This window comes from Solanum dulcamara, chromosome 10, assembly GCF_947179165.1.
Source record: "Solanum dulcamara chromosome 10, daSolDulc1.2, whole genome shotgun sequence".
NCBI classification, from domain to species: domain Eukaryota; kingdom Viridiplantae; phylum Streptophyta; class Magnoliopsida; order Solanales; family Solanaceae; genus Solanum; species Solanum dulcamara.
In genome coordinates, this window is record NC_077246.1 from 2,570,331 (window position 1) to 2,642,419 (window position 72,089).

At 29.5% G+C, this 72,089-nt stretch overlaps 4 protein-coding genes and 2 long non-coding RNA genes across 6 annotated transcripts; 5 read left to right on the forward strand and 1 right to left on the reverse strand.

Annotated features, from left to right (window-relative positions):
- Positions 1–5,605: 5,605 nt before the first annotated feature.
- Positions 5,606–6,938, forward strand: LOC129870797 (transcription repressor OFP8). Its single transcript, XM_055945658.1, has 2 exons — positions 5,606–5,924; positions 6,284–6,938. Exons 1-2 carry the CDS (start codon positions 5,651–5,653, stop codon positions 6,838–6,840), a joined length of 831 nt encoding a protein of 276 aa, XP_055801633.1. The 5' UTR covers positions 5,606–5,650; the 3' UTR covers positions 6,841–6,938.
- A 19,162-nt stretch (positions 6,939–26,100) lies between these two features.
- On the reverse strand, positions 26,101–28,275 carry LOC129871333 (heat stress transcription factor C-1). The gene is made up of 2 exons (XM_055946231.1): positions 27,829–28,275; positions 26,101–27,326 (listed from the first exon to the last, which is right to left on the reverse strand). The coding sequence occupies exons 1-2, from the start codon at positions 28,039–28,041 to the stop codon at positions 26,433–26,435; spliced, it is 1,107 nt and encodes a 368-aa protein (XP_055802206.1). The 5' UTR covers positions 28,042–28,275; the 3' UTR covers positions 26,101–26,432.
- A 12,478-nt stretch (positions 28,276–40,753) lies between these two features.
- On the forward strand, positions 40,754–41,758 carry LOC129871222 (uncharacterized). Its single transcript, XM_055946113.1, has one exon. The coding sequence runs from the start codon at positions 40,754–40,756 to the stop codon at positions 41,570–41,572; it is 819 nt and encodes a 272-aa protein (XP_055802088.1). The 3' UTR covers positions 41,573–41,758.
- Positions 41,759–53,429: 11,671 nt separating this feature from the next.
- On the forward strand, positions 53,430–54,537 carry LOC129870592 (uncharacterized). Its single transcript, XM_055945410.1, has 2 exons — positions 53,430–53,650; positions 54,308–54,537. Exons 1-2 carry the CDS (start codon positions 53,520–53,522, stop codon positions 54,453–54,455), a joined length of 279 nt encoding a protein of 92 aa, XP_055801385.1. The 5' UTR covers positions 53,430–53,519; the 3' UTR covers positions 54,456–54,537.
- Positions 54,538–62,371: 7,834 nt separating this feature from the next.
- Positions 62,372–62,967, forward strand: LOC129871100 (uncharacterized). The gene is made up of 2 exons (XR_008762190.1): positions 62,372–62,612; positions 62,733–62,967. It is a non-coding gene; the product is annotated as an uncharacterized LOC129871100 (long non-coding RNA).
- A 2,345-nt stretch (positions 62,968–65,312) lies between these two features.
- Positions 65,313–67,863, forward strand: LOC129870693 (uncharacterized). The gene is made up of 2 exons (XR_008762114.1): positions 65,313–65,514; positions 65,887–67,863. It is a non-coding gene; the product is annotated as an uncharacterized LOC129870693 (long non-coding RNA).
- Positions 67,864–72,089: the final 4,226 nt, after the last annotated feature.

The following is a 72,089-nucleotide window of genomic DNA, read 5'->3' on the forward strand; positions in this document are numbered from 1 at the left end:
AGACATGACATGACACGCCTGAGGTTTACCAAGGAAATGACTCTAGTTAGGAGGATATGGAGGTCAAAAATTAAATTAGTAGACGTAGTCGAACATTGTCTAATTTTTCTTGTCATCGTTAATCATTATTATTAATTATTACTCTCCTATTATTTTATATATTCTTTGATTTTATTATTACCTATTGTTTCGTTTATTTTAGTTATTGTACTATTTCTTCTTGTTACTATTCTTTTCTCCACTATTTTCTCCGTGACTTTTCACTATATATTGTATTTCCTTTTTTTTCTTACTAATTTATATATAATTTACTTAAATTGTGAGTTTTTCGAAAATAAGATTGTGTGCACATCACCCTCTGCAGACCCACTCATTAATTACATTAATACTTTGTTGTGCGTACCAAACGACATACTAATTAATCACCAATTGGATTGATTAATTCTTCAAGCAAATGATAAATTATACTAAGTTTTTGGTCGGGTGGTAAAGAAGAATTAGCAAGCGTTGTTGTAGAATAATCAAATTAAAGAAGATAAGCACAATATCTTAAACTATAGGAAAATATAATATTTTACAAATACAAACAACTAGTTATGAAATTTGCTTTAAATTAATAAACCTTGATGGATTGTTTGGTAGCTGGTTAAAGTTATATATGTATTAAAAATACATAAAATAGTTATGAAGGAACTTATATTTTATTTTATGTCGAAATAATATATAGATTTTCATCTTCTATCTAATATAAAATAATACATAGATTTTCTCATAACTTATACATGTATAATGTATTATTTATATATATATTTAAATTAAAAATATGTATAAGATGTGTTGAATTTTACAAAACTAAACATGATATTACTTATTCAAAATTTCATACATAATTAATTTACATCCTAATCAACTAGCAAACGATCCCAAGGACTTAATTAGAATATACACCAATTCTTTTTAAAATTTCAAGCTGTTAATTATGACCTCATGCCTCATATCAAATTTGATTGAATGATAGCTAGGAGACCTACGTGTACAACAAGAAGCTAATTCTGGACATTGATGGCCATATGGGTGACACACAGTTAATTTAAAAAATCCACCCCTTGATCGTGGTAAATGGGTCATGGGAAACTTATATATAAGTTCGAGAGGAGACTATGGATCGAGGTACGTAATGACCCATGTGGAACTTAGTTTGATGAAAAAATAATTTGGTATTCGAATAAAATTTCATATTAATCAATGTAGTTGAGAAACTTGCGAAACTATAAATAAAATGCAAGAATATTATAATAAAATCGTACGAATTTAATCCAAATCAAATAATATTATCTCATATTTAAAGTATATCTAAACTAATTTAACCCTAACAATTTAAAAATTCAGTGGCTAATCAGATATCATCACATATAAAAACAAAAATTGAATGGTGTATTTGACTAATGGTAGGACAAGTAGATAAAGCTTTTTTACTTCAAATTTTTCAGAGCCCATTTTGCTAGCTGACATACAAAAGCATCAAATCAAAGGAAAAATCAAGAACCAATGTCAAAGGCCATATACATTGATTTTTTCTTATCATAATGAACTGAATTCAACTTTAGAAAACTGAACCATCACTTATTTTATGAAAAAAATTGTCTCCTAGCTTTTGTATTACTTCTATTATTATTATTACAGAAGAAGTGTGTTTGTTTCTTTCTTTTTGGAAGCTTCTATGATTTGTAGATGCTATTGAAAGTTGAGAGAGTAGAAGAGAAAACTCTACATTTAGATTAAATTAAATTATATACATTGATAGTATAAACAGTATACCGTAATGTTGTATATAGAGTATTATACTATTAAAAATATGAATTTCTGACGGACGTTTACATCAAAACGAGTAAATTTTTTGATGGAAGTTTCATTAAACATTTTTGTTTTTAAGTAATAGAGTTTAAACTGTAATAGCAGGTTAATTATCATTTTTGTAAGGTTGTCAATTAATAATTATTCTAAATATTTATATATAATTACCTTGTAAGTAACTTAATTGTGTAGTTACATTTGTGGAACTTAAACTCATTTTTCTTTGTGTGTTTTTATAGTGTTGCGAGGTAAATATAATCCTGTGTCAGGTATTTACAACGAATTAATTCAAATTGTTATACTTAACTGATTTAATAAAGTAAAAATATGAATTAATTAATTATGATTAAGTGATTTATGTACAAATACATATCATGTATTATCAATATATATAGATTGTGGTGAGATGGTTAGTGGTTCTTCTATCCTTAATCAGAAATCTCGAGTTCGAATATATGTCGAAACAGAAAAAATTCCATTAAGAGTATTGTCCCTTAAAATGAGCCTTAGAAATATCGATTTAGTCGTATTCTAATATGAATACGACAGATGAGTTTTTACCCTAGATAGGTTAAAAAGATTGAGGTTAATGCAGTACTCTCCAAGATAAATAGTTCCTTGCTAAGGCAGTAAACTGCTGAGCAACAGGACATAAGTATAGTGACAATTATTCCAATATAGGGAAATAATTTATTACTATAGCATATAAGAACATGGAAAAAGTGACAATTTTACCTTTGTCTTCCCATCTTGAATCTCACATTTCAAAAAGATTTAAGTGGTTGTCAACTTGTTTTATATTATCAATATTTTATAACGTATCATAGTAGATTTTTTTTAGAGGGCAACTTGGTGAATTACGTTTATGCTATAAGTGAGATTTCGGGAAGACGGGAAGAATATGATCAGACCATAATGGTTTATTGTATGCAGTTTTATCCCATTTCTATAAGAGATTGTTTTCACATCTCAAAATAGTGACTTCTTGGTCATATAACAACATTAATTCAAGGCTCTCCTTCAACGTATGATATAGTAGATTAATTATTAATTTTAGTTGAGTTTAATTTATATATGTTGTTAGGGGTAATGAACTTTTACATGATCAAGTCATCTTTGTCTGTTACAATAGGTAATCTATCTTATTTTCAAAAATAAATTGCTTGGGAAAGAAAAGAAAAACCACTAGTACATTGTTTAAATTCGTTTTAGTTTACTAGATTATCATTTCATGATTATATATAAAACGAGTTTATGTTATTTGCACCGATAATGTAGAGAACTTTTAGATAATTGGCCTATAATTCTTCATATCAAGTCTGATATAATAATTTTAAAAGAAGACTTATAATAACCTTCAATAACTTGTTAAATACTCTAATAAGATGAGAAATTCGTTACACTTGTCTACATATATAACTTACATTCATATAAATTTACTTGTAATTACTTCAAATATATATATAGTAGTAGTGTTCTTGGAGTTTCCCATGATGAGAGTTTACTCAAGGGGTTTCTTATTTGGAGTTTAATAAAATTCTAATCTCAAGACCTTGGATATTTTTGGAGATATTATAATGGTTTTTTTTTACTTGGGAAAGTAATTAAGTGGAGTTGTACTGCTTCTTTTGCAATTCCATTGGACATCTATTGCAAATAGTAGTCATTTTGAGTCTCTGGGATATGTCCCAAATACTTCCTCCCGTCATTTTTTGGTTGTCATATATACTAAAAATACTTATTCCGAAACACTTTCTCTGTCCATCTTTACTTGTCCACTATACTAAAAATAAATGTCCAACAATATTTATCCAATTTATGAAATCAAGAGATAATTTTAACTTAGTTCTTAATTACCCTTATCATTAATTAGTAGTCATTTTCCTATTACATTTTTCAAGACATTGTATTTATTATATTCAAAGGGTGATATGATAAAATTACCCTTCTATTTATAGTTTTTTAAGAATTGTGTAAAATCAATAGTGGGCAAGTATTGTTGGACGGAGAGAGCAGTTATCAATTTAAACAATCAAGAGATAATTAATTATCTTTTTCCAATTTTGCTCTTAGCATTAATTATTCTAGAATTAAGATATACATATGTAGATAAAAATTAAATAATTAATAAGGGATATATTAATCAAACAACATTTTTAATTAATTTTTTCTTAAGAATTGTGTCAAACCTTATCATATCAACTAAAAAGGGACAGAGGGAGTATTAGGGTTAGATATTTTCTAAAACAAAAAAAATCCAATCTTTTGTTGCTATTTAATTGTCAAAAGCTCATAATATTAGTCCACCTCAGTTATATATATATAATAAAAATTATAATGTGAAAAAGAGCATAAAATGAAAGGTTAGCATTTTTTTAGATGACATATAAAGTAATGAAACCAAAAATTAACTGAAAATATTTAAAAATAATTAGGAATTATATGATCAATTTGTAATATTTAAGATAGAGGGTTCAAAAATAACATCTTGTTGTATTTGAAATACGGTTTAATTTTGGGATAATTTGTACCAACTAGTTTATAAAAATATGTATGACAAAATTTAATAATTTTAGCTGAAATTTATAATTTATATTAAAAAAATATACATAATATATAAAAATATTTTATTACGAATCTAATTAATATTCTATACTAAAATTCAAAATTCATAAATTTTATATTTTGGATCAACAGGCATGCATACTTCTTTTTACTAAAGAAAAATAGTTCAAGACTTCGAGCATTGTAAATCTCCACAACCACGTTTTTTATTATTTTGTAAAAATGACAATTCTATTTTATTCATATTAATAAGTGAGTTGGGTCCTGTTTTTCAGCAGAATGTTTTCATTAACTATATATTATCCTTTTTTTAATTACTATATTTATTACTACTTTATTGTTTCTATTTGGAACGTTAATTAGTTGGATCATAAATTAATTGAGGTAATTTATTATTTTATTCATTTGAATTTTACTTTCTAAAAAGTATTATTAGAAATATCCTTTGCATTTTGAATTTAAAAATATAAACAAGCACTGTACTTACATCTCATTTAATTTGAATTTTTTCTCCATTTGGTCCCCTACATTCTATTTCTAAAACTTCTAATAGATATATAATAATGTTTTGGTGCTTTTGGTCAATCAAACTTTTTAGTGATACCTAACTAAAATAAGACAATTCATTGCTACATTCAAAATTTTGAATTGTTTTACTTGAATCCATGGTTTATCTAAAATAGTTTTTTAATGATCGTACTATTTGGGCCAATTTTTATGCACTTCGATTAATTTTATGGGATATCTACAACCTCCCACTAGCAACAGATATCAGGTAACTTTATCCATCAAGGCTAGGACATATGGGAATAATTATGACATTATAATAAGCAAAGAATGACCAATTTGTCTTTAAACAATACGAAATTGAAAAAAAACATTGTCTTCATTATTATATTTATGATTAATGAATTTATTGAAAGGCCTATTGATGAAGTCCCATATGCATGAAACTGTTTTCATATTTCAGGGAAAAAGTTAAGGTGGACTTCAATTAGATGATGTTGAAATTTGGGTGTTAAAAAGGGGACAATAAAAAAGACAAAAAAACAGCAAAAAGTTGCACTATCTGACCTTTTTTTTAAAAAAAAATAATCATTTTTGAGAACTCATTTTTATATATAAGTCTCCTACTCATACCCTAATAATTGTATAATAATTCTCTCTTCAAAACAAAAACCAAAAATATCCTCTCTTCTCTTTCTCTTCTTGTTTCTTTTTTTCATCTCAAATGGAAAATAGATTTAAAATGAAAATTTCTAGTTTGTTTAAATCGTCATTTGGTTCTTGCAAATCCAAGAATATTTCTAATGATATTGATAATAATAAAAAACCAGTTTTTCAAAATCATCAACATTATCAATTAGCTGAACTTTTCTCTCCAAAGCCTAGTCCATTTCCTTCCATGTTTAGACACAAATGCCCTCAAAATCTACTTCCATATAGTGGCGTACGCAGAAATTTTTTGCAAGCAGCAACATCAATTTATTGTCACAATTCGACTTGTAAGTGACTTTCGATTCTAATAGTATGTTGTAGCTTTACTACTTATTATATACTATGTTACTTGCATTCTTCAAAATTATTAGATATATATCGAATCTTTTAGAAGCTATGTATTTTTTTGAAGAATTCAACATGATACGATAATATTTTGGATGGTTTGAGAAACATAGAGCATATGTATATGCATCACTTTCAAGCAAAGTCTATTTACACATATGTATAAGAAAAGAAATTTAGTGTCTATGTATTAATTTGATAATCATCGTGTTATAACATAATTTTAAAATATACTATAGTATTAGTTTTTTCTTAACGAAGCAGTGTTGGATCTAAAAATAGTCTTTTCTTTTTTTTACAGGTGATACAAATGGACAAAAATGTCCTCCAGCATCACCAAATTTTCCTCAAGAGAAGTGCAACTTCAACTCCATGACCAAATATTATGAAAAGAATTCCAAGAAGAAAAATAAAAAGAAGAAATTCAAGAAAATGACAAATTCCAATATTAAAAGATTTACTAATTTTGATCAAGAATTTCTTAATTTTGATTATAAGGGTCTTTTTAGTAGTGATGACGAAAGTGAAGATGAAAATGACAATAATACCTTTTTCTCATCAAGGTCATTTACTAATTCTGATTCATCAGAATATTCACTCCGGCGAAAACCACGGCGAAGGAGGGCGGCGAAAGGTGGCGTAAAGGGTAGTCTTGCGGTGGTGAAGAAATCAAGAGATCCTTATGGTGATTTTAGAAATTCAATGTTGGAAATGATTATGGAAAATCAAATATTTGGTGAAAAGGAACTTGAAAATTTGTTGGAATGTTTTTTAAAATTAAATTCACAATATCATCATGAGGTAATTATTGATGTTTTTACTGAGATTTGTGAAGCTTTGTTCTCTAACTTGTCATAGGAAAAAGAACCAAAAAAAATGCATTAATATGTTTTATTATGCAACTTTTTGTTGCGTTTTATTAAGAATGAGTAGTTAGTGTAATGTTTCGGGTTTGAGTTTTTTTTTATGTATATAAAGTTATGTTTGATGTGGAGCATTTTATTTTCTAAGTAGAACATTTTAAATTTAAATTAGTTGAGTGGTATAAAAGCTTATTGAACATCAAATGAAAAAAAAAAAATTAAAAAAAAAGTAATGATAATCACTTGGCTAGAAGTAATTTATTTTATCTAAAATAATTGGCACTTATAATGCTTCACAAAGAAAATATTAATCTAAAGAATGGAGTAACTAAAATATATAGTTTTTAATGTAAAAATCTCTTACATTATTAATGTATTTTAAGTTGTTGTAGCAAATCGTCTGCCATATATATTGCTAATCTTATTTATTATGTATAATTGAATGTTATTGTCATAAATAACTTTTATCTTTGCAAGATTAAATAAGACTGCGTCTTTTCAATCCCTTGTGAGTAACATTGGATATATTATTATAATTATATGTTATTATCTTTAGATAGTTTGACCGTAAATTATTTCTTACACCAGGTCTATGATAAACTCTTTTATAAACGAGTATAAATTAATATATTAACAGTATAAAAAATAACTACTTAATAAGATACTTATAAGGTAATTTTAGGTAAATGTCATTAAATATATAGATAATCAAATAAAAATAATTTAAAAATAGTAGTAGTACATAACTTTTTTTTTTTTTGTAGTAGTAGTACGTGAGAAGATTGTGAAAATAGTAATAAATCAAAAAAAGCAGAAGGAAAAGTGAGAGCAGAGATTTGATAATAGACTGACAATCAGAGGCAAAAAATGACAAAAATAATTTTTCATGGATGGTTCTAAAAGGTATTTTCACTTTATAAACAGTTGATTGATGATAAAGATTGATGTAAAATATTGCATTTGTCTCATTTTAATTCTTTTTAAATATTATGATTTATCAAACTTGCTTTTGACACAAAATTCAAATTGAGAGCAAGAAAATGGAAAGAAAAAAAAGGAGGAGGGTTGGAGGGGGGGTGTTATAGAGACGTATCTAAAATTTTAAATTTATTAATTCAGAAATAAAGTTAATGCAGACTATTAGATTATGAATAAATTATTTTTATTTATTAAATAAAATTTTAGTATAAATCAAAGTATTGGTTAGAGTTATTGAATCCCGTTGAATCTATAGTCAGAATTCTAGTTCCATCCTAAAGAAAATGAAATTTACGAGCTATTGTATAGGATCGAGAATTTTACCTCGTGCGTACCAAAAAAAAAAGGAAGAGTGACTACTAAAACAAGGAAGAAAATGAAAAAAGAGGAAGAGAACTAAGTAGATAGGTCTAAAATTTTAAATTTATTGGTTCAAGATTGTTTTTTTAATATATAAAAAGATAAATAGGAAAACACATTACTTTCTCTGTTTTCTTTTACTTGTCAAAAAATTTTTAATTTGATTTTTTTTTTAATTATCAAATTTGACAAATCAAGAAAATACAATATTTTTTTTACCTATTATACCCTCAATTTATTAAGAGAGTTAATATCTTTGGTATCAAAATGTTTTGAAATTTGGATTATGATTTTAGTGATTAATAAGGGTAAAATGATAAATTCACCATATCAATAATTGATTTCTTAATAAATATGTCAAGTCAAAAATTAACAAGTAAAAAAAACAAAGAAGTATTAGATTGAATAAATTATTTATATTTAATTTTTTAAATAAATATAAAATTTAATTAAAATTATTAAATTTTATCGAATTCCCACCGAATTATGGCTCTGCCCCTAAGGCCTAAAGAGGAAGAGTCGATACTTTTCAAATAACTCAATTATTTGTGGAGCGTTTTGTGTTGTTGATTTTGACTTGTAACCTAAATGCCATATTTTTGTTTTATAACATGTCATTTAACCCTTTAATAATTGAAAGTCAAATGAGAATTCAAATCAAATAATTTAATGCATTTATTAATTGAAAACTAATGATTACCTATATTTATTCAAAATTTGAATTCCTTTGAAAATCAATGATTTTTTTAATTTTCAATAATATAAAATGGGACCTATTAACTCAGAAAAGAAAAAAAAGAGTTGTCGGTAAAGAAACAAAAATCAATTAAGAAAATTGTTCCCCACATGATTGGTTTGTTAACATTTAATAAAATTTAATGGACTTTTATTCCTGATTGAATGAAACATGAGGACAATATTTCTAACATTTTATAAACTTTAGTCTTTTTATTTAATTTTATTTTTTGGTACATTCAGTACATGTTATTGCTTTTTTTGTATATAAAAGAGACAAAACACATTATTAGGTGCATTGGATGGTTTGAGGTTCATCCTAAATTAAAAGTCTTGAAAACGTTGCCTAATCTGAATTTAGTCTAACCTCAATATTAGTATCAGATTTCGGATTGAATAAAAAAAAAACAATCTACATTGTAATTTTAGGAACAAAACTAAGATTGTCTTGTACTACATATATTCCATTTGTTTCCCATGTGTAGAAAAACAAGGGGGCAAAGAGATACAATAATTTTGTAATGTACTTTTCAACTCCAAACATAAATGACATAATTAAATGTAATATAATTTGACTGGTTTGTTGATTACTATAAACTAAGTAGGCATTTGAACATTAATGGAATGATAGCTGATTATTATTATTTTTTTTAAAAAAGCATTTAAATTTAAGTTATAAAAATACTATTTGAAACTTGAAATATTAGAATATATATTTAATTTAATGATAGTGTAGTTTTGTCATAGAAAAAAAATTATTTTAATATTGTTTTACAAATCTTTTTCAAACTTAAAAACCAACTTCAAGTTGAAGTTTGAAAATTGTAACAATTTGTTAACCAACCATTGATTTGAAAAAATGTTTTGATGAAAAAAATTGTATATCCAAACGGAACCTTAAGATGTTGATAAGGGTAATCACCAGGGGAGAGTATTTATTATTATTTTTTAAAATAACAAGAATATAAGTTATATACATACAAAAAAAAATTAAAAAGGAAAAAATTATTACTTTATTATTTATATTATCACATCAAATTAATATAGAGAAGAGTTTGAATTTTATACGCTAATGATGTAAAAATCAACACTTATGCAATATGGTCATATTAAAGGTAATTGCAGACAACTCTAGTTAATAGGATTGACAGGATATTTAGAAAAATAGTGACATATTATGACACGTTAAGTTTTATATTGATGATGTTAAAAAAATATTATCCTCAGAAGCGTAATTCTCTTGGTAAAAAATTATTTGTATATATACATCGAAATTATTTTTTCGATATATATAAATAGATGTTAACTCTTTTTATCATTTTCATATTTACTCTTTTATCATTTGAATCACTTAGTGAATATCTTGACAGTGCATCCACCAATAATTACATCATTACAGTATCAGTATATACAATTTAAATCATATGTGTATTAACATAAACACACACACAAAAAAAAGATTGCTTTTGTTTCACTTTCTTTTTAAATAGATAAGACAAATAATTTGAAAAGTTTGAACTAATAAAGCTAAGGTTGTAAAAATCCAAAATTTTGCCAGTTTCCACTACCACAAAGCATAGAAAAGGACATGTCATTTTTTTACCACTTTTACAATAAGAAACTGAAATGTCTGTTTCAAGAAATTAATTAAAAGGTGCTATTTCTGCAATAGGTATAGTAGTGGTCATTTTCCCCATAATAATACAAATGAAAAGGAAGACACAATGGAATTAGAAATACTGTCAAGAAATACTTTAACAGCTTCAGAGAGAATGATACTAAAATCATTAACTATTAAAAAAAATTAATTACTTTTGTTTTACCGACTTACAAATAACAATAATATATTCAATATAATATTACAAAATGTAGAATATACGCAGACGTTATATGTATTTTTTGTGAAATAGAAAGACTGTTTCTGGTAGATCTTCAGTTCAAAAAAAAAAATTGAAGTAGGATTGCAGAGAGATAATTTTTGATAGATCCTTCACTCAAAAAAAGAGTTTTCGAAGTAGAATTGTAAGAAAAATACGACAGTAAAAAAATCAAAATACAAAACAAACTTAGAAAACAAAAAAAAATCAGATTTATAGCCTGCTAACTTAACTGTATAGCCTTTTCTTTCTGACCACTTGAAAGCAATGTAACATTATACATAGATATAGGACCAATTGGCACATTTGGAATATAGATTTTGTAGTCTATTTTCTTAGGGTTTTTTTCTTTTCTTTTTTCTGTTAACATTCCTTTTTTGAGTATTTGAATGCAGGTTATATTCAAAAATGCAAACAGAAAAGGGAATACAAATGTAAGAATATGACAAGTTTGATTTTTTAATATATTTTTTTAAGATTTTCATTAATTGGTTGGGTATTTTATTGGGGCTTGAAATGCTGAAAAATGGCAGAAAAAGCACATGGATTATGAGGCCTTTTAATAGTAGGGTCCTATTTATTTATTTTGTAGATAAGCCTATATATGGCTATATATGTGTATTAAAGATAGTGTCTATATTTGCAAACTATAGATTGCCAGCCCAAGATCTCTGAATATATTCTTTGCCTCTGTCTGAAACTGTTTTAAGTATTTATGAAGCTTAAAATTCAACTAGATTCTTTATATTCATAATATAAAAATAAGGTATGCATACACATTATCCTTTTTGAATTTCACTTATAAAATTATACTGGATATGTTGTAATTGTCTGGTTTAGTGAGGGAAGAAAAGCTAGTAATAGCGCGGGTTTGTCACTTTTTCAATCTTGTATTCCAATGAAAATATTGTCTAAGGAATTTGAAATTTCACGGATGATCCTAAAGTTCCAATTAGAAAATTATAAATTCTATGATCGTGGTTATTTGGTGAATTTTATTAGAAAGAAAAATAATTTAAGGATGTGATGAAAAAGTTGGTGTCGCTCTACTCTTAATCAGAAATAGAAATTATGCGTTTGAATCTTTTGATGCAAGGACCTTTCTCATTAGAGAGTGAGTTGAAAGGGGTTCAGTAGAAATAGAATAAAAATGTGAAAAACGATTTTTCTAATAGAAATAGGAAAAATGAGTTTCACAAGTGTCATTCCACATTGATTGTGTCATTTCTAAGTACCTCATCTTCGCCCCTACCCCTAGACTCTTGCCCCCCACCCCCACATTTCATCGTATATGTTTAGATTATATACATATACTTTTTAGATAATATTTTTTCTTAGGTACCAAATACAAAAAAATAATAAATAAGAAACTCACTTATTTTTCTTCGTACCAAATACACCCTTATTGTGTTCTTGTTTTGGGCTCGACATCCCCCATTCTTGTCCTGCTTGTAAAGCCCTTGACCCAGGCCATCCGGGAGTTGGGCCTTGGAAGGCTTTTCACAGCCTAATGTAAACTATGGGCCTTGAAAATAGCCCAATTAAAAATGATTTTTGGGCCTTTTCATTGGCCCAATTTAAAAGAGCATGGATGGAAAATCTAAGGAAAATTTGCATGAATCCTTAGGTCAGCACACATCATATAAAGCTCTATGTATCAATTCCCATTGGTTGGTTTGCTATTCGAGATAGACTTTTGTTTAAGTAATCTTGAATTAGATTCTTTGAAATTGATTATTATTTGTGTTGTACATTCATTTCTCGTGTCATTAACTAATCAGATTTTCCTTATCTTTCTGTTTCTTTTGAGTATTTGATGTCCTAATAAATAAGTCAAAAATTGTTGATAACGTAATAGCTCTCGTTAGAAGCAAGATCATTGGGACAACACATATATCTTAATTAAGAAGAGCATTGACACATATAGTTAGTTTTAAATAAAATATTAGGATAAAAAGGAGCTAAAGTAAGTAGGTATAATTTAATAATCAAAAGAGGTAACCTAGTGGAGTGTAGAGGGTGGAGCAAATGTAATTAATTATGATTAGGAGATTAATCTTTGTTAAAACTTGCCCTAAGTGTTCGTGGATCATTATTAATCACTAATTAAAACACTATTTTTAACTTAAGTAAACGTTATTAGTACGTAAAGCCTAAACACATGTTTCCCACTTTGCACCCGACAATGGACCTTCATAACCTCGTTCCAATCATTTGGTGACACGTTTGTCATTTTGCTCTGATTTTGTCCCCATAACCACAAATTTTTAAAAGTATATTCTGGCCACTTTTCTTTCATTCCATTATTCTTTGGGGCAATTTCTAACTTGTAATGTCCTCGCTCATTAAAAAATATTAATTAATATTCGCACGTTCAGAAGATGAGATTAGAGAAAATAAGAATAATAAGATAAATGTGTGGAAATTATATTAGAGGAGAGAAGATCAATAATGGAGTTATTTGGAACAAGGTGGGGATTGACCTTTGTGGTGGACAAGATAAGAGAGGGGAGATTAAGATGATCTAGGCATGTGAAGAAAAAATGCTTAATTGCCCAGGTGAGTAGGTGTGGGAGGTTAAATATAGTGGGTAAAGTAAGATAGAAGTAGGCCAAGAAAATATTGGGGAAATGTAATTAAATAGGATATGTTACATCTACAGTTTATCAAAGACATGACCAAATAGATAAGAAAATATGAAAGTCTAGGATTACGATAGAACGTTAAAAGATAGTTGAGCGTTTCTAGTTGTTTTCAGTTTTGCTAGTATTACTCTCCTACTATCTTATTCTTTGATTTTAGTATTATTTATTTTATTTGCTTCAATTATCGTATTATTCATTGTTGCGATTGTTCTCTTTATCTTGCATTTGCTTTGTATACTTGTTGTTTGATATGCTTTACTTAGACGAGGGTCTATCGAAAATAATCTATCTACCTCATAAAGTAATTAAGAATAAGATTGCATACACACCACCTTCTTCAGATCTCACTTGTGAAATTACATTGATTTTGTTGTTGTTATTGTTTCTTCGTATCTTTTTAGTTGTCATATTTTGTTAGTCGAAAGTTAATTTAACTAATTTTTGAAACTAAATTAAATTTGATTAATGTAATATTTTAAGATTATAATTTACAACAAGAATAACTTATCCAATGTAATTCCTTAAATGAAATTTGGGGAGGTTGATGTGTACGCAAACCTTACCACATGATATCTTGTGATGGTACAGAAGATATTCTCAATAGACCCCCGAATGATGTGTAGGCAAACTTTACCACATGAATATCAATTTGTGATTCAAATCGCTATAGCAATTTACATTAGGTGATTTGATCAAGTAGGATCAATATAAACAAAATGAGCAAGGACTGAGAAAGGTCCTCTCTTTTTTTTACCCCTCCTTAAGAGTTTCAATCTTTTTTGCTTTCTACGTAAGTTAAATTCGCAATCTTAAAATTGAAAAAGACTTATCATTCCGAACAACTCATTTTTGTCGATCAGAATCCTCCATTTTTACAATCCACTAGTTGACGCCATTAGATTAGAACACGTGTCCCTTCCAATTTAGGCCATCGCACGTGGGCGCATGAGCATCTTATTGGGCCAGCCCATACCCAAAAACAGATCAAAGACGAGATGCCTTTTGTCCATCTTTTGGGTCCCTTTTTCCCTTTGGTTTCAAGTGTTGGGGATCTTCTATTTTGGGCCCAATCACGTGCCACTCGACCCTACTCTTGGGACCACGTGATCACCCTTTTATTACTATTAGATTCGCGATTTTATCAAAAAATCTTAATAGCTTAATTTGTTGATTGCTTGAGCGTAGGGGTGGTATGGTATCATATATATCGAATTATCATACCATGTCAAAATTTGTGATACCGTGATTTTGATATTATGATATTTGATATGATATATGATATACATTTTAAATTTTTTTGATATTCGATATTTAAAAATACCATACCGAAATACCGAATACCATATCGAAGTATATAGTTACATAAATAACTTATATATATTATTAATACTAACACTTGTGCAACCTAGTATTATTATAAAATAAATGTTTAGAAGTTGAAAGTTTGACTATGATATTTTGATTGAAATGTATTTTAATTGTAATTGATTAACACGAAGTTGGTTCGACTTTTTTTTGAATATATATTTTTGCATGTGTAATGTTTTAGTATGATACAATGGTTATCGATTTACCATATCGCAAAATATCAAAATCGAACTTCAAAATACCGAATTATAACAAATAATTTTAAAAATCGAAAATGAAATTATTGTATCAAAATTTCAAATACCGTACAATACCATACCATATTCACCCCTACTTAAGTGTTCACTTTATCCATCAGAGTTCTTTTTCTTATCTTATAATTTCCTTTTCATATCTTTATCCTTAACCCAAATTTAGTTTTAAAGAAGTCCACTTTTTTTTATCAAGGATATTTTTCTTCGTATGTAGGTCACATATTAAGAGGAAAGGTTAGTAAGATGTGGAGTGTTGTCTTGTTGTTTGAAATATTTAGGCTTGTTTCGATACGTCATATTACTATTGTATTAATGTAGTTCTTGATTTTGATATCTATCATCATTTGTTGTTTATTCTGTTTCAATTATCACTTTATTTCATTGTTGCAAATCGATAAACCGCAACAAACCGACAAATCGAACCAAACCGGAAAAAAAAACCGACTAGTGATTTGGTTTGATTTGGTTTGGTGTTCGGAAAAAAAACCCGACCATTATAGGGTTGGGTTGGTTTTAACTAAAAAAAGTCAAACCGAACCCAAACCGACCCGAGTATAGATATATTATTTTTAAATTATATTATACATAAAAATATTTATTAAAATATAATTTATAAATATTATTTTTAAGTTTCTTTCATAATTTCTGTCTAGATTTGGACTTGAGCCCAACTAATTAATATGTAAAACATGCCCAAAAAAATGAAGATGAAACCCAAAATCTTTTCAAAAGACCAAAAGGTCCAAAATACCAAAACAATCAGATAAGAGAGGAGAGCATATGCTCCTCTTTCACAACCCTAGCTTCCTTTCCATTTTTCTTCCCTCTCTCAACAATATTCGCCGACCCTCTGTTGCTTTCCTCTCAAATTAGCAACAATCAGTTCCTTTTATTGTCTCTTTTATGAATGTTTATGTAGGTATATATCTCCTTCATCTTTTGTCTGCTCAGTTCTTTTGGTTCTTCGTTTAATCGGCCGAATTCATTTCTTTTTTTGTGCATCTTCTGTATGTTTTCATATCCTTCATCTTTTGAAATGATCGGATAAGTCGAGCTTTAGAGACTGTTCTTTTGGTTTCTATTAATAGTTGTCCCCAGCTTTCTCGATTTGGGTTTTGTTAGTCAATTATTGCTGCTAAAGTTTGACATCAATATAGTTAGTTGCTAATTAAAATTCAATGTTGAAGTTAGGTTTGTTCTGCTATAAACTGTTATTTGCTGCTATGTACTTTTTTAAAAAAAAAAATAAAAACTGATGTTGGTTGGTGGTTGGATGGGGATCAATGGATTCTTGAAGTTGGAGTTGTTGCTGTGGTGCAGCATTGTTGCTGCAGGAACTACTCCTAATGTTGAGCTGCACATCTGTAAGCAGCCTTGCCAAGGTGCCCCATCAGATGAAGAGGTACTTTGCTTGTTGTTGCTTGTTAGGTACAACAGTAGAGGATTCCTCATTTGGATGGTGGTCAAATCCTTGGAATACCTGCGCAGACAAACAAAACCAACAAACCACACAACCAAACAAATTTGCAAGTTGCTGTAACTAGTACTAGTAACTTGTAGCTGTTCCTTGTGTGCTAGATGTTGATGTATGCAGCTCCTTGTTGCTTCCAAAGAAAAACTGGTCAGCTTCTTAGAGTAAATATGTGCCTGCACATAACAAATAAAAAAGCAAGGAGCTGCAGGGGGCTTGTGGTGCATGTTTGTTGCTGCAGGTATTTCAAAAGGGAAGTTGTCGTGGCTGGAGGGCTGATGTATTGGTGGAGTCCTAGCATGGCAGGGTGATGTCTCCATATTATTGCCTTCTATTTTCCAAGGTGTCCTAGATGCTATTGTGCCTACACATAGACCATTAACAAAATACAAGCATCCAACCAAACAGGATAACCAGAAATGGCCATGTGAGGTCCTCTTAGTTGAGGTGTTTGATTTGGTGGTTGTATCTGTGATGTCTTCTATGCAGTTGTTGTTAAGGCATATTGATGTATCACTCCATCAACCTGCAACAATACAACAAACAAACCCAAGCAAGAAAGGACTTGCACAATCTAGTAAAAAAGAAAGGACCTCAGACAGTGCTTTGGAGCCAGTTAGTTTTTTCCAAGTCGCTCGACTAACGTCTCCAATTACCCGTTTGAGTTGAAACTTCATGAGGTTTGCATATATATCCTTTTCTTTAGCCTTGCAAGATTTAAAGGCTTTTTTCCCATGTTTGAGGTTCCAAATAGCAAATTTCTCTCTTTAGGCCTAAGACAGCTGATTGTTTCAAGGTCGCTCGCCTAACATCTCCAATTATCCGTTTGAGCTGAAACTTCTTGGGCCTTGTCAAAATAATATATACTGCAATCCTGCAAAGTTTGGATGCCTTGGTGTAGGTCCTCAGGTTGCAAAACACCCTGCATCTCTGACCCTGTTGTAGTTTGGTCATAGTCTGCTGTAAGTTTGGATGCCTTGTTTGAAATCTGGCATGATGAAACCTGCAACATTCCTTATATACTAAGTTGTTATTGTGCTGTTACTCTATTTGTTGTGCTGCCTTATTATCTGTTGTAATATCTTAGAAATAGTTCCATTCATCTATGTTAGTTCTTAGTTGTATCTTAAACATCTATTACAAATTATAACCTTTTTTTTTGTTATATACAGAAATTGTCTTTCTCGATGGAAGGTACAACTTCTGGAACTAAATCAGTAGTGATTGACAACCACCATCCGATTGTGCCAACAAAATCTCAACAGCAAGAAGGTAAGAACAATCCTCATCTACGCACTCCTAAAAAGCAAAAAAGAATCACTCCTAAAGAACCTTCTAAATCTGGGAATAGTGATAGAGAGACTTCCGAGATTTGGGATCACTTTTCCAAGTTTAAAGCTAAAGGAGGTAAAATTAGGGCAAAATGCAATTACTGTTCAAAAACGTTTACTGCCGAAAGCAAGAATGGGACTACTACATTATGGTCACATCTAACAGTTAAATGTAACAAATCTCCCTTTAGAATCGTTGATAAGAGATAAACAATATTAAAACCTATTAAAGAAGGGTGGACAGAAGGTCTTTTGGATTCTAATAAAAGGGTAGTGTATAATGTGGATGAAATTAGAAGGGCCATTGCTGAATTTGTAATTATTGATGAGCAGCCATTTAGAGTTGTAGAGGGAGAAGGCTTTAGGAAATTAATGACTAAAGCCTTACCAAATTTTGAACTACCTTCTCGTGTTACTGTTGCAAGACATTGCTTGAGGATTTATCAAGAAGAAAAAGATAAGCTTAAATATCTTATCAAGGACCAACGTATTTGCCTTACTAGTGACACGTGGACATCACTCCAAAATTTGAGTTATATGGTTGTCACTGCACATTAGATTGATGACCAATGGAATTTACAAAAGAAAATTCTGAATTTTTTTACAACACCAGATCACAAAGGGGAGACTATTGCTAAGGGAATTGAGGAATGCTTATTGGGTTGGGGCATTGATAACTTGTTTACAGTAACCTTAGACAATGCGACTGCCAATGATGCTGCCATTAAGCATTTGAAGGTGCTAATGGATGATTGGAATGGGGTAATACTTGGAAATGAATTTTTACATGTTAGGTGTAGTGCTCACATATTGAACTTGATTGTAAAAGAAGGGTTAGATGAACAAATTGAACCCATTTCTCGTGTAAGAAATGCGGTAAAATATGTTAGATCTTCTCCTTCAAGGTTTGCTTCTTTTAAGTCATTTGTTGAAAAAACTAAGATAGATACTCATGGTCTTGTGAGTCTTGATGTTGAAACTAGATGGAACTCGACATATACAATGTTAGATACAACTTTAAAATTTGAAAAAGCCTTTACAAGAATGTATCTGGATGACCATAAATACCAAAAGTATTGTCGGAAAATAAGTGCATTAAAAGGAAATCCATCAGCAACTAACTGGAAGAATGTGAGAGTTTTTGTCAAGTTTCTTGATCTTTTCTACCAAACCACTTTAAAATTTTCAAGGACTTCGTATGTTAGTTCCAACTGTTTCTTTCGTGAATTTTTTAGTCTTCGAAGTTCTATTAAAAAGTATTCTAAATGTGAAGATCTTATTTTGGTTGATATGGCCGATAGGATGAAAAGTAAATTTGAGAATATGAATATGTTATTTCTTGTTGCTGTTGTGTTAGACCCCAGATTTAAGATGAAGTATGTAAACTTCACTCTTTCCAAAGCATATGGTCCTTTGTTAGGAAGATTAAAGTCGGAAGATGTGGCAAGTGTTTTAACGCGTTTGTATGATTCTTACAAAAACTCTACCGTTGATGCTTCTTTTAATGACAATATTGGAGGTGATACTAGCATGCATGAAACCGATGATTTATTGGAATCTGAGTGGGAGAAACATTTGGCAAACGAGGGAAATATTTCCAACAAATCTGATCTTCAGATATACTTGATGGATGATGTGGTGAAGAATAAAGATTTTGATATCTTTTCTTGGTGGAAAGTTTCGTCTAGTAAATATCCAGTTGTTTCAAAAATTGCGAGAGATGTTCTTGCTATTCCTGTTTCTACTGTTGCATCTGAGTCGGCATTTAGCACAAGTGGTCGAATTCTTGATTCTTACCGGAGTTCTTTACTGCCAAAAACAGTAGAAGCTCTAATTTGTACTCAACAATGGCTACGATCACCTTCTAAAGAATACAATTTTCACGACAGTTTAGAAGAAGTCCAGAACATCGAGCAAGTTGATGAAGGTATTGTTAATTGATTTATTGTTTATTCTATAACTTTGGCATTGCTTAGTACATTGTTAATTGGTTTATTGATTTATTCTAATCATAGTTTATTTACATCTCTTGTACATAGATGCATCATAAGGAAAGCAGACAAATAGTTCCATACTGGTATAACTTTGCTACTGCCTTAGTGCTACTGTAGATAGTTGAATCTTTTTTCTTGACTTGCCTGGCCTTAGTGCTACTGCAGATTTATTTTTTTTCTTCTTGTTTTTATTATTAAAGTGCTACTTACAGGGGACTTGTATTAAAGTGCTACTGCAGACACTGTGTTCTAACTTATAAGCACTACTTCATGATATTAGACTCTTATTTTTCTGCACAATGACCAAACCTTGTTATTATTCTGAAGCTAAATTCATCAAATAATCAGCAGATTATTAAATAGGCTCCTACATGCTGCAGGCATCATACAGTTTTTGGTAAGTAAATTGCTTTTTCTCCATAAGTTGGTCCTTTTAAACTTGAGAAACTTTGACAAAATATTGCACTGTCTGCAATATATTCCTGTACCTAGTCAATCAATTAACTAATAAGAATTTTCGGTTTATCGGTTTGCCTTGTACTTTAGACCTTAATGTGTTATTAAAGTGTTACAGATTTATTTTTTTTTCTTATTTTTGTTATTAATTTATTCATTTTTCTTGCAGAGTATCGAGACTCACCTTTGAAAATTAATTAGCCAATTTCATTCACGATGCACCATTTGTGTGAGAATTGGTATGTTAATTGATTACATTATTCTTTTACAAAAGTTAAAGACTTCTTCTACAAAAAGTTGTTTTGTAAAGCTCATTTTTTTATAGTTATGAATTGGCTGGCATTTATTCATGATGCACTTTTGGAAACCTTTATATCTCCTCTAGAGCTATATTTGACTTAACTTTTTATTTTGCAGATAAGAAAATAGAATCAGATATGCAGATTGCTTCCAATATTATGTTTATTGAGTTTAATTGAGAGATGAAGCAACTTTAGTTGTAATAGTCTAGATGATTTAGAGTATACTCAAACTCTAAGGTGAATTTTTGTTTTTGTGACATCTAACATATCATTTTGTCTAAAGGTGTAGTTGCTTAATTTTATGGAAGAAACTATATTAGTTTTTATTTACGTGTGATTAAGTTAATTGGCAGAAGTGGTGAACATTTGGGTTCATTATGGCTATTTGACATTTTAGTTATATTATAAAGTTAAAACTTTGTTTTGCCTCCGTCTATAAAAAACCCGAAAAACCCGAAAAACCCGAAAAATCCGAGAAAAATTAATATTGAAAAACCCGACTTGTATTGGTTTGGTTTGGTTTATAGATTTAATAACCCGACACAAATGGTTTGGTTTGGTTTGTAACAAATCCAAACCAACCCGGTATATGTACACCCCTAGTTGCTATTATTGCTTTACTAGTAGGTTCTGCAATGTTATTTTTTATTAGTTGTTCTAATTGCTTCACTGTTTTCTTCTTCTTTTACTTAGATTTGGTGTTCTTAAGCCGAGAGTCTTCCAGATCAATTTCTTTATCTCTACATGCAAGATAATAATAAAATTTGCATACATTTTATTCTTTTCAAACTCCATTTATAATATTTTATTGAATACGTCATTGCTGTAATATTTTCCTTCCTATGGAATGAGGGGTCCAATCCCCACCTTTTTCAAAAGAGGTTGTTGGCCACTTTGAAAATTATTTGGTTACAAAACCTTTGTACATCTACCGAAAGATGAGAGGTCAAAGTTAGATGCCAACACAAGGCAGTACATCTTTGTTGGATATGGCCTTGATGAATTTGGTTATACGCTATATAATCCAATTGAGAAGAAGCTTGTAAGAATCCGCGATGTCGTTTTCATGAAAAATCAAACCATTGAAGATATTGACAAAGCGGAGAAGCTAAAATCTTCAAGTTCTGACGATGTAGTCCATCTAGATCAAGTTCCTCATACAAGTGTGCATGATGATAATGGACATGATGATCATGGTGATGCCCAGAATCATATCGCAGATCAATATGTTGATATTTATAATAACAATGATGTTGTTATTGATGATGCTCGTGTTTATGAAGTTGTGGAAAAAGCAATTATTCCTCTTAGGAGGTCCACAAGACAACGAATTCCCTCCTCTTATTATTCACCTAATGAGTATGTGCTACTCACTGACTGGGGTGAACGTGGTATTATGAGAAGGCAATGGAAGATGAGCATAAGGATAAATGGATTGAAGCCATGCAAGATGAGATGAAATCTTTGCATGAGAACCACACTTATTTGTTGGTGAAATTGCCTAAGGGAAAGAGAACTTTGAAGAACAAGTGGGTGTTCAATGTTACAGTTGAAGAACACAGCTTGAAGCCCGGGTACAAAGCTAGATTGGTTGTTAAAGAATTTGGTCAAAGGAAGGATATTGACTTTGATGAAATATTTTCTCCTATCTTGAAAATGTCCTCCATTCATACAATTTTTGGTTTGGCTACTAGTCTTAATTTAGAGATTGAGCAGGATGTGTAGACGGCTTTTCTTCAGGAGATTTATATGGAATAAACTGGGGGCTTCAAAGTAAATGGTAAAGAAAATTTTGTGTGCAAACTCAAAAAGAGTCTCTACTGGCTAAAGCAAGCTCCCATATAGTGGTACAAGAAGTTTGAATCTGTTATGGAGGAGCAAGACTACAAGAAGACTTCTTCACATCATTGTGTATTTATACAAATCTTTTATGACGATGATTTTATCATCCTCTTACTATATGTGAATGTAAGTTTTTTGCTATGAAAGACTTGAGTCATGCCAAGTAAATTTTGGACATGAGAATTACTCGTCTCAAGGATAGAAAGAAGATTTATCTGTCACAAAAGAAGTACATTGAACGTGTATTGGAGCATTTCAACATAAAAAATGCTAAGCCTGTTAGCACACCTCTTATTCCGTCGTCAAAAGTCTAATGTATGCAATGGTATGCACTAGATCTGATATTGGTCACGCAGTTTGGAAGCTGTAAAGTGAATACTCAAGTATCTGAGAGGAAGCTCAGATAAATGTTTGTGCTTTGGAGGATCAAATCCAATCTTGAAGGGCTATATAGATGCTGATATGATAGGTGATCTTGATAACAGAAAATCCACTACTATTTAATTATTTACATTTTTCGAGGGAGCTATATCATGACAGTCAAAGTTGCAGAAGTGTGTTGCACTATCTATAACTGAAGCTGAGTATATTGCAGCTGGTGAAGCTAGCAAGGAGATGATATGGCTCAAGCAATTTCTTCAAGAGCTTAGCTTGCATCAGAAGGAGTATGTCGTCTATTGTGACAATCAAAGTGCAATAGACTTGAGCAAGAACTCCATGTATCATGCAAAAGAGGTTGCTGGCCACTTTTGTTCTTCGTCAAATATTACTGCAATTTGCAATTGCAAATTGCAACTTCTCCGTGTTTTTTGTTAAAAAGGGTGTGCATGTTTGGTGAGGAAGAGTTCCTATAAAAGGATCTCTTTAGCTCCTCATTTGGTACAACCAAGATAAGAGAGAAAAAAATATTAGAAAGCAAAGTGAGGTATTCCATAGACTATAAGAAAATAGTCTGTGAAGAAAAATAGAGCGTGAGCGATATTTTTAGTAAGATGAGAGATTAAAAGAGTTTTATTCATTTTGAGTGTGGTAGTCATTTTTGAGTATTATACTCGATACTATCCAATGTAAAATTTCTTACTATAGTGACATCAGTTGTTCCTCTTGGCCTGTGGTTTTTTTCTTATTTAAAAGGGTTTCAACGTCAAAATTTTGATGTCATTATTCTTCCATTTTATTTTTACTATTTTGACTATATATATTTTTATGTTAGTCCGCTTTTTCAACATGGAATACACCCCTAACCAAGAGAGTTTATTACTGCGGAAGTGTCACACGTTGTTCACGTGAGAAGAGGCAATGGAAAACAGGCTAGATGAGATGGACAACAGAAGATTGTGTCTTAAGGGATATTTGATGTGATTGAGCATGAGGTGTGTGGACTTGTAAAGTAAGGAAATAATGATGGAAAATTTACATAAATGTACTATATTAAAAAAATATTTATCATTTATAGTAATAATATTTTTTTTTACTGAACACTTATAATATAATTATAATACATATTAACGAGAATAATTTATAAAACTTATATAATACAAATTTTATTTATGGATAATAGATTTATCGCATACTTTAATACATTTATAATACATTGTGTCAATTTCTTACCAAACAAGTACAATATATTTTAAAACACTTATAATACATTTATATTGCATGCATAATTCACTTTTAATACATGACAGATATATCATAATATTGTTATATATTGCTGTAAATGGTAATAAATAAAAAGTATCGCTAAAATCAATAATTATTTATTAAAAAATGTTTTTCCTAATAATTTTTCCAATAATAATTGTGATAAGTGGTGTGTATTTTTTTATACTTAATCAAAATTTTAAACTTTACAATTTAAAAAATAAAGTCATTTTTGATGAGAGTAATCTACCTTCAGAACTTCTCTATGCAAAATTCGAATGTCAAAATAATATCAAACACCAAAAGATTATAACAAAATGTGGCAAGTCCATGATGGATGGGCAAGTGGATGCACATTAAATCAATTTAGGCAAATTTTACATCAAAATAAGAAAAAAAAAGCGCCTGTCGAACCAAAAACTTCAAAAATAAATTCATATATATATATAAATTCAAAACAGACAATACTGAATTAAAATAACATTTCAATACGAATTCAAATTAATTACACTCCAACGAATTGAGGACAAAACCAAAGGAGTAGATCACATGCAAGAGGTGGTGGGGTTGGACATTATAGGGCAGGTACTCCTTTCTTTTTCTGAATTGAATTTGTGGCCAATGGGTGAGAGCCTTACCGATTGCCATCACTGTATGGAGCGTAGTAAGGCACTTTTATTCTGCATAATATGGCTTAACCTCATTGGATGAGTTGTGTTGTTGGCCCTCCTGCCGACCTACGCCAAATTTTACACCAAATATTATATTTATGTAAAATTTGATAGAAAAATTACTCCAATCTACTCCAAATTTAGCGTGAGAATAGTGTAACGTCAATTTAGTGTTACACTATTCATCATCACACCAATTAAATATTTTATTATTATTTTATTATAATAATTAAATACAATATAAATTATATGTTTTAATTAAAATATTTTATTATTTTTATGTAATATATTTATAATATTAATTTTAGATTAAAATTTTATTTTTTTTATAATTTTTTTTACTTGAATTTTAAAATAATTAAATTTATGAGAGCATTGTAGTGATCTTGAAAGTTAATATTCATGTAAAACTTAAAATAAATTTTTTAATCATGTAATATTTATTTAATTATATTTTGTTAATGATTTCACTTTTATTTGTGTTATACATTTTTATGTATAATATTTAATATTTACTAGCAATTTATATTATTTTAAAATTTATGATATAAAATAATTGTATAGTAAATGACTATAATTTGAAACAATATGAAATTATATATAGTAAATATTTCTTAGAAAGAATTTTATTTTATAAAATAAAAAAATATAAATAAAATAATAATATAATAATGAAAAAAGAGATTTTTTTTTTTTTTTTTGCATGACTTACGTCAAATTTGGTGTTAGTGTTGGAGATTCCCTTAGCCACCACCCACCCACGCCTCCTCACCATTTTTGTCTATTTCTCCTTCCATTCCATTTCACGTGTGATCTTATTTGATTGAATATAAATTATTTAAAAAAAATAAAGAATTTATAATTTAAAATAAATCATATATATTTGTATAAAATAATATGTAATGATTGAATTGATATATGCATAAAGTTTTATAGCTTTGTTGATGATTTAACTTATCTTATATAATGAATATTTAAAAATATACCCATAAACGAATCAAAAATATTTTATAAAAATTAGTACTTAGTCAAATATGTTCACCATAGAAGGACGGACTGTTGGGAGAATAACATCCATTAGAATTATTAACTTCGAAAATATTAAAACATTTCATAAACTACAGAGTACATCTACTAAAATAATAATAACAACAACAATAATAATATTAATATATTTTCACAGATGAAAACAGTGAAAGTGTAATATACGCAAATTTTATTTTTATTTCGTAAAAATAGTGAGATCGTTGTCTCTGATAGAATTACAGTTTTAAGAAAAACAATTCAAAACAATTTAAAAAAACACAAGAAGAAGACATGTCAACCAAAAGAAAAATCAAACACAATATTTTTTTATTATAAAATAAAAGCGGTAACAACGATAATTAAAAAAAGCTTCACACATAATTATGATAAAATTAGCAAAATTATCAAGCATAGCTACAAAAATGAACCTGTATTCCTTAGCTAATTTTTATTAGTCCTATAGTTAATGTTAACTTGGGAGGTCTCACTTTTTCAGATTACATATTTTGTAGAATTTTTTTTTTTTGCATAATTAAAAGGGTAAACTATAAAAATAAAAAAATGAATAAAATAATTACAAAAGCTATTATAGAATATATAGCTCACATAATTATAAATCATTTGGTGACTAAACTAAAATCCACCACCGAATAAAGAAAATGGATAAGGCGGTGGACTAGCTTCCTCCGTCGCGGCAATTCCTGGTCCTCCGCCACCGCCATAGTTGTAGCCATGAAAGTTATCCATCGGCGGCGCTGTGAAACCACCGCTCTCCGACGAGCCAGTTGACAGTGAACTAGACATAGTAGGACAACTTCCGTAAGCCTCATTTGTCATCATCATCGGCCGGCCACTTATGACGGCTTTTTTCTGTCTCATCCACGCCGTGGACGGCGTTTCCGACGACGGTGAGGAATGACAGCAACCATCCTTATCGAAATTCGGGTCAGGAGATCGAATCGACTGTATCGTCGTCCCTGGCTCGTAAGTTATCATCGGTCGACCAGTTAACCATGCCGCCGGCGGAGTTTCCAACGACGGCGAGGACTGACAGAACGCATCCTTATCGAAATTCGCGTCTGGTGAGTGAAATGACGATGTTGTCCCTACTGCATCTTCACTCTTCACTGATGAACAACTCGTTGAATTCGAAATCATAAGTCTCCTTTTCTTCTCACGATTTGTTAAGCTTAGCCTTTTGGATCTCTCTTTCTCCATTAAAATTCTGGGCAGAATCTCAGGATCATCAACGACTTTACACAAAAAAGCCATCATTTGTTGTGGTCTCTTCTCTGTAGCTTCTAATCTTCTAGTCATGTTTTCAACTTCATGCTCTAAAGCTTTTTGTTCGTGTTTTAATCTGGAAATTTCTGTCAAAATTTCTTCGTCTTCACTTTCATCTTGCTTCTGAGAACATGAATTTCTACTGTGTTTTTTCCTCACTATGTTCTTCAACAAATGCGTTTGCCCTTTTAGAAACCATTCATTTGCAAATTCCCACTTATCTGGATCTACTTTTCTGAATCCCTGATTCATTCATCATCAACAAACTCAAATCAGAACCAAATTTCAAGCTAAATAAGCATATAAACAAAAATATTCCATTCTTCAGAGCTTGAATTTTCACTATTTTGCTCTTCAAGTTCAACCACAATCATAACAAATTACCAAGCATATTATCAATCGTTTCAACTGAATCCAGTATTTTCGAGATGGAATACATATATCAGATTCAAAACTCATAATTCTAAAAGTACAATAAGTGCTATAACCAAAATTACTTCATTTTTCAGAGCTTGAATTTTCACTATTTTGTTCACAATCATAATGAAAAAAACAACATTTATCGAGCCTATTATCAATAAAGTTTCAACTGAATCCAGTATTTTCGAGATGAAATACATATATATCAGATTCAGAACTCATAATTCTAAACATACAATAAGTGCTGCTACAAATTTTGAGATTGAACTCGTTTAGTTTAAATTCTTAATCTGACTCTACAAATCAAATTGCATAATATACTCACATAAGTATTGAGCTGACGAACGAAGCTGGAGAAATTGTTGTGCTTAAAGTAAACAGGCAAAATTCGTTGAGAGAACTCCAAAGGTTCAACAACGATGAAGCTGTTATTAGCTGTTCCCCAAGCTATAAGTCCATCAATTTTTGGATCATTCACCATTTGATAAGTTTTCATCACGAACGGAGCAATAATATTGTTATTATTGTTAGCCTCCATCCCATATATATATATATATATTACAGCTCCTTCCGGCGTTATCACAAGGCGGCGGAGCTTGATGGAGTTGGGCGGAACTTCAAGGTTGGGGAAGGTTATGGCAATGGCAGTCGTGGTGGTTGTAGAGGAATATGTAAATGTAAAGGATATGGTTTTATAGATTATTTTTTGGGGGTTGGGTGTACATATTAATATTAGATTTAAATTATATACACAAGGAACTATTAAATCGTTAGATCGATATCAGTTAATATATCTTATTTTTAAGATTGATAAATTTTATACTTTTGAAAAGCTTACATGTAAATATATTTTGAATAAAATGATGATATAGTTAAAATAAAATTACATTAATAATGTATCTAATCAATAAAGTATGTGATGAAGTAATAAGTACTACTTAAAAGCAAAGTAAGAATATAAATTTTATTTGATTGTTGGATATCCTGAATAAGAATAATAATTTCGTGTTATATCTCATATTTGATTCGAATAATTAGCTAATTAAATAGTAAGAATTATTAAATCATCATGTCACATATAATGTGTTTTATTTTTAAAATTATAAATCTTTATATTTTAGAAAAAAAATTAAGTGTAAATATCTTTGTATAAATTAATAATATAATTAACCTTTTTACAACTACATATATAATCATAAAAAATAATATTGGAAATAAGAAATACTTAGAAGCGAATTAACAATATAAATTTTGTTGTATCGTTATGTTGAATAAGGACAATAATTTTTGAAATTAATTTTCTTCCACATTTAATTTGAGATATTAGCTAATTTTTCAAACTCATTTATCTCATAATGAAATTATTATACATAAAAAGATATTTTTATTTAACTGATTCTGCCTACCACCAAACAACTCTTATATTATTGATTTCTTGGATAACTACATTGGTGTTAAAATTTGAATTTGAATCTAACTTTTATATGTATGTTAAAATATTTATTTAAAATATAGAATCTAAATAAAAGTTATCTAGTTATGAAAATTAAGTCTTTTTTAATATAAAGCGTTTCACTCTAAAAAATATTTCTCGTAACGAAATTTATTAGTAGTATTTCAAAGCGGGTAACTGATATCGACTTCGGAGAAAGTATTATTATTATTAATATTAAATTACTAACAATGTGGTACGTGGAGGTTATTTAGAGGGTTACATGATATTTTCATGGTTGCTAGAAGGGGACCACAATGATGGTCTTTTAAATTTGATTGGTCCACGTCATCACCCTGCCTCTTTGATATTTTCAATGTTTTACCACGCGCAGGCTCTAGCGCGTGGAGTTTGTATTGTCAGTTCTCATATGTGGTCCCTTCTAATCAATGCCACGTTTTAGTCAGAAGAGGATAATGCCAAAAAATTCTAAGCTGGAATTATTTTTTTTAAACTTAGCCGTTAAATTTAGATAAGACTCGGAAAAAGAGCTACTCCATGATAATTTAATTTAATAATATTCATATTTCATGGAAAATAAAAAATAAAAATAAAAATACTTTTTTGTTGTTGTTAATAACAGTTTTTGTAGTCACATAAAATAATAATATATACTTAAAGTCACAATTTTTAAAAAAGCTGAATAACTTTATAAAACATATTATAAATTTATATGATACTCACGTTTTAAGGCTTATTATAGTCGCAATTTGAGGGAAAAGACGGTAAGAAGTGTTAGACGTAATCAGATAATATGTGTGATGAATTTAGATCGTATTCGCCTTTAGTGTGATGGTGTAGCAAATATTAACAAGGAGATTGAATTTCTACGATAAAGATGTGATGTATGTGCATCCATAACGGTGCAGATCGATAAGAATGGATTAAAAAAAAACTAACAGAACTTAAATTCTAATGAACTAATGTTGAATGAAGCTGTAATTCAATTTCAGAACTCACATATTATGTCGTTAGAGGTATAACTAAAATTCTAAATTCATTCAGAATATATGTAGAACAAGATAAAAGCTTTCAAAATTTATGCAGAGTGAATTAGGCCATACAAATACCATATAATTTACGCCTAAGAATTTAATTCCTATAGACTTTATGTCCAGCGAGATAATTTTTTTCTCAACTTATGACAAATGAAATAATTAGGTCATAGATAATGTTACTTTGATTTATAATTTTTATAATATTCGAGAATAAAAATTAAAGATCGTCCTATAAAAAAAAAGAAGCAATTGGCGCAAAACTTTTATTTTAAAATAAAAAGATAGAAAAATAGAAAGTAAAAGGTGACCACCAAAAAAATATGATGCAATTGATGATAAACTGCTCCACTCTTAATTAAATCTTTCCAAACAGTGCCTTAGATTTGGTCGCTGGAAATGCCGATTCGTTTTCATATCTTTTTTATTCATAAGATTTGGGGCAACATATTAGTAAGTATTTATTTTTTCTAACATCTCGTGCACTTTACTCAGAAAGTGACACGTGACTAGCAACTTTTTTATACGTTGCACCTTCTTATTGGTACACTTTTTAATTTTCATGATTTATTTTTGAAATTATATTTTGTTGTTGTTTTCGCTCGGTTTCATATTACTTGATTCTTATTGAGCTGATATAATCTTAAATTTTTTTAAATTAAAAGTGTATTTTACTGCATTAATCTTACTAATGATGTTTGAACTTTAAATTTGACTATTATTATTATTTTCATTACTTTTTGTACTTTCTGAATTTTGATTGATCTATCTTATCTGGACTGCATTCGTTACTTGTTTTTTTCATATTGATTTGAACTTCTTATTCGTATCTGACTTCCTTTTTTGATTTTACTGAGCCGAGGGTCTTTCGGAAACAGCCGTCCTACCTTGGTAGGGGTCAGGTTTGCGTACACTTTACCCTCCCCAGACCCCACGTTGTGAGATTTTACTGGGTTGTTGTTGTATTATTATTTTATGTTGTTATTTTATTGTAAGAATAGAATGGAAATCTATGTTAAGTTTTATACTAAGATAGATTTTTATTTTATTGTAGTAAAATTAATGGATAAATAAAATAGAAATCTTATTATTGTGTGATATTTTACCGAATATATTGTTGTTGTTGTTATGTATTTCATGTGTGGAAGACATATTTACTCTCTTCCAAATCTATGCTTGTCTTCATGCTTAATCTTATATATATTTTTATTTTTCACTCGATATTTAATATTTATATTAAAATTTGATTAAATTTGTATTCATATATTGAAGTGTCTATTTAGTTATTTCTAATGGCGGCTGCCAAATAAAAAATGTTTTATTTTTAAGGATTTAAATTTAAAACATTTAATTAAGAGTGAAAAAATTTCATTCATCTCATCGTAAATAAATTCTCTAATTACTTATATCGAATAATCGATTAGTAAAGATTTATATAACTGAACTCGACTAATGTTGTTCGAGTTATATCAAGTTGTATAGTTTATTTTTAGGTCACTGATTCAATTTATTACAGAAAATTATTTATAATTTTTTTATAGTGTAAAAATTCAAAAGTTTGTCCTTTTTTGTGTTTAAACGATCCTTTTAATTATAGCTGGGAAGTGTTACTTGATAGCAAATATATAACTATATTATATGAGGGTTGATAAAGAATGACATAGAAATAATTAACGTATAATTGCTTGAATTTGTGTTTGGTTCATATATATTGTTAGATAATTGTTTTCTTGCAACTTAAGTTTACCCCAAGGCCAAGGGGTCATGAGAGGTTGTTAGCTTCCATTATTTCAATTTTAAAATAATTTGACTTATAGCGTGCATTTTTTCTGCTACGAGGAAAGTTACCCCTTTTAATTCATTTATTTTAATTTTGAATTCATTTTATTTCATGTTTATCGATTTAGAAGTGCATATTTATGAGACTTGAATTGAGTTTTTTGTATCATTTATTAATTGAGCTATATTTAAAACAATTTCCAAACTTGTAAAATTAACAACCTTGTATTCTATTATTCCTTTTTCTCCCCAAAAATTTCTAATAAGTAAATAAAAAATCCATGTTTAAGCAGAAAGCAAAAGACAAAATCTAATCCAATCCCTTAATTGATTTGATCAGCTAGTGCATAAGTTCTTGTCCTTTTTCAAGAAATTAATAATTAATTCTTACTTTCACTTTTTAATTTTTAATTAATGAAGCGTTTATAATAGGACACATCACTGTTTTTTATGTTTTAGCCTATGCAAGTAAAAGAGTGGTTATTAGTTTCCCAAACCAGAAAAGAAGACAATAATTATCCAATTTTAAAAATGTTTATTCATGACCCACTCAACCAAATGAAGTAAGAAAAGGGGACCTTTATCATTAGTATTAATACTAAAAAATTCAATTAAGAAAATAAAGAAATTTGATCAATCAAAGCTCCCTTACCGACCATATGTTGCATATAGTTTGACTTATATGCAATATTTTAGTAGAAAAAAGATTAACTAGTTATTTTTAATTTTTTTTAATCTAAATATATATCTTATTTTATCATAATCTCTAAAAAAAAAATTATCATTATAAAAAAATAATTAAAAATCCCCTTTCAAATATCCCCCTCTTAGGTACATCCCTCTCCTTTATTATGATACACCTTCCCCTCTCGAATACATCTCTCTCTTATGTATCCGAATGTCCTATCCCCTCTCTGATACATCCTCCCCTCTTGACTATGTATCTGAATGTCTGTTGATGTATCTGAAAGTCCAATGATGTATCCAAAATTCATAAATTTTAAGAAATTTTTGTAATTTAAAAAAAAAAGTAGAAAAATAATGTAATTAGTTCTTAACACTATGTGATTTATATAATTATCCTTTTTTTTATCCCATCTTTAAAAATTAGTCATTTCTAGAATTTTAAATTTTACAAGTAAAATTTCAAGAAACGTAAATAAGATTTACTAGTTAGTTTGTCATCCCGTCTTCAAAAAATTAGTCATTAGTGTAGAATTTTAAATGGTACGAGTGGAATTTTAGTAAATATTCTTAAATTTCACTCGTGGAATTTCAAACTCCAGACTAGTGGTTATTTTCCAATTACAAAAGCAGAAAAATAATTATTTGTGAATTTGCGGCATACTAAAATCTATCGATTATCTCACACTAGTATATGTATCGAGTAATTCTATATATTAAAATTTGAACAAATAAAAAAATCATTTAATATTTTACCTCGACTGAAATTTAAACGTGAAACTTTATAATTCCCAGCCAACTTCGTTGACATCCGGCGGCATCACTATTTTGGCAAGAATAATCACTTAATGTCAATTGCTCTGCATAGTGTATTCTTCATGTCTTTTTAGTTGGTTGCACCTGGAAATATTTAAGAGAAAGTAACCTATGGACAAGGTAACTTATCAATCTATATTTATTCCCCAACTAATTTGAGTGTGAACAAGTATGTGCATTGTCAAACTTTATATCTAACTTACAGATTTGGTTCAATGTATGAATCTCATACAATATATGATACTATTAATTACTAATCTCATCTTAATTAACTCCAAAATCAAGTCCTAATCAAGAAATAATAATGGTGACATCCATTTAATTTTTTCATTATTCACATTGTTAAGTGTATTTTGCAACTTCTACAAAAGGTCCAAGTTTGATTAACAACTCATTAACACTACTTCCCTAAAAAGGTAAGTTCACCACCATTGAATCTTTCCATATCATACAGTGGTGCTAATTAATGAGCAAGTTGATTTAAATTTTGGCATCTCAAAATAGCACAAGTTGACAAATGAATGGATCGTTAACATGTCCAATGATATATTGCGTAGGCTAGGATGAGTTAGGTTTAGATCGGTTAAAAAACAAGTCATAATTCAACTCGATCAATTTTTACCTAATTTTAATTTCTTTATTATGTTTTATAATTTATTTAATTATCATTTTGTAATTTTAGTACCGTAAAAATAAAATGTAAGTAGGCAAGGGAATAGATGTAGCCAAGTGAATCAATGCAGTCGGTTGTAAATTCACATAAAATTAATTAAAATTTTAATTATGTTGACTATATATAATATAAAAAAATCCTAGATTTTTTTTAACAAAATTTATAAAGAGTCAACTTGAACTAAATTGAACGGTCACTATTTATTATTTGTCTCAGTGTTTTTACTCAAACACATAAATGCTATTTATAAAAATAATTTGACACTTAAACAACTTAGTCAACTATTTTATACTTGTCTTGTTGTGCTCTTTCAAAATTTTATCTGAATCTCATCAATCGCTTTTTTCCAACACATCTTATATATTTATTAATTTGATGTAAACTTTTGGACGCCAATATTATTTTTTTATCATATGATAGTGGAATTGGAATCTTTGAAGGGGGGAGTAGGGTTTATACAAAAGCTAGGCATCACTTAATTCATTGATCTTATCAATGGTCAAATGCCTCTTCATTTATTTTTTTGGGCTTCCATTTACTAAAAGACATATGTCTTTCACTTGGTGGAAATTATATTTTGGCCACATGTTGCAATGTCCCTATTTTTAAGCACTTTGTACAACTTTTAGTGCACCACGTGTCACCTAATAAGACTGCTTAATTAGTTAAGTCTACTGTATATTAATTGGTAATATTTCAGCCACATGCCGTAATTTGGCCAATTTTTGCAATGTCCTAATATATTTTTATTTTTTTATTTTTCTATTTGAAAGACTTCGATCAAACGAGAATTTTACTGAGAGAAGATTACTTCAAATATAAATCGCTAAGGAAAGTAAGATGTGAGTTGTATTAATACAAGAGGAAAAGTCTAAATTTGCTCCTAATTTTTTGCAAAGTAGTATAAACTTGCCCTTTATGAATAATTGAGGTCAAATATACTTATGCTTTTACAAGTTTAGTCTAAATATGTCATTATTTACTAATGACAAAGTTTTTCAGTATGCGAGAGCTTGTTTTTTTACAAAGGACAAATGGTAAGTAGAAAAAGGAATGATAAAATTATTACTATATTACTGCATGTCGAAATTTAATTTGAAAGTTTATTAATGCATGAGAAGGGGCTGGGAAAAGCTTAAATTCAATTTCTATTATAATGAATTTGAGCTTAGTTGAAATTTTCAGAAAGTTTGCCCTTAATTTAAGTCTGAATTTGACCTAGGAATTTGGAAAAAAGTAGATTCTATTCTGACAATAAGCATCATCTTTTAAATACTTTGAATCTCCAATAATACAATCAAATATTCTTCCCAATTCATCAATAGTAATACCAAATCTCCACATAAACCTCCTTATTAATGTTAAAACAACTTAGCTACACAATATTTATTTTCTAAATCATTTCCAACAATATTGTGGCGGCCATGGTAGGGTTATAGTGGAATTTTTCTTACCCTTTTTCTTATAAAAACGTCCACGTGTTGAAAAACTTCTATAGTTAATTAATAAAAGAATATAATTTTTAATCCAAATTGTGTAACAATATGAATATATTTGACCCAAATCCCCTCTGTAGGAAAAAATTGGAATTTTTTTTTTCCTTTTCACAATACATTCCTAACTTATATCAAATCATATTTTCCCCACTTTTTGCCTTTTAACTTTATAATCTGAATTAATATATGTGGGAAATATGGGGAGCAAAAAGTAGTGATCCAGACATGAAGATTGATTGTTGACAATAAATAGTCCTTCTGGTTAAAACAACATGTGCCACTTGGGCCACTGGAATTGTCAAAATCAGTTTATAAATATAATGATGTTGACGCAGGAGTGAGGTAGCGTTTTAATTATAGATTCGATCGAATTCATTAATTTTAATTTAAAAAATTAGAATCTCAAGTACATATATAATGTATTTCAAATTCAAATTCCATCTCTATATTGACATGTCAATTAAACATAATCTACTCATTATTTTAGCAATAAATTTAACTTCTGCACATTAGTTTTAATTAATTAATCTAAAAAATGCAGTAAGCAACATATTCAAAAGTATAAAAAATATTTATACTGTCAATTCATATAAGCTAGTGAAAAAGGAGTTTAAGCGTAATGTATCATAAAAATTGCCTACATAAGATACAATGCAATTCGAACCTTTTCCGAACTCTAACCACGGTAGGAAGTTGATCGTTTTATTTTTATATATTTAGTTTGACAAGATACATAATTGAAAAATAAAATAAAAGAAATATTTGAATCATGTAATCTTAAATAAATGTATAATGTATTGAAATATTTTTTAAAACTTTTGTAATCTTAAAATAACATGTACGATATTAAAATTGAAAAAAAATCAAAATATATATAAAAAATTATTTTTAAAAATTAATTAAATAAAAATAAAACACATATATTATTTGGAAGGAGTGGTAAATTTTAACAACACAACTACACAAGTATTCAAAAAGGAGAATGACACACCTTAGAGCCCGTTTAGATTGGCTTTAAGTTGGTCAAAATCAACTTAAAACCCCTTTTTAGCTTTTGGACGTGTTTGCCTAATGCTAACTTTAAGCCATAAAGTTGTTAAAGTCAGTCAAAAATGAAAAGTTAGGATTTCTAACTTTTTTTTTTCTAAGTGCTTAAAGCCATTTTGTTTGACCATGGAAATTACTTTTATATCCCTTATATTTTAACAAAATTTCAAACTACCCTTTTTATTCTTTTAATCCTAAAATTCAAATACTTATTTTCAACATAAGCACTTTTATCCAAACACTCAACTGCTTATTTATAAAATTAACTTTCAGCACTTCAAAGTTCTAAAAACACTTCATACATAAAAGTTACTTTTTTTAAACACATCCAAACGGACTCTTAATCAATATATAAAAGCTCCACAAAAACTTTAAACTCCTTGTGATTTGTCACATCTAACTTCTTGCTATATGTTGTGAAAATATTGGTCAAGTTGTCCATTAAATTATAATTTCCATTGCCAATTTTTATGTCAAATCTGTAATATGTGTCAATCATCACATTTCCTATTATGGTACTAATAATTTGTTGGTGCTTCTCACAGGTGTATTGCTATAATTTGCTCCACATATTAGCATTGCCATGCCAAGAGTTGCAAATGTACTTTAAAAAATAGCTAGCCACATACATATGATCTTGACATATTTCATCTTGTCCAACAGGTAAAGTACTAAAGTTATTTCTGACTGACATATAAGTTAATTATGAGTTCGATTTCTAAAGCATTTATCAAGTGAGCGTTTGACTAGTTTTTGGAAAAAAAATTAAAAAATATTTGAGAATTTATGTTTGTTCATATAATTGGTTATTATTTGACAAATATATATAGCAGAATTCTTAAGTTTTCAAGTTCTAAAAAAATTAGAACCTGGGATTTTGGAAAGTTTTAAAGATTTAAAAATAATCCTAAATTTTTACATTTTATAAAAACACCAATTATTTATTAACTTCAATTAAATATTTGTTTTTAATTCGATTAATGTATTGTCCATGCCTATATTGTTATTTTATTGTTGTTGATTGTTATCAATTATGTTAAAAGGTTTTTTTTTAATGGAACATGTTCATTATAAAAAAATAACACAAGCTTATGGATATTTTTAATAATTTTTAAAACTTACAGGTATAAAATAATATTTTTTTAAAATTTCACCAAAACTTGAAAAAACTTATGGTCAAATACATCGCGAAACCTCACCAAAATTTCTCTCAAAAATAATTTGCCAAAAATATTTGGAAACTTGAGGCCAAACGGCGCCCAATATTTGTATTAGAGTTAGATTGTCCTAATTTTCTGTATCCTTATATGTCGGGTTGTTACTGTCTTTTGTAATTTATATTTCATCTTGTTATCACAGATAAATACAATATTTGAATTTTATATCTTCTAAAGATTAGAATAGCTATTTCAAATACTAATATTAAATTTTAAATTTAATTTTTATATAGATTAAAGTATTTCAGTCTTTTTTGGCCACAATCAAATTGAAGATTTATAATGAGAAAGTCATACGAATTTCTCTATTGACTATTGGGAGATGAATTTTAGAATAGATACTTTACCAAACAACAAGTTTATAGGTTGTTTTGGATTTATACTTAAATTTCGTGTTTAGTGAAAGTGTTGCATATAAAATAGAATAAAAAAATATATTTGCGTATATATATATAATGTGAACTATTTACATAGTAAGACTTTTGGTGAAGATGACAATTTCAATTTGTGTTTAATTAATGCAATTTGTAAATCACATTTCTTATGAATCTCTATAAATCACATTCACTGAATGTAATTTATGAAGCTTTGCTAAAGCGTCAATCAACTTACCTTTATTCCAACTACTAAAAACAAATCGAAAATCAAGGTTCAAGATCGATGGACATTTTTTTTGATCATATAACCTACAATCGAGTAAAACCAATGTTCATCATTTTTTTAATAGTGTTTGTTTATTTTTACGTGAAAATAATTGACAAAAGTTCATTGATTTTCTTTTAAAATAATTAAAAATCGACGGACTTCTGATGATTTGCTTATAAAATAAAAATTCATTAACTTTCCGATAAAATCCCGCGATTTTGTCCCTTGATTTTGTCCATCAATTCTTCACATATTTTTTGATAGTATTGAATTTCTTTAGCTTTATTGTATGTTTACCTTTCGTAACTTTAAATTATTTTAGTGAAAATTTTGCTTCCGTCCTTATTAAAACAGTAGAGAAGACAACAAAAGAGGTTTGCATATCATGGGCCTAAAAGTTACAAGGCTTACACTTATATCCACATGGGAGCCCTATCCACAACATCATATAGAAACGGCGAATTTAGCCCATAAAAATATAATTTATTTATGAACATATTTAAATTTGGACAAGTCACATTTCATTTTAGTTCGATCTTTTAATTTAAATATTTAATAAATCAAACTTATTTTAATTCTTTTAAATTCACTCTAATCTGCTCATTTAATACTCTTATTAAAATGTTAATAATATTGAGGTGCTATCACTTACAAGTTACAATCATGCACATACAAATAAAGATAATGTTGAATGATCACTTTTTGATTAAATTTTTAATAAATAATTATTGCTATGAGCATGTGAAACTTTATCACTTTATTTTGAAGTTTTATTTATTAAATTTCAATTACAATACTTGAAAAATTATTTTTTGTACATTTAACCTTCACATACAAATGTTACACTACTATAAACAATCTAAAATTTTACGACTGTTGAATTTAAACTCTGTTATTACTTGTTATAAATTTTTGTTACACTGAAAATTATATAAATGTTGAGATGGCTGAGTTGGTCTAAGGCGCCAGATTAAGGTTTTGTAATAGATTCGAGGAGAAAGTTTAATAAAGTATCAATATGTAATGGAAAAACAAATTTCCAAGTTTTGGATTCTTGGATAAAAGATTAAAAATAACAGAAAGTTGTCTTCTACCACTGAAAAAATTTAAAATGAGAAATAAAAAAGAAATAGAAATTGACTGGTATACTTATTAGGTGGACTATGTGACATAGCTATTTGTCACCTTCAGAAAGACACCTCAATGGTGCTCCCTGTTCAAATCCAAAGCAAGGAATTTTTTTAAAGAAATAGGATACTTCATGCATTAAGTATTAATATTTAGTGTTCACATATGGTCAATAGAAGGGTCGCATTTCAAGGGGTGTGATATGTAGATATTTTATTCTAATGCAAAAGTATTAGTTATTATTTTTACAGCTCGAATCAATGGCCTATAGGTCATAGGTAGGGCCAGCTAGAGCTACCAAGGGCTAGAGGCGGAAAATTACACCGTTTATATGGTTAAAATTATTTTTTTTACATATATATATATAATAAATATTGAACCCCCTTTAACTTTTTTGTGTGTTTACTTTTTATATATCGAATTTTTTTAATGAAAATTCTGACACCAATTAATTCAAACAAAAATAACTTTACGTGTTCCAAGGTTTCCTTTCTAGGAACAGAAAATAAATGGTTTATATAGAGTTGGCTATTTTGACTTCAAACTGTCAGAAAGGTTTGGTTTTATGTTTATGAGAGTTAATAAATAAGGTTATTTGGCTTATTAGTAACTTAATTATATGAATTCATATTCATCATATGTCTCCATTTGAACTTATCTCAAACTAATGTTATATAAAATGAAAGTGAAAATAAACTAAAGAATATTTCTCTATATTTTCTACTCCCATACAAATTTATGATAGAACTAATTAGAAGACTCCTAGAAATTAACTAAAGACCTTAAAGTATTGCGCTAACGTCATGACTATTGATGAATGGAATGGAATCAAATATTGGATCGAGATGAGATTTCTAGATTCTTAATAATTAAAACATGGATTTGAAATCACGATTATGTTATTGAAAAGGTCCAAGAACAAAATCTATTCGATAATGTCTCTTTTTTCTCTAAATCTGTGGAAATTCCAAGAGATTGAGCTAGAGTTTAGTCATCGATTTTAAAAATTTATCTTGAAATATATGTTTGACTATAAAATTTGATCAGATTTTAAGAATATATTGTTCAAATATTTTCAAATTGTGAAATGTCAAGCTCAAAGTTTATGAGTTGAATTATAGGTATTTGAGATAAAATCTTACTTTATTGTCCCAACTTACAATAGAATAAAAAACAAAAATTAATTAATTAGTTTCCCGCCAAAAAATACCTCAATCCTTCGAAATTCCCATATATTTATAACATTCCCTTTCTCTCAAAACACACGCACACACACACATGAAGTCAAGTACTTCCAAGATAATAATGGCAGCAATATTAATAACGGTGGTGATCCTTGCAATAATTCTAGGCCTACTCATAGTTTTTCTTGTTGAATTTTTCTGTTCTTTCTTACTTCATAGGCGTCAACGGTCAAAAATGCCTATAAATTTTGAGATAGCCTCCACCACACAATCATCACCACAATATTGTCAACGATCAAAAGGGGTTACAAATTTCACGACTACCTCTATCACACAACCACCACCACCACCACCACCAGAGAGTCAACAAGAACACTCTTCAATTGCTCCAATTACAACTCTTAATAGCTTTTATGCACAATTAGGGGTTCTTCATGCTCCAAGGAATTACCTCTTCCCTAAAATTTCCACTAAAGATCATCACAACTTTGATGCTCTTGAAATAGTCCAAAATAATATGCCATACCCTAAATTAGTCCATGAAGTACAATCACTTCAATGTAGCAATAGTAGTACTAGTACTATGGAGGAACAATTTGTTTACATATCAAATCCAATTTTTGATAACGAAAAAATCGGGCTTGATCATACCCCGTTTGAAACGCCTAATTCATCCCCCTCTTGTCTTGAAATAATAATTGCTAGTTCTTCTGAGGATGAAGAAGGAAATTGCGGAATTTCATCAAGTTCTAGTACACCTTCTTCAGTACTATTAACTCCAATGAAGAAACTTCCAGCCAAGGCATGTTCAATTTCACTAAGAGATACTACATCACTTGGAACTTCAAGAAGTGACTCTAATAGTAACAATTCTTCTTTATCAGGATCTCCATGCACTTCTCCTTCTTGGTGAAATTAGCAAAAAAAAATCAAAAAAATCTATGTACTTAAATTTGTCTAATTAGGCTTTGTTTAAATGTTCTTTGTTGGCTTAGTTTGTTTAGTACTTTTAATTTTCTTGTTTAGTTATTTTTGTTGATGTAATAGGGATGCTAAAAAGGTGGTGATAGAAAGATCAATATTTATTTCTGTCCCAATTTATCTGGTATATTTTTTCCTATTTATTTAAAAATGTCATCTTTTTATATTCAGATATAATTTAGTTTTAAAGTTTTATTTATCCTTAATGCTACTTCAAGAAGTGATTCTAATAGTGAAATCTCTTTTCCTTCTTGATGAAATTTGGAAAAAAGTATTAAGTGTATATGTTACTTGAATTTGTCTAATTAGGCTTTGTTCTAATGTTTCTTTTTAAGCTTAGTTTGTTTAGTTTTGGACTTGTTGTTGCTACAAAGGAGGTGATAGAAAGACTAAATATTACATTACCCTTATGTCTTACTTTATGTGACTCATGCACATTCCTTTTCAATATGTCTAAAAATGAATATTATCTTTATATATTCAAAAATAATTAACAAGTTAGTACGTGACTCTAATATTATCAATCACTCTTTGTAAATAAATAAATAAAAATCTACTGTGTACTTAAATTTGTCCAATTAGGCTTTGTTCTAATTACTATGTTTCTTTCTAGCTTTATAAGTTTCTTTCTTTATTATTGTTAATGTAATAGGGATGCTAAAAAAGTGAAAGAAATTAGAAAGACTAAAATATTAGAATGTTTTTAAGGCGTGACTATGGGTGCACTAAGAACTAGGCCACGCCAAATTGTCTCTTTATGTATTCTAATATATATAGAATAATATAGAATGTAATTTCTTTGTTTTAGAGTACTCACCACCTTTTGTGAAATAATTATAAATTATTTTATTAAAAAAAATTCAAACTTTTTGAAGGAACGTAAGAGAAACAAAATGAAACAAAATATTTCTAGTAATTTCATGTTATGTCAATTTAAATTTGCTTGTTTTGTTCGATCAAATTCTTATTATGCAATTATTTAGATTTGAGGTTGACCTAATCTGACTTAATGACATAATTATATAATTTTTTGACCTGAAATTTTGTATAGTGTCGATCTTTCTTACTAGATGATCGACCAATGAAGTCTAAAATAATTTTAAAAAGTACATCATATAAACTGAATGAAAGGAGTAAAAAATAGTTACAAATGATGTGTGAAATTAATAATTTAGAAAATATAAAGCACATAGTTTATTATATAACAACAAAAAACTCAATAAGGTATATGAATGCATACATTACCACTATTTTAACGATAAAGAAGTTATTTCTGATTCTTGACGATTCAAAAAATATAACTTGTTATAACATGTTAAAGTATGGATAATGATAAAATAAAATAAAAAACTCTATACTTGTATAAGTAAAATACAATTTTGGTGTTGGGAGTGAGAAGGTGCATGTGAAGAGGGGTGGACCAAAAGAAGACTAGCATAGAGTTAAAATATATATCTCTATTTTTCATGTAAAAAGGGACCCTCATTTGCTAATATCTATTAAAGAAAACAAAAGGCTTGAAAAAAGAGAAACCTGTGGGATCTTTTGTATTTTTTAGTAAAGGACAATTTATGTTAGTCTCGATGCATGGCAATGAACCCAATGAAACAAAAAATCTACACTAAGATCTTCCCTAAACTAAGATATAATTGTATGAATTGGATATAATTTAATAATTTTGATCTAAGATTTATCAAATTCAAGTCCAATTCTACGTGGGCTGCGGGCTAATGTAAGATTTCATAAGACATCTATCTTATTTAGATGTTGCTATTTAAATTGTATTAATTTTTTAAAACATCATTATTCTTTCAAAATCACTACACTGACCAACATTTCCCATATATACATACATTGAATAAAAAAAAAAAGCAGTCCGGTGCACTAAAGTTTTCGCTATGCGCGGGGTCCGGAGAAAGCCTGATCACAAGGGTTTATTGTACGCAGTCTTACCTTGCATTTCTGCCAGAGGTTGTTTCCAAGGCTTGAACCCTGTGACCTCATGGTCACATGGCAGCAACTTTATCAGTTACTCTAAGGCTCCCCTTCATATATATATATATATATATACACATTAAATATTGAGGATTTTTACTTTTTATAATCTTCTTGAAATTGTATTTCTTAAATTTCAACATCTATTTATGATTCTACTAAGTGAAGTATAGTTGATGGGTTAGTTGTTATTGCTTAGATCTTTTTGATTATTGCATCACACACATTTTTTTGCAAATGGTATGGACAGTATCAAACCTATATGTCTCCAACTTTAGTCGTATATGTTTGAAGTTGGGCCGAATACATATGTTCTGGCCTTATACAAAAATATTTGAAATTTAGCTTTGTTAAGGTCATAGTATATGTAAAAAAATGTTTGAAGTTAGGTCTTATTAACGTCTGAAGTTGATTTGGAAAAATATTATGTTTGAAGTTGACATGGTACATTGGCAGGACATATCAAATTTCAAGCAAAAAAGTTCAATGTTTGACCTTCACAAGGCCACACTTTAGATAAAAAATGTCCAATTTTAGACGATTTTTTAAAAAAAATTTAGTTGCATAGATCTAAAGTTATACCTGAAGCAGATGAACTTGCAATTTTTTTTAAAACATTAGTAATAAATTAACGATGATACCAAAAATAGATATTTATGTACCCATGCTAATTCTTTCTTAAGAAAAAATTAGTCAAATTGGTCCATTGTCATAATAATTAATGTCATTTCTATGATAATAAATAAACAATCATTGGGCAATTTTTTGAGTAAGATCCATAACAATCATTCTTCTATCACCATCTAATTAAGAGACACACAAGTATTCAAGATGATATTAAATTAGACAATCAATATTTTTTCATATCAAGAACACATGTTGGAAAAGGGAGAATGAGATATTTTATTTTCATATATAGTTTGGCAAAGATATTTTTCAAGCAACATGTTATCTAATGATCATCGCGTCCAATGTTTCCAATAAGTTCTTCATTATTGGAAGTGTTAGTGTTAGTCCAATGTTTCATACAATAATAATTTTATGACGAAGAAGATGAGCTTTAAGAAACGGATGTGTTCTTGCAGAGTGAAATTGATAATTATTTTGGGACAATTAATTTTAGTATACATGACAACTAATTTAGAAAGAGGAAGTATATATATATATAGAGAGAGAGATAGATAGATAGATAGGCAGGCTAGAAGTCAAGAAGCTATAAGATTGTTCAAAAAATTGAGGTATTTGACCAATCATAAATAGTTGTTCACAAAAAATACTTTTGAAACCTTAAAACTGATGTTTTAATATTAGTAAAAGTAATCTGATTAGCCAAATATAAACAACTATCGTCACAAAATAGATTTTTTATTTTTTCTTCAAAAATTATTTTAGAGCAAGCAAATTTTAATAATTTGATCAAAAATATTATTATTTTTAATTACAAACAATTATTTTAAAGTAAGCATTTTTTAAAAATTTGACCAAATACTTGTTCAAATCTGTAAAATATGATATATTGCAGTAATGAAAATATGAAGGGTGACATAATTTTACCTTGATTGGACTAGATAAATTTAATTTATTACTCTTGCTTTGGATAAGGAGTCATTAAATTGTCTACATTCCTAAATTATTTCTTCTAAAAAGAAGATTGGCAGGATGTGGGCAACGGTAGATGAGTATGGGCCTGTGGCCCATTTGTCCACTCATTCATTGAAAACAGATCCATCAACAAAGGTCACGACAATCTAGGCAGGAAAAAAATATTTTATAAAAAAATAAATATAGTTTTACTAAAATATTATCTCAAAATAATATGTATATATTTTAGACGAATGTTATGAGAGATGGAGGTGAGGGATAAGGGTGTCGGATGAGAGTTACGTGGATGAAGGGTGTTGAAAGATGAAGATGACACTATCAATACAACAACAATAACAATTCAATGAAATTCCACAACGTAGGGTCTGGAGAGGGTAAAATGTACTCAGACCTTACTCCTACTAAGATAGAACGGTTATTTCCGAAAGACCCCCGACTCATTAGAAGCATGAAGATGACACTATCAATATGAAATGATATTGTAAAATTTATTTCTTAACGTTCACTTACAAAGTCATTTGACTATAAGAAACATATTTTTCTAAAAAAAAAAATTCAAAAAATTTAATTAACCCAACATGAAAAAAAACAACACCATCCTTATTTATTGACTTTGTGCCATGATATACAAAAAATAATAATTTTAATTTAATTTCAAAAACTAGCTTGTGAGTTGAACTTTATCTAAGATCATATATAAGAGGACTAAAGCCTTCATCTCACTTCCTAACTAATATGAGATTCCCTCCTTCCCCACACATATAAGCCTGTCAACAGAAGCTAGGAGCCGATTTATTAAGGCCCGTGAGGTGCCACGCCACCCACAAGGTTCAACGATTTTTTTTTTTATATATATATATAAATGATGTGTCACCTAGAGAACAAAAGTACTTCAGTGGTAAAGGAGAGGAAGTTTAAGCCTTAAATCGTGAGATTGAATTCTGACAACTTTTTAAAATTATTTTAAAAAAACTGCAACACCCAGCTCAAACCCCTTTTTTGAATTATAGGTACATTTTTTTAAAAGTTTTTTTTTAATTATTTAATTAATAATTATTTTTAACTAACTGATTTAACTCTTTGACTTTTCTTTTATTTGACTAAGCATAAAAATAATTTTGTTCTCTTTCTCTTTAAACCCTAACTCCCTCATTCAAACTTTTTAATACTTTCATTGCCTACTAATCGATAAGTCTACTTGACACTCAAAAATTCTAAATCCTGAATTCACTTCTAACTGAAGCATTGACTATATAATATGAAAGCTCAATAATAAAAAAAAAGGCAACCCGGTACACTAAGGCTCCTGCTATGCGCAGGGTTCGGTGAAGGGCCCGACCACAAATGTCTATTATACGTAGCCTTACCTTACATTTCTGTCACAATGTCACGACCCGAATCCGGGTGTGATGACACTCATCTCAACACAATATGTCAGAACCAATGCAATCAATTCAGGTTCATATAATTCACGATAATAATATGACAACAACCATAATTTTTCCTATCTCACATCAACATAGTCATTTCACATGTCCAAAATAAATCCGCAATCATAACATATCAATTCCACCAATACATGTCATTAGATCACCATTTTCTACCCCTCATCTCCATTTTTTTAAGGTCAATCATATAATCAATAATCCAGTCTAATTCTCATTACTTCCTAATACACATAACACAGAAATACAAGCATCTATAAGCTTAAACTGAGTTTTAGAAATTCACTTGCCTCAAAAAAATCAAGCAATTACTCCGGTACTTGAGCCTTCCCCTTTCGCTGGATTTCCAAATCAATGTAATCTAATTAAATAAATAATCACCATAAGATTTCGTAATTAACAATATTCATATCACTATAAGTTTAGCCTAGACCCAAAAATTTACCCAATTCTATAATCAAATCCTAAATATCAAGTCTAGGATTTGCTCTCAATTCCTCCGGATGACATAAATCTAATGATGTTCATATAATCCAACACACCTAATATTTAATTATCTATCTCAATATATGAAACTTAATTATTTTTTTTTGATAACGAAAGAAAAATAACTAAAATTAAAGCCACTGGTCGAAACCAGTGGCGGAAACCACTATTGGTTCTGCCCGACAGCGGCACTACCTTAATTAATATTTATGTATATTTTTTTTTCTTTTACTAAGACTACTTCACCATATACCCCTAATAATAACAAGCATTGGGTCATATTTTCTTTGCACTTCAGCCGTCCTTATTTCCAAATTACAATTTCTTTCAACCAACAAAAATTTTAACCAAGAATTATACTAATATACACATTACCTATCATAGCAAATAATACGCAGAACAAGATTGAAGTTTAACCCTTACCTGAAGCAGTTTCAGATGCTCTTCCTTGGCGTCGCAGGTAAGTTTTGTATATTCCCTTTTCTTTTATTTTCTAACTAATTATGTATTAAAAGTGAAAAACCCTACTATTTATTTTAATAAATAAAGTGGTATAAGATATTAACTAAACTAACACTTTAGTCCATCAATTAAATTAGTTATCTAAAGTTACCCCTCAACTAACTAACCGTAATTATCGAATAGTCCAAATTTATAATTTTTTTATTTTTTTTTATTTTTTCGGAGAGAGTATTTTATGAAAGAGAGACGACTCATTCTTAAAATGACCAAATGGGTCATTACATTATCCACCACTAAAAATCATGTTCGTCCCCGAACATAAAGTAAAGGAATATACCTGAAGATTCAAAAAGATGGGGATATTTGGCACGCATATCAGCCTCTGTCTCCCAAGTCGCCTCTCCGACTGAACGGTGCTTCCATTGTACTTTCACTGAAGCTATCTCCTTGGTTCTAAGCTTACGAACCTGCCTATCTAGAATGGCTATAGGCTCCTCCTCAAATGTCAAGTCTGGACCCAACTCCACTGAATCGAGTGATAACACATGGGACTCATCCGGAACATACTTCCGAAGCATGGAAACATGAAACACGTTATGCACAGCCGATAAGCTAGGTGGCAAGGCCAATCTATAAACCACCTCTCCAACTCGTGCCAAAATCTCAAATGGGCCAATGAATCGAGGGCTGAGCTTGTCCTTTCTCCCGAACCGCATCACGCCTTTCATGGGCGACACTCGAAGCCAAACATGATCGCCCACCATGAACTCCAATGGTCGAACTCTCCGGTCTGCATAACTCTTCTGCCTACTCTGGGCTGTCAAGAGTCTACCCTGAATCCTAAGAACCTGCTCCATAGCATCTCTAAGAAAGTCTGTGTCTAATGAGTCCATCTCAGCTAAGTTAAACCATCCAATAGGAGATCGACACTGCCTACCATACAGAGCCTCAAATGGAGCCATCTGAATACTGGAGTGATAACTGTTGTTGTAGGCAAACTCCGCTAGGGGTAAGTGTTGATCCCATCTAGAACCAAAATCAATAACACAAGCTCGAAGCATGTCCTCCAACACCTGGATCGTCCGCTCAGACTGACCATCGGTCTGTGGGTGAAAAGCTGTACTCATATCAAGTCTAGTGCCCAAACCATGCTGTAATGCCTGCCAAAAGTGCGAAGTAAATACTGAACCTCGATCCGAAACAATGGATACTGGGACACCATGAAGCCGAACGATATGGCTAATATACAACTGGGCTAACTTATCCTCTGTGTACTTTATCTTAACCGGAATAAAATGGGCAGACTTTGTCAGTCTGTCAACAACCACCCATATAGAATCATAACCACCCACGGTTATGATCCTATCTCACATCAACATAGTCATTTCACATGTCCAAAATAAATCCGCAATCATAACATATCAATTCCACCAATACATGTCATTAGATCACCATTTTCTATCCCTCATCTCCATTTTTTTAAGGTCAATCATATAATCAATAATCCAGTCTAATTCTCATTACTTCCTAATACACATAACACAGAAATACAAGCATCTATAAGCTTAAACTGAGGTTTAGAAATTCACTTGCCTTAATTAATCAAGCAATTACTCTGGTGCTTGAGCCTTTCCTTTTCGTTGGGCCTCCAAATAAGTATAATCTAATTAAATAAATAACTACAATAAGATTTTGAAACTAAAAATACTCATATTATCATATGTCTAGTCTAGACCCAAAAACTCACACAAATCTATAATCAAGTTTCCAAATTTTGATGCCAATTAATAAATCGAATCTTATATTTAGTGACACGTAGTTCTGTTTATGGTGGCAGTGTTATGTGTTATTCATATGGGTTAATAATTATTAGATAAGATTTGAGAAATAACTCTATAGGCGTTTGACTTAAGTGTGGTAATAAGTTCTTTTGTGGTTTTGAGTTTGGTAACTGGTATAATTAAATTTTAACGAAGGATACGATAAGATCAACGGAGAGGTGATCAATGATAGCTATGATACGTGAATTCATAAAGGTCTTCAATATATGAGCTAATGTTGATAGATAATGGAATTGGGTTACCTGGTTGGAATTCAAAATTTAATTTGTTCATTGTAAGTCTACATTATGGCAGTAGATTTCGTCAAGGTATAGATTAGTAAGCTGAGAAATGATCGATCACATCAGATATTGAGCAATTGAAAATACTTGTGTAGGGTTTGGGGTCTTACAAGTTGTTACTTTTGATTGTTAAGAGGCCTAAGAAAGGGCTTCACTTAAAGGTTTGATTCAAAAGATGAGGTAAAATGTCCTGAGTTGTGGTCAAAGAATAATATTGGTAAATGAGTTAGCAAAAGAAATAAGAGTCTGGTATATTAAATAGTTCAAGGTATTTGGAATTTGCTTCATGGGAAGCATCTAAGAAATGATAAGAAATAAGACACCATGTGTAGATCCTTAGTTCAAATTTGAAGATTGTACGAATTTTCGCCCTTGTTTTTAGATATGACTATACAATGTCAATTGGTCCGACACAGACTTATGAGAGATGTAACAACGACTTTTTTGAAGGTTTGTTTTTGGTTTAAATGATAAATAGTGAGGTGTCGAAGATTATGTGTTTTATGTAAGGTTAGACTCTCAAATTATGGTAGGTGACTTATGGATGCACTACGAGATGAGATATAGTTCTTCGTGGTTATTAAGAATATCGAATTGGATTGATACTACTCTGTTGATGAGTTATACGAACTATTATGATGCGTTACATAGGCACTAGAGGGTAAATAGAGGCTATGTGCTCATAGTATATAGAATTATTCAGGTGACCAATAATTTCTCTAAGTTTTGGTATGGGGAACAAACTGGTTGATTGTGGGTAGCAAAAAAATCAAATTGATGAGTCAGATGAATGAAAATGTTTGATATAAGCACTATAGGAAAAGTATCTTGTGTTATTCGATCTTGATTTCGTACATTCTTATGTAACTATCTATTTTATTTCGGACATGATTTGAAGTATGATTTGCTGCCTATGCCCACACGTGTTTCTACTTCGGTGGATGGATCCCTAGTGGTTGATCGGTGTACCCATCCTGCGATATCCTTTTGGTAGGGTAGGATGCTTTTGCAAACTTGGTTATTTCAGTTGTGATAGATTTGGTGTTGTTAGGGATTGTTGAAGTATAATGGTGATTTTACATGCACAACTCTTTTTATAAGAATTTGTAGAAGAGCTACTATGAATATTTACAGTTGTCCGACAGTCTTAAGATTCAACTCTCGTCGGGGTCTCAATCATTTCATTCTTTGGGTTAGATAAATCATATTCTCTAGTAATGAGTACCTCATGTCTAAAGATCAGATTTTTATAGCTTAAGCTCTTGGAAAGCTTGGGTAGCGAGAATGGAATCTTGACAAAACCTGTGATGGTTTGCACATTATGAGTATATGGTGGTTGTTCAAGTTCACTTTTGGTTATAGCCGGTATTAAGAACTTCATCGTAAGTATGTGAGAAAAGACTCGCCTTGGTGGTTGTGCTATGATTCAAGAGGTTTCGATTCAAATTGAATTCATGGGTTAGTTTATGGCTTGGTAATCACTCCTGATTTGTAAATCTACCAGGGTTTGATTCAAAAATTCAGTTCTTAGAAGTTGATCTTGATGGAATGGTCTTAAGGAGGAGCTCACTTGGAGGGATGAACACCGACTCTAGAATATAATAACTCAAGCTTTAGATATCGTCGGCTATTCTTCCCTTTTCTTCTTTATGTTCGAGGACGAACATGATTTTTAGTGGTGGATAATGTAATGACCCGTTAGGTCACTTTGAGAACGAGTCTTCTTCCCTTCATAAAAGACTCATTCCGTATATTTAAATTGTAAATTTTAGACTATTCGATAACTTCATTTAATTAATTGATGGGTGATTTTAAATAATTAATTTAATTGATGGGCTAAAGTGTTAATTTATCTAATACTTATACCACTTTTCTTATATTTAATAAAATAGGTTAGTAGAATTTGTTATTTTAGTAGATAATTAATAAGAAAAAGAAGGAAATAAAATAATAATATATATATATATATATATATATATATATATATATATATATATATATATATATATATATAATCTGATGGCAAATGCCATCAGATGTAAACGAGAGGCCGCCGACGAAAAGGAAGAAAAACTGGGAGGAAAAATACGGAGGAAGAAAGAAAAGAAAGGGAGAAAAGAAAAATAAAGGAGAAGAGAAAAATAGGGATTTTCATTCCAAAGCGTCAAGGTAATTATTCTCATCCTTTCCATTAAATTTTCATGTGATTATGAATATATTTTTAGGGTATATTGGTGGAGAAACAATGTTGAAATAAGAAAATATGACCCTAGGGTTCTTCACATAAAATCTTGATTTGGGGGTCGAATAACGATCCGTTTTAGCTGAAATTTGACATGTGAGTTTATTTTATCATGAGTGAACATAATCGAAAAGAAAATTTCAGATTTGACTTCAATGACATAGAATGAGTTAGTTCCCAAATTTTGATATATTGAGATTGAAAATGATATGAAATAAAAGGGGTCGGGCCACACGCTCCGTGGCAGGTATTATGAAACAAAGGGGTCGGGCCACACGCTCCGTGGCAGATATTATGAAATAAAGGGGTCGGGCCACACGCTCCGTGGCAAGATATATATATTGAGGGGAAGGGCCACACGCTCCGTGGCAGGTTACATGGACAGAAATGTCCCCCATGGGTTCCGGACTGTGATTCAGCGGATGTGTACCGATAGGACAGACATGCATCATTTCATTGCATTGCATTGCACCTTTCTGACATTTGTGAATTTGTGTTTACCCCTATATTGTTCTGTGTATGTTGAACTTGACTTGATATGATTCATTGATGAGAATTTGTGGACTGTATTACTGTTGTTATTGTACAAGTGTAGAGTTGGGCTGATTTTATGCAGGTTGTAGTTAAGGAGGTTCGGTTGGGAGGACAGGAGTACTTGTATCTATTAAGCTTTGCTTAGTTTTAGCTATCCACTTGCTGAGTACCGTGTTGTTTGGTACTCACTCCTTGCTTCCACACTTGTGTAGGTTGTGAGCCCGGATCTGCTTGATCTTCTAGCATTTTCTACCACTTCCGAGGCTATCATTCCGAGTGTTGAGGTAGCTGTTACATTCATCTAGCGGACACCTCTTACTCTTTTATTATGTTTTAGTCCTACTCTAGTGACAAAGACATTGTGACTGTATTTTCTTTCGTACTTCGGTAATTTATTAGTGGCTTGTATACGTGACAACCAGTCTTGGGGGATTTTGGAGATTATTTATTTGTTTTTGACTAATTTAAACCTTATTTTATCTCAATTACTTCCGCATTTACTTTTCATTGAGTTTTAGGTTGACTTGTCTCGGTGGGTTGAGATGAGTGTCATCACACCCGAATTTGGATCGTGACACACAAACTATTTTCAAGACTTGAACCCGTGACCTCTTGGTCAATAATATAACAAAAAAAAAACAAAAATAGCAAATAACTAGAGCAAAATATTTATTTTTGAAACTAAAATTTACAAAAATCAACTTAACCGATCAAATCAATCATACTATTGACATACCTAGCCTTTACTATTGAAAAGGAAGTAGGTAAAAAAACAATAATAAATAAATAAACCACTTGCCCTAATCCTAATAGATTACTTTTCAACCTCACATAATTATACTTGCTTAGAAGATAAATATAATATAATCTCCAATTATTTTCCTATAAATACTAACCTCTTGACATCTGTCTTTCTTCAACTTGACAAAACTTTTTTTTTTTCTCTTCTCTGCTTCTTTTTTCTTTTTTCCTCCCATAGAAAAAAAAACTAATGGCTTCACAAAAAGTTATCACTGTCATCACTACTTCCTCCGATAGCTCCACCGGAGATTCACACCCGCCGGCGAACTGTCCGAAAGGACAGTGTTTGTGCTCTCCGACGACACATCGAGGATCTTTCAGGTACTTTTATTCAGCGGCGATATCAGGATTTTCACTCAATTTCGACTGATAATAGATTTGTTATTAAAGACGAAATCATGATTTAATTTTTTTGATTTTTCATGATTTCAATTTTTTTTAATTCTTATAATTGTCCGAATCAAAATATCATCAACGAGGACAACAAATTTAAGCAAGTAGCGCATTAATAGATTACTTGTTTTTACTAAATTCTCAATAAACATTTCTTTATATACATGTAGTAGATTTCTCAATATAAAAATAGAATTACACAAAAGTTATTGAATTTTCAAAAACTCCGTACTTTAGATCCTCCTCCTAGTCAATTGAACACTTTTGGTGAAAAATTATACTTCTACGTAAATAGGGAAAAATGATTTTTTTATATATATAAAAGTTACTGAATCTCCTTATCTAAATAATATTTTTACTTGAATTCCGCCTTTTATTGAAAGATTAAATTGCGCAAAGAATTGTGACAAATTTTATCAAGAGAATCCGTCACCTAATACTATATGTATATATATTGTGTGATTTTCTACAGTATCCTCTCCCGTCTTTGGCAAATATGTTAAAAATATATACTTTTGTTGTTTTAATTTATTTGTTTAAATTTAAAATACGAGGATCAAATTAACTAATGTTCGTTAATATCAGATGCAGGTACCACCGTACCTCTGCTTCTGGTGAGACAAGTACTGCATGGTTCAAGAGGTCTAAATCCATTCCTGTTAATAATAATAATAATAACAACAACAACAACAACTTGTCTTCAATTTCTCCCAAATCAGTTGAATCTACTTAAGTACAAGTTTAATTTGTACTTTTTCATATATATATTTATATGTTTTACTGGATAAATGAAAAAGTATCTGGTCTTTTTTTTTCCTCTCTTGAATATGTACAGTAGATTTTGATATTGCGTTTTTTGGCGGAATCAAAATTTACGGTATGAGTTTTGAATTTGTAAATTTATAGTTCATTTAAGTTAATTGGTTTACAATCAATATTTGATGATTTTTTAGTTATAAATAAAACATTTAAGAAATAATTATTAAATTCTTTTGCACTCGTATTTAATATTGTAGTTCCGCCCTACATGCAACTTACAAATTACGAGCTTAATTTAGGTTATGTTACAACATGTAAAAATTGGGAAGGCAGAGTAAATTTGTGATAGTACTTTAGTTCAACTTTGAAAAATATACATTTGAATTAAGTTAAAAAGAGTATCTGAGATACTGAAATTTGTTTAAATATGAATATAAAATTGAAGTTTTGTGAATGAAAAACTGAGAAACTCCTAAAACATGTTTTTCAAGTTGAAATAATGGGTCAGTTTAATAAACAAACACTTATTTAAAATAGTTTTCAGATATTGTATATGGTCTTTTGGTTTCTTTACTAAATATATTACATTAGTCCTAATCTTTTGTGCCTTTTTGTTTGGGGTGGGAGGGGTGGGGGTATCAATATAATGAATCGTCTTTTCTTTAATGTTATTATTTTCATAGCTTTTAATTTATTATACTAGCCTAATAAGCATTGATTACTCAACACTTATCAATTACCATGAGCTAGAAATTAAAAATGGATAAGATCAACAAAAATGAAATTGGCTATTATTATTATTATTATTTGTTTTTTCATTTGATGTTCGAAGCCTGTGGAGTTTCGATTAAATTTGAATCGCGTATCGCAGGATTTATTTGAGAATAACGCTCCTAACATGATTTTTTTTATACCTAAGACTAGAAATAAAAATCAAGAAAATAATTTCACTATTATACCATGTTTGTTATTATTATTATTTAGTTGGAGTGGTGGAGTGTGGTGGGTGAGAAATGACATCAATTCTAGACCAACTGAATAGAACCTTAGTAGATATTATTATTATAGCTTGGGACCAATTATTTTAGTAAAGACGTGGGAATCTATGATTTGATTAACTATCACACAATTGGAAGGAGGAGAAAATATTTCAAAATTATCTTAAGTGGATAATACAACAATTGTTTTTGTGATCAAATTCATTTGGTGGATATCTTAATTATAATACTAAATTTAAAATAAATATATTATAAAATCGAAAATGAAAATGAAAATGAAGTGAGTCACTTGATTGATATCCTACTATAATAATGTTAAGATGCTCCATTTATTGAAAATGATTTATGATAATAAAATATGGACACCAAAGAAGAAAAACATGTACATCCAAGTCATCCGCCAACTAATTAATTTCAGTAGAATGATTCGAGATTCTTCTCCTTTTTTTAATATTTGAGTTCAACTTTTTGAAGTTAAAATTTTATGTTGAGACCCTGTCTCAAAAATGAACTCTATAATATGCGTTAATTTAAATTTAATCAGATCCAAAAAATATCAAATCTTGAGCAAAAAAAAACTAATGAATTTCTCTCATAACGATGTTAAGTAAAAGTTTTTTTTTTGAATATAGTAATTAAGTAAATTATAAAAGAAGAAACTTATCAAATGTGAATTTATTAATTTAACTCATTTTAACTTCCATCAAATGTGGGTTAAGTGCACGGGTAGCCTCTTTTAGGGTTGTCTAAAATTTAGCTAACATTTGCAATGTATTTAACATATAACCATAACTTAAAAAGAGTGAACTTTTAATGCCTTTATTTGTGAATATTTATATTTTTACTCTTTATTTAATGATAAATGAGGGGATAAAAAAATACTATTATATCATAAAAGTATATTCACTAAAAGATTTCATTAATTTTTAATCATAATTTACACATTACGATTTTAGTATATAGAATATAGCTGGTCCAGATAACACCTCAAAGATATATAAGATCTTCTAGAATAATGAATTATTCTTGCAAAAGTTATCCAAAGAATTGGATATATTCCTAGTAAGGTGATGACACTTCTTTGATAAGTGAGCCACTTATTTGTCCTTTGCTTGATAAAAATAAATAAATAAATAATAAAAAATTATCTTTTTTTGATTTTTCATCTGGAGTCTGGAGTTAAATTAAAGCCCCTGACTAATTTGAATCACTCACTTCATGACCTATTTAGAAGTGATGCTTCCAACATGATTTTATTTGCATATTTAAGGCTCAAATTTAAGATTTTTGATTAAAGATAGATTAGTTTCGCTATTGCACCATAATTCATGTTGATAAAAAAAAGTTGCCTATGCTAAGTCAAATATATGACTCTACGAGTTTGTCTTTTGTTATCATGTTGGAGTGGAGATGGAATTTGATTATTTACAAGTAGAAAAGAACAACTAAAGTATAGCAAGTGCAACTAAAGTATGGCACACTTGCTATTATTGCTAAGGTTCTCTTGTATGTGAATGTTTTACTTGAGTCCACCGTATATTGAAAATATTTTTTTTCCTTTCATAAAAGCGGAATAAGACATTATATTCTTCTCAAATCTCATTTATAAAAAATCTCATTTGTAAAAGTAATTATTATTATAGATGGATAAAATAATATACCCCTTTAACCGTTGAGAAGTCGAAAATTTTACAAAGAGCATTCAAACTTTAATATAATATATATAAAGAGAGAGTAATTCTTTTATCCAAGTAATGATAATATATATATAAAATTGATCACCATTTTAATCAATGCAGCTCTGCACGCCATTACCTCTTACATGTAATAGGTAATGTTTTTTTTTTTAATTATTACTCCCTCCGTTCATATTTACTTATCGATATGCTATTTTATAATGTCGAGCAATACTTGTTCAATTTATAAAATCAATAAATAGTTTATATTTTTCAATGTTTAGATAACTTTTACTTGATAAGGGTGATTTGATAAAATTACCTCTATCATTACTGCTTTTTAATTTCTATATCAAGACAATACAAGATAACTATTATTAAATAGAAAAAGTATTATTCTCTACGTTATTAATTTCACTTTTAATAGACTTGACTTACATATAGCAATCTCTTAAATAAGTCGATATTTTAAATAGAAAAAGTATTATTCTCTACGTTATTAATTTCACTTTTAATAGACTTGACTTACATATAGCAATCTCTTAAATAAGTCGATATTATAAAAAAGTTTTAAAGTATAAAGAAATTGATGGAATTATAAGATTTTAATGTACAAACTATTCTTACTCTATATTTTTGCATAAGATAAATTTCAGAATCGAAATTTTTAACCTCCTAATTACGTAACAACTTATCTATCTTTTGAAACTTGAAAGTCTTGACACTTTTTTTTACTTTTCCAAGGATAGAGTCATGTGAACAAAGTGACGTTAGGACTGTTAAGACAAGACTTTTTTGGGTAAACAAACAGAAAGGGAGAAGACAAGAAGAAAATGGATGCTGATGCTTTTCTTAGTCGGATCTTTACATGAGGACAGAAATTCCCAATATATATATATTAGTTTACTGTACGTGTTTTATATGTGTGTCTGTTCATATTAATCAATTGAATTATATTCAAAAAAATAAAATTATTAAAAAATAGCAATTGATGTTAAAATAATAGAAGGATTACACAAATCTTATAGTGTTAAAACCTAATTACATCTTATCCTTCATCTTTTCCAAATTACAAAATCTCTTAATTTTGGTAGAATTCAGATACATCCCAAAACGTTCTGATACATCGTGCGAGGTGGTGTATCAGACGTCGTGATACATCATGTAAAATAATATATCCGACCGATATATCTCGTAAAGTGATGTATCCGATGTTCCGATATATAACGTAAAGTGATGTATCCGATCGATACATCATGTAAAGTGATGTATCCGAGAATAGGAAAGAGTAAAGATTTTTATAATTTTTTCATATGATACGAAATTTTAGAAAATATAATAAAATAAATTATATATTTAGATAATCTTTTTAAAAATAAATATTATATTTATCTGAATGATAAGAATTTGGAGTTGTGGCAAGATACGTCTTGGGCCCAATTCATATGAATTTTTGGTGATCTACGTTGCTTTAAAGACGAAATGAAATCTTGCTTTCTAATTCTAAAAGTTATGAACTCATCCTTCAGGGCCTTTAGGTATTCGGCCCAATGAACTTAAATATGGATAGTTTCGTTTCGGAAAAATTACTTGATTGAGTGTTTTTTAAAAATTAATTACTGATTTTAGTGATATTTTTTATTTATTACCATTTATAGTAATATATAGCAATATTATGATAAATCTACACTTGTATTAAAAGTGAATTCTGCATACAATATAAATGTATTATAAGTGTTTTAAAATATATATTATGTTTGTGTAGTAGGAAACTAACATAATGTATTATAAGTCTATTAAATTATGTGATAAATGTATTATCCATCTATAAAACTTGTATTATATATGTTTTATAAATAGTTCTCTGCAATATGTATTAAAATTGTATTATAAATGTATTATAAGTGTTCAGTGAAATTATTTTTTTATTGCTATAAATGGTAAATATTTTCTTAATATTGTATATTTATGTAAGTTTCCCTTTCGTTTCTATATAGAGTTTCGGGCCTTTCATCAACTTTTCTCTTCTTCTTGATAATAATAGCGCGAGCTAATTACATTTTAGTCATGTAATTTATAAATTATTCTTGTTATTTTATGAAATTCATTTGTAAAATTTAAAACTTCATAATAATGGACTATTTTTCAAACTTATACTTATTGAATTTAAGTCTTCTAAAAATTAAAAAGAGTCGATCAGATCAGACAAGTTACTCTCTCGCCTTGCAGCAGCGACATCTTTCTTTTAAGTTAAGTCATTTTCTAAGACGACTCCTCTTATTCTATAATAATCCAAGTTGTAGCGGCAACTCACGAACATTTTACTGGGCAATACTATAATATGCATTTGCGAGTGTTTAGATGTACGTGTTTTGTTCATATTCTTGCCCAGTTTGGAGAAAAATTGTCCCCAAGGTAATCACTTGTGTCTTTCTTGGATATTCTCAGTTCAGTTATATATATGCTATGACGTGAAATCCAAGAGAGTTGATGTATCCTTAATGCTCTCTTTAATAGGGTCGCCTCATATTTTCCTTAACCTAATTAATCAGCCCCAGGGGGAATGATGATTGAGATGTATTGTGGCCTTGTCTTGTTCATTAACTTGAACCTCATTCTTCCGCAGTTGATGTTACGGATTAGCCTCACTCTTCGGGCTAGCAGCTTTGCTCAGCATTTTCTGTCGAGCGTCAACCTATTCTGCTGACCTCAAAGGATTTCTGTCACCTGACACAACATGTTTGTTCTCGACAACAATTACAACCTCTTTCCCAGGGTCAGGCTACTCTAGAAGATCATCAGTCTATCCCAGTTGCTTCTCTTCTAGTCGCTTCCTAAAATTGTGGATCTCTCTCTCATGTTTTTATCCCGTTGAAGGCTTATGAATCGTTTTTCCTACCTCATCTTAGTTCAATCTTGGTTATGAATTGTTTTATCCTACCTCATTTCAGTTCAATCTTCTCATGAACTTGAATCATTTGCTGAAGCCTCCAATCATTCTTGTTGGAGAGATGCTATACAGGAAGAAATCATTGCCCCCCAAAAAATAATGAGACTTAGTAAGAATCCCTTCCCTCCTTGGGTAGATAGAGAGGGAAGACAGAGCTTTTGCTATTTTAGTTTTTCTCGGACACTAAGGGAGATTACCTCTCCTTCTCTATAACATAGGGGCGGCTCGATAAGCCTAAAAAAAGGCATTAGCCTTAGGCCCCCTAATTTGAGGGGCCTCATTTTTTAAGCAATAATAGGTTATAAGATATATATTTTTTAAAAATATTGAGTATTATTTATTAAAAAATATAAACTTTTCATATAAGGGAGAAAGAATTATTAGAAGATTGATAAATCTATGATACTATATGTCTCAAGAAAGATTAAATGGACCGATTATAATAAACTTCATTAAAAAAATTAAAATTTAAAGCATCCGTTCGAATTTGGCTTTAGGACACTGGTATTTTGAGCTGCCCTGCTATAACAAGTTTGAATATTTTTATCTCTTTTTAAATTTCGTGTTAATTAAATATTGTTACATAAATTTAATTTTATTGATGATGAAGTTTTTCTAGAATGCTGTGTGTAGCCGTGTTGTTCTTTAATTTTTCCTCTATTTATATGTCGAAAGGTACCAAAAAATTCTCAAATAAAAGTCTAAACAACTTCCAATTTCATTGAAAGTTCTTTCCTTTTAAACCTCCTCCTCCTTTATTATTCACAAATGTATAACCTGACTCGAGAATATTAAAAAGTTTTTTTAATTTTTTTTTTGAATTCAAATTCTAGATATGAAATAATCTTTATTAGGTTAGAAAATATTTTATCGTCTAATATAATTTTTTTTGTACAAATCAAAAATTAATCGAGCCTCAATTTCAAATATCGAAACTCAGGTGAAAAATTCAAAAAGAGATATTGCATGAATGGGGGATGGAAATATCCTTATATATTATTATAAGATAGTAAACCAAACAGTGAATATGACCTAAATGGGGACAGGGAAAATGTGAGGTTTCATTTTCAGCATGTGCAAATTAGTGGATGCAAAGCAAGTTCTTCACAAGAAAAAAATAATAATAATGTGAATTCAAAAATAATATATATCTTTAGTGTAAGAAAAAAATTATATTATAAAGTCATTTTTATATGTTATAGCATGTTATATATTTAATTTTATAAATTATACATTCTAAGAAAGTTTATCTGTAGATATATTTTTATCTGATATGATGGTATAAAAAGATATTTAAAGATAATATGCAATTATCAGAATAATATTTTAGAACATTCCATGCAAATTTGGCGACTAATATAAGCTTGACCAATATACTATAAAGTTTTTATATTTGAATGTTGAATTAGTTTATTCAAAGTCTTATGTGTCACTCCCTTTATCATGGTCCATCCACAATGACTATTCGAGCCTCCTACTCTATCAAGAAAAATATGTGTATATATAAAGTTTGGTATTTGAAATAATTAGAATTTGAGCTAGAAATTTTTTAAAGGTAAAACATTCTTAATAAGATGACTCCCACCTTGGGGCAAAGCGTTCACTAATAATTCGATGAGTGGAGCCAAGGAATGATAAAGAGCTTTATCTGAATTCGTTTTTAACCGTCGAAAAATTATTAAAAATTATATTTTAGGCATATATAATAGATATTAAATATTGTTGATTTTTTCGTGTATTTGTCTTTTTATGTTTTAAACTTATTTGGTAAAAATTCTGATTCTACTATTATAAATAATAGTAAGCAATTGACATCTTGAAAACTTATTCAACAACGTATTTAGAATTTGAACGATATATATTTAAATTGAGAATTCCATGTAATAAATAAATTGACTGTGAACATTATATATTGATTGTTAATATTTAATTACGAATGTACTTATTTTTATGGTATATTTTAACTTAAAATTAATATAAAAATTTATAAACTTTAAATTTTGAATCACCCAGATAAATAGGTTCTAAAGCATTACTTGTTAATTCAAATGATAATCCGCCTTTGAGTCAAACAACTATTTACCAAGTCAATAAATTCAACTTTGTGATTTTTTATTTTTTACAAATTAAAATATTCCTCCGCGTAGCTTCCACCGAACTATATCTTTTTTTTATTCTTTTCCTTTCCTAGAAATTTCCAATACATAATTAAAATCACTATATAAACTCAACAAACACCCTTTTTTTCTCCATTCATTTTCCCCCCTTTGCAAATTCCAAAAAAAATAAAAAAAAATCTTCTCTGAATATCTCTTGATTTCTTCTTGGAATTAAATATTGTTTTACCTCCCTTTAATTTCTTTTTGAATTACAAAATTTGAAGATGAATTCAGTGAGATTGATGAACCTTTCATTTACAATTATTTGTTTCATGTTTTTGGCACTTGTTGAGTTTAGTTTTGGACAAGGCATTGCTCCTTCTTCTGCCCCTCCTCCTTTCAATGACGGTATGTAACCATTTCTTATATATAATACAAGAAGTTAAATTACACTGATAATATTTTTTTTTCTTCGTACATACATTTTAATGAAGAAATTAAATTAATTTGATAAAATTTGTCTTGCAGGCACATCGATTGATCAAGGGATTGCTTATGTTCTTCTACTTGTTGCCCTTGCTATTACGTACTTGGTCCACTAAATATATTTATTGGAGTTTTTTTTTTGTTATTATTATTTAAATTGTTCATTCATAATTTTAATTCTTTATATATTTTTCTCCTATTATTCAGAATGGAGAGATTTAATTTTTTTTGTGATTTAATGAAATAAAGAAAGGATACTTCTTATTTGTGATACAAATTCTCTTTTGTTTTTTCTATGTTATTAATTATCTATTGTAACGAATTTGTTGCTCCTTTTTAAACCACCAAAAAGTCCAACAAAAAAAAGAAAAGAAAAGAAATCCAACATTCAAGCAGAAGAAATATAGAGCTATATATATGAAATATAAATAATGTATTTTCACTTGAGAATGAAATCTTACTGAACTGTCCACATTCGGAGTATCCTTTAAAATATATCAGGATATGATTAAACAGGCTAAATTGAAATAATATTTATAAATATATAACCATCCTTTGAACTCAATAACTTTAGCCAATAAAATGTGTCGATAATATAGAAAATATTATAATTAGAAATTAAAGTCGGAGGTTTTCTGCTATCCCAAAATCAATAACTAAATTAAAATATAAAAATGATCTTAACTAAAAAATTAGGAAGGAATAGTTTAAATAGAAAAAAAAATTAGATATGGAAAACAGGCTTTCTTAAATTTTGTATGCATGCACAAGACTATTCTTGTTTATATTATATTTGTCTAGGAATGTGGTTCTAGATACATGTAAAAAAATATCTATTTTTTTTTTGGTAATAAATTTTTTTCATTCAACATAATTAATAGTTATTACCTACAGAGACAAGCCTAGAAAACATATTATTCATTCTCTCTCTCTTTTAAAAGCATAAATATAAAATGCTGACGGATTGAGATATAAAATTAAGCTTTCAAAAATATTTAACTCGCATTTATTTTTAGCTAACTGGTCCGCGACATATCTAGTTAATCTTATCTTTTAACAAGATTCTGAAACATGTTTTTGAGATAGGAATCAGTATCTAATGAATTCCATGGTTCCAGTAGAAATAAAAGAAAAAGAAAAAGAAATGACATCACAACGAGATCGGCGGCTCAAGATCAGCCTCATGAAAACCTTATATTCCCTTAGGAGGTTTGAATTTTGAATTGAATAGAAAATTGAAATTATGTTTTCGGAAAGCACAACCTGTGTTGCCCCGAACAGAACATAGAACGACGATAAAAAATAAAAGAGAAGAAAGACAGATATTATAGATATCTCCACATGACTGTTGAGCCGTATGAGGTAAGAAATTCTCAAGTACGGTTCTAAGGAAAGGAATTGAACTATCTATTCCGGCCGGAGAGAAAATGCCATTCAACAGGGAGATTCTGAAATTGCAGAGGCTTGGTTCTATCACGCCGCTGATTATTGAAAACAGGCTATAACGCTTACTCCCGATAATTATATTGAAGCGCATATAAATATATGATAATAAAAAAAAATATCAACTTTAGATTTTTCATATTTTCCTTTAAATTAATTTTTTGAAAATTACTCCAAACTTATTAATATATTGTTTATACTATATTCAAGAACCTTTTCTCGAATAAATAAAGTATTGTTCCACCTTAACGTGCTTAGTTTCTACGAGATATATCAAATTATTTTTCATTTTTAATGACACGTTGATTCTCTCAAAAAATCACAATTGACTTTGATATAGATAGATACAAAGTCTTCTAGCCTCAAAATGTGATATTTTATTTTTAGCATATGCAATTTATTAGAGGCAAATCAAGTTTATTTTCCTCTCAATTTTTTTCGATATTTGTTGTAAGATCTAACTACTTTATATCAAAAAAGTTATATTTTAAAAGTAAAAATGTTATTTATCAAAAACGACTTACATTAATATTAAAACGAGTTCACCCCCCAAAAAATTAAATTTAATATCATGCGGTCAATATATTATAGATATTTAAGAAAAGTCATCAAGTCCATGCAAATTTGGCAACTAACTATCTGGTTGACCATTTACTATTCAAAGTCTTTTCTATGTTTCACAGTCTTTAAATAAAATAGGGTTTATTTGCACTTATTTTTTTGCAAGTTTTAAATTTTTATCCCTCGTAATAAAGAATATTTTTGCAAAGTATATAACTTTATAGTTTACACTTTTGTGTTGTAATATTTTATAAATTATGTTTGAGCAGGACTTTAATTTTTAAAATATTTATTACAAAATTTAAATTAGATCATTATAACATTAAAAATCAATTCATTTTACTCAAGTAAAACGTATAATTTTTATGAATAAAATATATGAATAAACTTTTCTCACTTGTTATGATTAATTATTATTATTATTTATATGAGTCAAACAACTGCCCACCAAGTCAAAAATATCAACTTAGTGAATAATGTTTTATTTTCTTCCCAATTAAAATATTCCTCCACGTAGCTTTCGCCCAACAACTTTTCTCTTTTTCCTGGAAAATTCACATGCATAATTAGACTTTTATATAAACTCAACAAATACTCTCTTTTCTTCAACAATTATTTTTTCTTTAAACTTAACAATATCTTAAATTTTCATTGAAATATTCCACTTTTTTTCCCTTTTAATTTCTGAATTTGAAGATGAATCCAGTGAGATTGATGAACTTCTCATTTACAATAATTGGATTTGTGTTGTTTGCACTTGTTGAGTTCAGTTTTGGACAAGGCATCGCTCCTTCTTTTGCTCCTCCTCCTTCTAATAACGGTATTTAAATATTTTTTCTCTTCTTCATTTTACTTATAAAATTCAATGATAATCTGTGGCTAAATAGTACTAGCCATGTCCACGTGAGGTTATGTTGAGCTGAGCTAGATATATGAAGATCCATCAAAATAGTGGGTCAGTTCGACTTGGCACACAAAATTTCAAAGCCGGTTGAGCTGGATCATGTTGACAACTTTAAATTATGATATAATATATTAAATTAGATTGATTATTTATTTTCTTTTTAGAATGTCTATAAGTTGAATTGAAACTTATTTATTTTATCCATTTATTAGTCCTTTTTGTAGATTTTCCATAAATATACTTTAATTAATGGAGAAATTAAATTGATTTGATAAATTTATCTTGCAGGCACAATGATTGATCAAGGGATTGCTTATGTGCTTCTACTTGTTGCCCTTACAATTACATACTTGATCCATTAATACATAATTTAGCTAATTAATTTGTGCATTCATATTTTAAATTTTATGTATTTTTCTCCTATTATTCAAAATGGAGAAATTTCTGAGTTTTGTGATTAAAAGAAAATAAGGAAAGGATACTTATTTGTGTTACAAAATTCATTTTACCTTATTATTAGTTTATTACTATTCTATTTATTGAGCCTTTTATCTTGTTCCATCGAAGATGACAAAGCCCATGATTTTTTTGCTGAACAAGCTTTCGGATATTTTGTTTGCAAAAATTTTACAAGATCTTTCATAATGACCTGGGTTAATAATACGTTTAGCCTCGTCATGATCCACGCTATTATTTTAACATTTAATGATCACTCAACAAGAATTAAACAAAATAGTTCAAACAAACACTTATTAAAATACAAAGAAATAGATTGTACTTATAAAAACTTATAAAAATATCACACAAGCGTTGGATTGTTTGCTTTTAGCCAACTTTGTTCTCTTAATCGTCTTTTCTACTCATAATATTGTTCAAAAACACAAAATTAGGGTAAGAGCTTGCTGTTAGGGTTCGCCATAGATTTACTATTTGTAATATCCCATAGTTTAAATAAGGACAAACTAGTCGTTAGCCGAAAAAAAAACAATATTTTTTTTGATCAATATGGGCTGTAGCCCTAAAACAAAAAATGCATCAACAACAATTAAAGGGGTCTTAGGCAAAAGGCAACGCAGCAGCTATGCATAAAGTGGTAATCAATATTTTAAGAAGCAAATCAATGAAATAAAGAAGCAACGAGAGCTTCCTAGTATCACCTGTATGGGTTGCTCGAGTGACGAGTTTGGTACTTCAACACGAGTATAGTGAGTAGTAATCTTACCACAATTTGTATTTTTATAATTCTCATGATTTATACAAAGTTTATAAAGTGAATGTGTTACCGAATATTTTGAACTTGCATATGAGACAAGTCTTTTACTTAATATGATATTGAAATGGCTATGTGAGATACTCTCACTTATGATTTGTTTATTGTTAATTGAAATATGATTTATCCTTATGAAAAAACTTTGTTATTTACTTGAAAGTAAGTATCTTGATATATGTTTTTTTTATGGTTTAAGTTTTATATAATGTGATTTGATAAGAACTTGAATGTCTTGTAATATTTGAAAAATGCTTCTAGTAGTTATAAAGAAAAGTATAAGTGGAAGTAGACCTTGATGGATCCCGTAGCTAACGGCGGGTTCATTATACCTGGTGCACCTTGTATTTACAGATTACCGATATAGCCCTCGCTAGTGGGAAGGTAGAACTAACATACCGTTACCGATATCCCTCGAGAAGGGATCTTCTAATATGAATATTTGACTCCTTTATGAGGGGCCACACCGATTACATGATTTATTCTTGGAAACCTTCCAAATATAAAATTTAATATGAAAGTGTTTACTGAGTTTATTTCTAAATGGTTAAACTGAAATTTGCTTACATGATACAGACAAGATTGATTTCTGTTACTGTTTTCTAAAAAGGCATTTATTTTATGATTTTGATTATCATATTAGTATATCTTCTGACTTGCCCCTCATTGAAACGGTTGTCGTTAAGTTTTATTACTCACTGAGCTAGAGTCTCACTCCTCGCTAATTTTTTCCAGAGAGCACAGGTGATATTGACATGGATATCGTTAGCTGGAGCTAGCAAGTTGATTCCATGTGAGCCCCACACTTGTTCGTACGGCAAACAAGTTATCTACTTACTTGGACATTTTCATGAATTCTTAAGAGTCGCTCCATAGTCATTTCCTTTATAAGGGTCATGAGTATTCTTTCGTGTTGTAGCCATATGATTAGTTTTAGACTTCTTTTCGTATTTGAAGATGTATTAATATTATTGTGTGGTGATTATATTGTTGATGGATGTTGTGGCTTAATTTAGAGATGTTGTTAGTGGTGTTGTTGATATCTAAGACAGGAAAATTTTGGATAGGCCCAAAAACAGAGGAAATTCTGCTCAATTTTCTGTAAAATTCTGGTAAGGCTTGCTTTGGGACTCTCCCCTTTAGCACCGGTCACTGTCTTAAATTGGATCGTGACAAAGTTGGTATCAGAGCCCTAGGTATTTTCTGTAACTAATGGAGCACATGTTAGTAGTAGAATCTCAATTATGATTATGCTGCCGGCCATTTCTATAATGGTGATTCTGCGAGGATGTGATAGGATGTGTTTGCCTTTCTTTCTTATTCTTCCGTACACGTGCGAATAATAGGGTCTAACTAGATGAATCTAACATTACTCATCTTTCTATCATATGTCTTGAATTTGGTCATTCAATAATAAGAATAGTCCAAAGATTCATGAGGCAACAAGGTCCACCTTTGTGAACATCTATTTTTCCCAATTAAAGTGAACAAACAAAAGTACTTGGCATTGCCTAGAAAGAGGCCGTTATACCTTCTGGAAAAAAGTATGACTCTGCCACTATAGCAACATGAGAGTGTTAATGTTAAGACATTTATCTTTCCATAACAAACCAAAAAGATTAACGAACATAATGAATAGAGCTAGGCAACAACATATATCCCAAGACCAGCTTCAGGCAGATTTTCCTGGAAAAGATGTATCCTTGAGAAGTTTCTAAAGATGAAAAACAGAGGTTCAAACTGCTCAAATATTCTTAAAAAGGTTTTTTTTTTTGTTAAAGATTTGTGGTTGAATTACTTTTAAGTTTTTCGAGTTCTTGAAAGTTCTAGTGAGAGGTCTAAGGATTCAATGACATACAGGCTAGAGGACATGACCTACATAATGTATGATATTGTACCATCAGGAAGGTCCATACGAGTAACACCATTCACTCGAGTAACAAGTTTATATATTGAGGTATTTAAAGATCATTTTCTTCCTGACAAGCAAGCGTAAGCTTCCTATGTAGTTTATGAAATTAATTCAGATGCCAGATGTACCAATAAATGACACTAAGACTTTATTAGTTGGATTGATACGCAATACCTCAAAAGGTTAGAGGCTTGCGAAACTGTTGGTTAACTGTTTAAGCAAGGAAATAACAGCATATACAAATGACTTTGACTTACGTTGGAAAAAAATATTGAATTTGCCAAAATATTGAAAACATGGATGTGGTGGCATGCAACCAAGGATTCACGCAAGAAGGTCATAAAAAAAATTACTAGAAAAGCTTCCAACTTAAAGTTAATACAGGTTGATGAGTTAAAAATCAAGGACATTTTAAGATATTGAGTTATCCTTTTCGTGTTGCTAGTTCTATGGATGACTCCATGTTAGTTTAATATGTGTATAAAGCTTGTTAGATTTTGAATTAAGAGAAAGGATATCATGAATTATCAGATTTTACTTGATATGGTCAACTTTGATATGACTACATATGGATGGGTTATTTCTTTCTCAATACTCTTGATTGTCAGTGAAAATAGTTGTTGAGATACCTTATGAACCCATTTTGTTCTAAAATAAAAATTTTAAAAACAATGTACTGAAGGGATTTAAAAGGACGAGTAAGGTTATATCTGTTATAGTGGCTTACCAGTTATTTAATTTCTTTTTTTATTGGAGTCTCATATTTATGGGGAAAAGACATAAGAGATCATACACTCTGTTTTGAAGAGTACAATTAGTGAGAGAACTTGTTTGATATACTTTCTGTGGACTTTCCACGACTACCACCCATAAGATAAATAGACTTTGGTATTGATATAATACATGATATATGGCTCATATCGATATCTCCATATCCTATGGCATTGGTGGAGTTGAGAGAGAGACATAAATAATTGTTGGACCTACTGTAAATGATTTTATAGGAGAACCTGGGGTACTCAAATTGTTTGTAAACAAAAAAAAAAAGGGAGATGGGTCTTTGAGATGGTGCATTGACTATAAATAGTTGAGCAAGGTAACATCGTTATGTATAAGTATCCATTGCCTAACAAATATGACATGTTTGATCAAATTGCACGGAGCCTCCCACTTTTCAACGTTGATTTTTGGTTTAGTTATCGTCAACTTAAAAAACTAGAGAAGATAAAATTCCTAAAACAATCTCAGAACTTAGAAAATGATTTTGAGCCCTTTCTGATATCTTTCGAACGAACCAATACTCCAATTACATTTATGGAGTTAATGAATAAAAAGTTCAAGTCATTTCAAGAAAAGTTATTATAGTGTTTATTGATTATCTTAGGGTGTATTCTCGTTGATGGGAAGAACATGAGGATAACTTAAGGATTGTGATGCCAATACTAAGGAATCAACTTTATGTCAAATCTTTAAGTGCAGATTTTAGCTATACTAAATGACATTGATCATGCATAATGTATTATGAATGGTATTATAATGGATACAAAAAAAAAAATAGGCACAATTTAAAATGTCCAAGGTCCACTACCGCTATAGAGATTCACATTTTTTTGGGGGGCTTATTAGGCTAGTAAAGGTATTCTCGTGACAACTCATTCTCTGAGACAGTTATAGCAACACAAGCAGAAATGATTTCACTTATAATTAGAACTGGTCACAATGAAGCACCGTGATATTTGATGTGAAGATTGGGGACCATTACTTATGTGAGAAAGTCTGTGATATTTATATTAACCACAAAATTTTTAGGTACATTTTCCTACAGAGAGATTTAAATCCTTGGCAGCGCCAATGGATATAATCACTAAGTGACAGTGATTGTACTATTTGCATTATATTCAAGGGTCATTGCAGTGACTGATTCAGTGAGTAGAAATTATGGGTAGTTTGGCACATATAACTTCTACAAAGAGACTTCTGGCTAAGGATACGTATAGACTAGAGGTGTAGATATTCAATTTTGCCCTGAAAAATTCAGAAACACTGTTGACTGGTGTTCAAGCTAAATCTTTATAAGAAGAACGTATAAAGATACTCAACACTCAACATGACAATGTGAGGTTATGCAAATATAGGTTCTAGCTAGTAAAAGTAAGGGTATGATTGTTGATAGTCATGGATGGATTGAGATGGGTTTATCCTTAAGAAATTCCATAACTCCAGATATACTATACACTTTGGATTCAGTAAGATTATCATGACCTAAAGCAATTGTATTTGTAGAAAGGAGTAAAAAAATAAAGAAAAAAAATGTTTTGTTTTTGGTTATTTAACTTGTTAATGTTGAGCATAAATCTGCTACCCTACTAAAATATTTGGAGATCCCGAAGTGAAAATGGTAAAGAGATACTATGGATTTGGTGACTGGGCTACCTTGGATCGACAGATACATAAAAAGGAGATACAACTTTCTCACCCTTCTTGTTGGTTATACTTCACATAACAGGAGAGGCAATCACAAATGCTATATGAATGAAATTGTTCGACTTCATCGAGTTTTAATATCCATCATCTTTTATAGAGGGTCACAATTCACTTCAAACTTTTAGAGATCCAGATATTAAGTACGCAAGTAGATCTTGTTGGTGAAATTATAAGATTACAAATTACAATTAAAAATAAAATGAAGAAATTAACTTCACTTCTTGGCTGAGATGCGGATATCTCGCTCTCTGTAAGGAGATTCAAGCCTACTGCAGTAAATCGTTTCACTGGTCCAGCAGTAGTCCTCTTGACTTGTCCCCTCTAGGATACAACAGCCTTATCACAAAAATGTAACTCAACAAACTCTGGACAAGAGTTGAGTTTAAAGCTCTACATAAAGAACACCTCCCTTCAACTAATAAGAACTCTCTTTTTTACATAAACTTAACTCTCTCAATTTTTTCTTCTCTTATCTTTCTTTCAAAACAAAGAAGACCTCTCTATTTATAGGAGAGAAAATCATACAAAGATGAAAAATAATAGAATGCCATCATTATCATCATTTAGTGTACCATTATGATTTAGTGCACCATTATGATTTAGTGCACCACTTATTAGTGATAATTAGATTAAAAATACATAATAATATGATTTAGTGCACCACTTATTAGTGATAATTAGATTAAAAATACATAATAGAATGATTTAGTCTTGCACTAAATAAAGATGATAATGAAAGACATTTTTATACACTAAAGAAAGAATAATAAAGATGACATTAAATGTCATTAATGGACAATTGCTAAAATTGCAATTTAATAAAATGTT

What these genes read in the sequence shown, in the direction of transcription:
- LOC129870797 (XM_055945658.1), top strand. Translation starts at nt 5,651, where the DNA reads ATGGAAAATAGATTTAAAATGAAAATTTCTAGTTTGTTTAAATCGTCA. An exon ending in TTATTGTCACAATTCGACTT is followed by an intron (nt 5,925 to 6,283) that starts GTAAGTGACTTT and finishes TTTTTTTTACAG; the next exon opens with GTGATACAAATGGACAAAAA.
- LOC129871333 (XM_055946231.1), bottom strand. Translation starts at nt 28,041, where the DNA reads ATGGAGGCTAACAATAATAACAATATTATTGCTCCGTTCGTGATGAAA. An exon ending in TTCGTCAGCTCAATACTTAT is followed by an intron (nt 27,327 to 27,828) that starts GTGAGTATATTA and finishes TGAATGAATCAG; the next exon opens with GGATTCAGAAAAGTAGATCC.
- LOC129871222 (XM_055946113.1), top strand. Translation starts at nt 40,754, where the DNA reads ATGAAGTCAAGTACTTCCAAGATAATAATGGCAGCAATATTAATAACG.
- LOC129870592 (XM_055945410.1), top strand. Translation starts at nt 53,520, where the DNA reads ATGGCTTCACAAAAAGTTATCACTGTCATCACTACTTCCTCCGATAGC. An exon ending in ACACATCGAGGATCTTTCAG is followed by an intron (nt 53,651 to 54,307) that starts GTACTTTTATTC and finishes CGTTAATATCAG; the next exon opens with ATGCAGGTACCACCGTACCT.